Genomic DNA, 71664 nt, shown 5'->3' on the forward strand with positions numbered 1-71664 from the left:
TTTTGGAGTGTACTCAAAAAAAAAAAAAAGTGGGGTATTTGGGGAGTAATTCTCACACGCAATTATACACTGTAGTGCACGGCTAGCGAGATACTTTTTGTACCAGATGCGTTTCAACTAAGAGTCAATCATCTTTCACCACCTGTATTGTGATTTCTTTTTGTTTTTAGGTTGAGTAATGAATGCAGGTGCTTTCTATACATTTTATATCAACAAGCCCGATTATACAGTGGTAGATAAGCTGTACTGGACCTCGTAGTGCCTTTTTTGTTCTCGCTTTTCAGCGTTTAATTTGCAAACCGTTGTGACGGTGCGTCACGGCTCGCACGACCGTCTGCGACGACAAAAACCAAGCACTAGACACGCGTACAAGCGGATCTTGCTGGCCGAACTTCTTGCACATGTTTTACAGTGTGGCACGTGATCTATGAAACGGAGTATATATGCACTAAAAAAAGACTATTTAGGGAGTATTTCTGCTACCTTGCGTGCTTTCCTTAGATTATCAGCGCTGAGACCAACAAGGACAATAAAGAAGTGTGGAACAATAGACACATCACAGTGCCCATGTAACATTGCGTTCCGTGAGCCAAATAAACCTGATGTACGAACGAAAACAGAAACCTGAGCTAACCTACTAGTCTAACTGCTGGCATGAAAGTACCCATGATTATGACGCTTAATTTACTGTTCCGAAAAAAAAAGGGGGGGGGGGGGGGGTCAATGATGGCGGACGCGGACCGGAAACCGACCTGCTGTCTAAAAAACTGACAGTCTAAAACCGTATAGGCAGTGACCCTAAAGACATTCCAAATACTTCCGGTGTGCCTTATAGTGTAATAGTATGCTTCATCTGCTGGAAGTGCATATGTGTTCTGCATAAAATAAGTGTTTATTGGCACTAGTATTTAAAAATAAAAATAAAAATCAGCCCAAATTTGGAGAGATTTTGGGAGCCCCAAAGTGGGAAGGGTCAATGCATGAATGAGCGCAAACAGGAATAAGCACTTACAAGAAAGAAGACAACTTGGAAACTAATTCATTCTGTAATAAAGATACGAGAAAGCTAATTTTTAAAAATCATGCAACATATGCATGTAAATTCCTGAGCGAAAGTATATAAACTGTTGCAATCCATAAACTTCTGCCAACTGTGCTGCCTGCCAACTGCACTGAGCCGTCTGCTGTCGAGAACATTACTCTGACAAATTGCGTCAGAGTAAGGCTCTCGACAGCTATCCCGTCAAAGCAATGCTCTCAACAGGCGTAGAGAGTGATTTCGGTTTGCGCCTTCGTGGTCCATATACTTTTGCTCACGGGTTTATATAATCAACAGTCTATGATTAAAACATATTGGCGGACTAGCTGGTAAGACTTTAGGGCACTTGGAAGAGCACACCAGATTACACAAAAAACACACGCACAAAGGGATGACACAAGCACTGAACTTTAACTGATTAAGTTGAACTTCAGTGCTTGTCTGCATTGCCATATGCTATAATGGTCTGTGAGCCTGAAACATGAACAAATATTACATAATTGTACACTAAATAACCACCCTCAAAGCAACCATATAACTTACAGAGCCAGGATAAGTAAAAGAGACATATGGCCAACCACAAAAATTTTACGTCCTTAATGTGGCACAAAGTCGGACTGCAAATATCATCACAATTCTCAGCCCATATATGCTATGCGCAGTTCCGGCCAAAGGCCCAGTGATCTCCAATTCAGGATGCGAAACTCATCCCATATGTGAGCCATCTTGAAGTACAACAAGAGCAGTTACCGTTCTTATGGAAAAACGAAGCACTGGTAACAATTGTGATTCATCAGAGTCACATAAAATGTAGATTTTAAAGGTTTACTTGTCCATATATTGTGATTTCCACAATAATAATAATGTTACGAGACTGCTTGGTTGAACCATGTAATGATGATGCATGGTTGCTGTGTGCACGAAAATACATGAAAATCAGTCCAAGACTTCTGGCATGATGAACAACACAAACAGAAGTTGACAAATGTACAGCATTCTCTCTCGCTTGCCTCGGATATTGCAGTCATACCTTAAGTGTGTAGAGATCAGACGGTGTAAGCAAAGATAGTTCACTTAATGCATACACCCTTAACGCTGAGCGAGCCAACTGGCTTGCACAGCCTTAAAATAACCCTAGATTACTTACAAAGTAGAATGTACACAGAGTATATTAACATCATGGTTGTTGTGAAAAGAAGCCATCGTGTGAAAATACATGCATGCTTACTGAAAACGCCCTTTACCTTTAATTTCCTTTACCTTCAGAGCCTAGCTTATGGCTTTCCTCTGTTCATACGGCTCACCCCCGTAAATCGAGGAGCACAATGACAGCACGCACTCGCGATAGCTTTGACAGTGCACGCAGTACTTAGTAAGGATATTATCACACTCGCACTATATCCAGTTAAGGCTCCTGAAATTATTAGTCGAAATGTACACATACATACATGGTGGTATAAAGCTGCCATGTCTTCATAGTCACTATAATTAGTGCAAATACATGGGATTTCCCGCCCACTACAAAACACTCCGCCACAATTCTTCACCCTCATCATTGTCATGTCACAGCAGCAACAAAGTATGCACATTTTTTTTTTTTTTTCATACCAAGCTGTTTTGAGCTCACAACACGTACCATCTGATTTCATAGCGTAGTTGTTCATCTCAGCTCTCGCGCACAATACGAAAAGACCAGGTTTCGAGGTAGATTCAAAACTAGGCATTATGCGTGTCAAGCAAATGCTCCAGCACAGAGAAGTGCCCGCGCTTGAAACTATGCTTGTAATATTACCTGACATGATGCGTGGTAGAAAAATCACGTTAACAGATGAAATATTAAATGGAATAAAGATAGACTCACACCTACCATCACATCATGTGAATTACATAATGAGTGGGTATTTTAAAACATTCTACAATGGCACAGCCATAATTCTTCATATTCATGATAATCTACCACAGGAGCAGCAAATTATGCACTGTGTAGGTGTGCATAATGCCTGGAAAATGTGCAGTGGCTGCTCCACTACTTCACAAAATGTTACGATATAGTATTGTATAAGGGGCTTGTCGCAACTGTACATGTAGAAGGTGTCTTAACAGCTTACAAGGTGCTTTGCGACAGCCGCTTCTCCAGCTTATACAGTGAGAGTGCTGTGTTTTCAGCACAGGCCTGGCATTTTCCAAGAGAAACTTGTAATAAGTTACAGATTTTGGTGGCAGTGGCACTGAATGCTGTGGCTCTCAAGTGCACCGGTCACGTGTATTTTCATGGGCTTGTAGGCAATCAGTCGTTACAGATGTGGCAATTTGAACATTCATCGAGGCCACTCGTCATTTCGTGTTGGTGCATTTTATTGTTGACTGGATATGAACTCATGGCCGACAATGTTGCTTGTAGCAACAAGTTAGGAGGGAACACTGTGCAATGTGAAAGAAGGAAAAGTAGTCATTCAGATAGGCAGATACCAAGCTTAGCTTGCAATTTTTTTCTATAGGAGAACAGCTAATTTTAAATAAGCTTTTATACTGTTTAATTGTCTTGGGGCAATAAAGAGAATTCATATAACAGCTCACTGCTGTAAACGCACATGTGCTCTTTCAGTTCGGACTTTTTGGAGAAGCTCTGAGAGCACAGATGACATTTGTGAGGCCGCCCACCGAAGTGAACGCGCAAGTGACTGCTCAATGTGCCCAACTGGGAGAAACGCTATGAGCAGAGCCCGCACGTATACGGCCGCTCACCAGTGTGAGTGCGCAGGTGAACATTCAACACGTACCTACATTTGAAGCTCTGAGGGCACAAATGGCCTTGAAATGGCCTGTCGTCTGTATGAACCCTAATGTGTCGCTTCAGATGCGACAAATACAAACTCTTATAGTTGCAGAAATTACACTGGTGATGGCGTCGCCGAGGATACTTCTTGCCATCCACAGTTGCCGCAAGGACAAAAGACCCCGAGTTGCTAGAGTATATCTTTTTCTTAGAAAAGAAAACAAATTAAAAGTTTTACTGTTCAATGCAGCAACACCATTCTGCAATTAAGAGTCCTGCTGTAGCAGAGAAATCTGGTCCTAAATGCAAGCACACAAGTGCTTTTGTATTTCACCCTTGTAGTGATTCAGTCACCAGAGTCATACTTAAAGAACACCAAAGAAATGAAATGAGCCCAATCTTGACTGACAGAACTTCAATGAAAAAGGCTGCCAACTTCAGCAACAGACTATGGCAGGCCAAATGTTTGCATTTGTTTTACATCAATGTATATGATGTCTTATGACATTAATGAAACACAAGTGCATATTTATTAAGATGTACTTAACTTAATCTCTTGCATTTTGTCTAACTGCAAAGATTTAATATTGCACGACATGTTTTCACAAGTGTAAGCATGGCCTAAAAGATAGTAAACTACCGTTGTACATTACTTTGATAACAAAGCAGGACAACAAAAAAAGTACTCCTTATTTTTTATTTCTCATTTAGATAACCTAAACATAAAAGTAATAATAAAGAGGCTCCAGTAAGTACACATGCTAGAACCTAGAAAGGACAAATACATCAGCATAACAAAAAAAGATAGAATCACATTGTGTGAAAAGAAAGCATTCGTAGTATTACTTACGAAGAAGCAAGATAATTGTAAAGTACAGTCAATATCAAACAGCAACATGACACATTCTACAAAACGTAGACAGCAGCAATTGTGCATAATATTGTTCTCCATCCGAAAGATGTATTCAAGGTCCTTTAATACTTGGTGACATGCACCTAAACAGAGAAAGGATGGAACAAAACATTACTAACAGTTAATAAAATTGCAATCAAAACAGGCCTATAAATATTGTTATTGTAGAGGCACATTTTTTTATTTGCATTCCAATTCTGAGCTGGCAATGCTGTATGAACTCGTTTATGTTTTTATGTTGAACATTTATCTTTAGAGAACTTACTATAAATCTTCCTAACATGGAATTTTTGTATAAAATTTTTGTCATATCCTATGTGCCCTAACAATCCAGATCCCACAGGACTTTGTTCTGACATCACAATTTAGTGTTTTGTTGCACATGCACACTTAAATAGAAACGCATTTAGAAAGTTTATAAAGTCAGGTGTTTTGTAACCTCCAGTCCCCGAGCAGGAATCTAAGAACAGTAAAGTGCCAAGAGGATGTCGCCTAGCTCCTTCGTCAGTAGCTCAGCTGAGAACCCCCTGCGCTACCTCAAGAGCTGGCACATGGTTCTTGCTAAGATTACATGCTCCCTTCATCGTCTTCTGTGATGATCACTGTTTTACCTTCTATAGCAGTCACATATGACAAGGAATCACAATTACGGGTGTAATTTTCAGTGGCACGAAAGCATAATCGCACCAGGTGTCATGCTATGTGAGATGCGTAACGGGCGGCTTAAAGCATCCCGCTCGTTGCGAAGGACTCAGCCGAAATTCTTCCTCACCACCGTCCACCCCAATGACAAAGTACGCAGCCACACAGGTGTGCATGCTACCTTAGAGAGGCTAGTAGGTGCTCCCCTACTTCACAAAATGTTCCATGCTGCTCAAACATGTACAGGCGTTGAAAATCACTGATGCGGCAGGTCGCCTCCGTGGATGCGCATGTGCTCTTTCAGTTCAGCCTTCTTCGTGAATATCAGAGGACACACCTCACATTTATGACCGGTGTGGATTGGCAGGTGTTTGTTCAGTGAGCTCTGCTGGGCATAGCTTCGGGAGCAATGATGGCACTGAAACGGCCGGTCACCCGAGTGGATGCGCATGTGCATAATCATGTTCTGCTTTCTTTTGAACCTTTGGGAGCAGTGTTGGCATTTGAACGGTCGCTCGCTCGTGTGAACACGCAGGTGATCGTTCAATGCGTGCTTTAGTTTGAATCTCTGAGGGCATAAATGGCACTGGAACGGCCGCTCGCCTGTGTGGAGCCTGATGTGTCGTGTCATATCCGAGCGTATATAGTTCTCATAGTTGCAGTAGTTACACTGATAACGGCGTGCCCGATGAGACTTCTTGGCATGCGCAGCTGCTGGATGAACGGAAGACCCCGAGGCTGCAGAAAGAAAATAAGACAGGTTACTCGAGTATCAATTTTTCTTTCAAAAGAAAACGAATGAAATTCTACAATTGGATGCAGCAATGCCACTCTGAAAATACCGGTCATGCTGTCACAGAGAAATGTGGATTAATTTAGAACCACGCTAGGTTCTTTAAGATTTCCTCCTAAATGCAAGCTTTTGCGTCTTTTTACATTTCAACCATACTGCGAGCCACCCGCAATAGCTGTAGCTATGAAACACTAAAGAAATGAAATTAAGCTAGTATTGATTGACACAACCTCCTCAATGAAAAAGGCTCGATGCAAATTGAGAAGCAGGGTGCGTGCAACTGGTCAACCATTTACATTCATTCGACATCCATATGTGACCTCAGAAAGATCGGGCTAGCGAAACATGGGCATATTAATGCTGAGAAGATGCATTCGACATGATCGCTCGTGGTCTACTGTCTTGCAGAAGCATCTTAATACTGCCCGATGTGCTTTCACAAGTGCAAACAAGCCTTGAAGAACAGCATACTAAAATGTACACTACAATAAACCTAAAGTAGGACTACAAAAAAAGTACTCCTTATTCATTCTGCACTGAAACTGAGAGTGCAGGGTTATACGGCTAGAATAAAATGATGAAGAAGCAAATAAATAAAGAACAATGTAAGAACGCCGTATTAAAAAACTATGAAGCAGGATAAAGACTATTTCTAAGCGTTAGTATTTCTTTTAAGCTGCTTTAATAACAACAAATAATGCTTCTACACGCAAGTTTTAAAAAGCAAATAACTCGATCCACTTGGATCTCTTAAACCAGAAAGCCTCCACTAAGTGGACAAGCTAGAACACGTCAGCGTAATAGAAAAAGACGGAATCACATTGTGTGAAAGAAAAGCACCCAAAGTATAAGTTAGAAAGACATAGAATAACTGTTAAATACACACGATAGCAAACAGTAAGCTGTCATTTATCAACGAAAGATAGACAGCCAGAGTTCATGCATGATGTTCTTCATCCGCCGGTGTTGTTAAAGTCCTCCAGTATTTGGTGACACAGATCTGGATAGAGAAAAATGAATCAGAGCATAGCCAACAGTAAATAAGCAACACAGTTCTCTGAATATATGAAGTACAATTTCAAATGGCATAAGAATCCTAAACTGGCAATGTTGCTTCAACTGGCTTGTGTTTTAAAGATGAATATTCATTTTGCAAATGCTCACTGTATAAATCTCTGAAATATAAAATTTTCACCTGTACCATATGTGCTTATTCAACTTTCAACTTTTTCGGGGCTTTGTTCTAAAATTACAAACTAGTGTTGTGCTGCACATTTATAAGTACGTAAACATTAAAACACATTTAGGAAGTTTACAAGGCAAGATGCTGCCGTAGCACTGTTTATCTCTACAGTATCCAGAGATTGACACAAAACATCAAAAAGTCTAACATAAAACTAGTATGCTAAAGCTCGTTGGTTCAAACTCGGTTATTTCAAACTTACTGTTAAATCAAACTGATAACCTGGTCCCAGCACTGCAATGTATGCCGGGACCTCCGCCATAATTTAAACGCGTTAGTATCCACAATGGTTAATTCAAAGTGGGAGCCGCAGGTTTGTATTGCTCCTCGCAGAAGTCGGCCCAAAGAAATCACGTGTTACAAAACCAAAACAAATTGACTAGAGCTCCAAACAACAAAACAGCAGCATTTCTTAGCACACGATAATTTGGACGCTGCGCTGGAGCTCTTGGTCAAGCTGAAAACAATGTCCATGAAGTCGCAACAGAAGAAATGCAAACAAATGCAAATTATTGATTGCATTGAATCTACCATGAAAATAAATGTGTTTTAGAGCATAAATAGGGTCATATATATTTGGTCATTAGGGCTCAGTACTTACACAAATGCATGTCGGTGTTTGTTTCCGGTGTATCACTGACTGATCAATTAATTTTATTTGCCGTTTGAGCTTCATGAACTAAATTAACAAAATCACTTGCCACCAACGTGCAGTAATGCCTCGTTTATGATAATTACTACACAGACACCTTGTTTTAGTTCTGCCCACGCAGTGTGGGATGACGTTCGTTCATTCTAACACCCGCCAACTAATTCGAACTCTGCTTAATTTGAACAACTTCTTAGTCTCCTTTGAGTATGAATTAACGTACTTATATGCAATTGCTCAAAGTAAACACGTGATGTTGCAGCAAATCTAGCCATTGAAGGTGATTATGCCTCTGATAGAAAACCACAAGCAAATAATACACTGATGTGACCTAAACCGAAGCCACTGAAAGCAGGAGAACAAGCATTATTGTAGCCCAAAACTGGTGTGCTTCCTCCTGTAAGCACTGTACATTTGAGGGCCATGTCAATTGCAGACAATCTGCTTTGTTAAGCACAAGGTATCTCATCAGTAACTTCATCAAATGATTTGCTGGTCAAACCTGTCTTGCTGGTACACTGCTCGCTTTACTAACTATGATTTATTCTGTGGTAAAAATAAGAGTCAAATATACCACTGCACCGCACTACCAATCCAACTTGACGAACATGAAGCTTAAACATTTTTTGCTTATATTGCAGTCGTTGAGAAGTCATGTAGCCATGTACATGTTAGAACTTGCATGACCACCACTGATAGTCTTGGAATGAATGACATGTACAAAAATACTTTTGTATTTCCGGAGATCCAGACTTCAACAATTGTTGAATGTACTAGATGATGTAGTTCTGCTTATAGTGCGTCCTTGTATCTTCAGGGCACAGGCTTGTCCACCGGAAAGGTCACGTTATGAGGAAAGACAGCAGACGGTTAGCTAGAACATTTGAATAGACAGCACTACATGGGAAGTACAGGCAGGAAGGTCAAGGATAATGTGGGGCAACTAAATTGAAAAATTCGGGGGCATAAGATGAAATTAGGTCGCGGAGGACAGGGTAGGCTGAAGATCATAGGTTGGATACCTTCGTACTGATGTGGACATAAGCTAGTCTGAAGATGATGTTAACAGCTTTAGGCCTCAGAATTGCCAAGCACAAAAAATTCACACAATCCCTCATGCGTTCACGTAAGATAACTCGTAATGTTAAAAACATATTGTTCATTTTCTTCTCATTCTATTGTATTGATCTCCATTCCTCTTCCATTGCTGAAAGACTATTTGTGCACCTACAGTTGCGTTGCATTGCTTGCGGGGTAGGCCCGCTCTTGATAAAGAGGCGATGCCAAGTAATATGACAAGACAGTGACGTCACGAATTTTTAGCAATATGTGACATGATGATGATGTCACATGACATGGCATTAGACAGCTGCTGATCTCTGTGAAGATAAGTGGCCAAAACCTAACCCGGCTGAGTATCACAGTAGTGAAGACCAACGGTGATGTTAAAAACACATCGCGAGTCCCCATAAGATTGCTACCGTGGTAAGCGTTAAGTGCCAGCGTGTCTGACCTCCATGTGCTTTAGTCTATGGTCTCACAATACACCAAATGACTGGTCTTGTTTTTTAAAAAAGGCATTTTACATATACCATACCTTATATTCCTGTAGACAGTTGGGTGCAGTAAACTCAAATTTGAATTATTCTCTGTATTCATCCAGCCACCCAGCTCTGTATTTTCATGGACTGCAACGAACAAGCTCGCCTTTGTGCTTCAAGGAAGTGGCTCGTAATGACAAAAAAAAAAGCCAATTACCAGAAAAGTATATTTTAAGAAAAGGTTAAATTCATACAAGTTGTGCCCTTGCTACTTCATAAACATGCAAGACAAGTGATGCTATGCTACAGCAACACCAAGGGACCACTAAGGCTTCCCTTCAAGGGTTGAACGCGATATCCTGTCCCTAGTGTGTACTTCAACCACTTAGTGCATACTTTTTATTGTATCTTGTTACTTGAGAAGTTTAAATTGTTGATTACCACAATGTAACCGATGTTAAAAGTGGCTAGTGTCAGTGAAGCTTTTGCATATGACTGCACTCGGTGTAATCGGTAGCATGCTTTAAACTATGGGCAATCATGCGCATGAAATCTTTACGAACTTGATATGCACTTACTTCATGGCCTTAAAGGAATAGCCGCCGTACTGTGTGTGACTTTTGTAGTGGGTGGCCAGCTTCAAACCACGAAGCTGTGATGATCACATGCTCAATGGCAATGTACGCTGCTTGTACCACGCATCGTTACTGCGATATTGCATGTTGTGTTTATTGTGAAGCATGTTATACAGGACACATGTAAAGCATGAAAGCTACTTTCACTGTATTTCCAAACAGACACGCGCATGTTAGGTAGAACGCCTGCTTGCCACACTGGCGAGCCGGCTTCGATCCTCTCTTGGATTCAATTTTCTTTATTATTTATTTGATGTTCATCTTGCTCAATTTTTCAGTTGCGCACAAGATGATTTTTCGCTCACAACCAACGACACAAACAACAATGCTGAAATTTCTACGAAACGAGTTCTTTAACACCTTCGCCTTGAATATTGTCCAACTGCGCTTTTGTGTTTACGGTGGTCAAACGTTCATGCCTTATTCCTTAAAAAACATTGCCTCTCGTGGCCTGGTACAAGTATTTCGACCAAAGCACAATTAATTAATGGGGACGATTAGGCTAACTGCACCACATCATTTCTATAACAAAAATTCTTAGTGCAGAAAATGGGTCAGTGAAATCAAATTATATGCCGCTAACAAATTATCAAGCATATGAAAGCCACCACTGATTCCATTAAAATGCTAACAACTTGATTTACTCATAGTGCATTCAGTCAAATACAAAAAATGCATAGTAAACCAAAAGAATTTATTTGCACTTGTGAAAAAAAGCTACAAAAAAAAAGTATCAAGCTCATATGCAGATTCTCAATTCAGACTCTCGAAATTATGAAATGTACAGCTGCACAGAGGGTGACGTACTTCGTGGTATCGTGGTGCTATCGCTTCAAGTCTGTTCAAGCAAGTGGTTCGGACAAAGGTTTTAGAGTCAATGCAAACATGTGGTCTCTCATATTCTGAATACATTAGTTCTCCAAAGCTTAAAGGGGTTCTGATACAAAAAGATTATTTACAATTGATTATTTACAAGCTCCTCATTACAGGCATGTCCCAGTTTCGGTATGAGAGAGTTCCGAAAACGACAAGCCGCCGAGAGCAACTGTCACACCTAGCGTGTGGAACTTTCAACCACGTCAGCACACAGAACTGCAATGCAATTCCACACGGTCTGCATTAAGATGCCCTTTCGAACCGGAAACGAGACAGCAGTGTCGCCATACACAAAACTTTCAATGCGTGCACCGCGGTCGTGGACTCTCGAGCAGCTGTCGAGTAATATTCTGCTGATGCAAACGTGGCGAAAAAATGGTAGCTGTGACTTTGTCATAACATTTTGCAGTGTGGTCACTTGAAAAAAGTAGGGCTGTCACGAAAGGTCACCTTTCAGGTTGTCAATAGCGTGAAAGAGTTGGCTGCTGTTGCAAACTTCGAAATTAACTTAAAATACCACCCAAGCTATATTCGCTGTTGATATCTTGCAGATGATATATGCATGTGCACGAGAATCGATCCCGCCTGCTATCTCGACCGCGCAAATTTGGGTCAGTACCCCTTGTAATATTGTAATATTGAGTGGTAGAAAAGTAGAATCGGGACAGGCCTTACACCACATGAAGTGCTTAATGAGTTTATGGTTTACGACCTCCAACCCAAAAACAAAAGGGCTCAGCCACAATCCTTTACCCTCACCATAATCGACCACAGCAACCTTGAAGTATGCAGCAACGTAGGTGTACATAGTGCCGTGAAAATACGTAGTGGGTGCTCTGCTACTTTGCAAAATGTTATGATTTATTTTACAGTAGGCTCCTCACAATTTTCTTTACAGAAGGTGCCTAAGAGGAGACACTGGTCTGAAAAAAATTTAATTTTCGGTATTTCCAGCTGAAATTTTAATACAATATGTATTTTTTACAGCTGAAAACAAATATGCAATTAGTTTTTTGCTATCACTTTTAGATTTTTAAATATTGACTGTTACATAAACTTGCATTCTGCCTAACATTTTGACATCTTCCTCATAAAATATTGCTACAAATTTGATATGACAGCATTCCATGAAGGCCAGGGAATGCAACAAAACAATAATTTTATTTTTAGCTTCATATGTACTACAGTTATGGCCTTAACAAGTATACTCATTAGAAATCTGAAACTGTCGCTTAAAATTGTTGCTAATTAATCACTATTGTAAATAAAAATATTACAATTTTTTTTGTTTTCTTGCACTAATCAATGTATAAGCTTTCAAATGCTGCAAGAATTATCAAAATCTGACTGCTACATCAAAAGATACTGTGGGTAATGGCTTAGGGTGTGATGAAAAATGTTGTTTTGAGAAAACGAGAAAAGAAGTTTAGGAACATGCTGAGCACTTATATTGAACAAGAAAAGGCGTGAATCGGTGTATTAACCATGTTAGAAGCCACCAGGAATGTAGTCATCATCATTCTCCTTGGTGCGCTTTCTTTTCATGGCATGCTTGAAGTTTTCAGCATGCTCATGCTTCTTCTCCGATGCCACTAGTCGGCGACTGTCCTATTCTGAGCATCTTTCAGCGGCCACAACACTCTGCTGCAGATGCAGCTCCTTCAATATGGCGGCATCTGTTCTCCCTTTGCCAGCGTTGAACCTTGCGACAGCTTCGGCCACAGCAGCTTCAACGGTGAAAAGCGACGCGTGTTTGTTTTTGGACACGAGTGACCAGATGACGGAGTGCAGGCTCTCGTTTGAGTTCTGTGTTTTGCCTCGCTGACAACGCTCCAGCAATTTCTTGTAAGAGAGGCGCGTGTAAATAGGCCGCAAGGCATCAACCACGTACTCCGGCAGGTTGTAGCGATGATTCCGAGGAGTCTCCTGCTTGGCAACAGCCTTGTTGTACTTGCACCATGACTCTTCACCAGTTGGGCAGTGAGAGTGCTGAGAGCTTGCATCAGTAGATGCTACGTGATAAAAGGGTTGCCCAGACAGCATTATTCATGGCCTCAATGCTTCCTTGGTTGCTTTGTAAAGCCCATCTATAATACAACGTGAGCTTTGTGACCAGCTCGCCTGTCAGTTTGCCCTTGCCTCCTGCAGACTGTTGAAGGTCCGGCTGTCTCCATCACACAACATGGTTGTGTAGCGGAGCCCATGTCTCTCCAATGAGCGGCCAAATAAAATTTGTGCTGCTTCCACCTCCATGTGTCCTGGCTTACTGGAGGTATTCTTTTGGCAAGTGTGACCAGCTAGCCACTCGGCATACCTTGGGTTGTCCTCCTTCGGCCCTAGCTAGCAGCCCAAACAAAAGTTCGATAGGACGACGAAGTCGAGCACATAACCCGTGAATAGCTCAATCACGGTCCCCACACAAATATGGGATGAGTGGCCCCTGGTCAGCCAAGTGCCATCAATGGAAACGGCGATATTGCCAGGATTTCCACAGTTGAGTTCGAAATACACCGTTTTCACGGTGCTCGCGCAGTCGTCAATAACGCGCGCGGCAGGGTTCATTTTCAATTTCACATAATCCTGGTATGTCTTGGTGTGCAGGCCTCTCCGAGAAATAGTTAGGGCGGAAAAAATATCGTTTAGCGCAGTTTGCCCGTTTCCTGTGCTCATTGCCGCGCTGCGCCCCCCCCCCCCCCCCCCCCGCTCTCGGCGAGCTCCATACGGTCCTCGGTTTACCGCACTCGTCACATGTGAGAACAAGTTTCACGGCTATGCCATAATCGCGGTCTTTCTTGGAGATTCTGCCAGGCCCGCCACACACACCGCACTTTATACACTGAAGAAGTTCGTTGACCAACTCTAAGCTAACGACGGTGAACGGCGTACCAGGCGTTGCGGCTCCATCCGAGTCTCGAAAAAAAGACCGCTTGCGTTTTGTGGCAGACTTCGATGAAAGATCTTGCAGAACATCGCTCGCACGACACTCGATGGCCACTTTTTCAGCGTCGGAAACCAGGGGAGTGTCGAAGCGCACAGCTCTCGTGTGATATTGGGACGCGGCTATCGCGTCCGCGATCGCGGGTGCCGCGGCGGTGATAGCGCTGGCACAGCCTGCTTCTTCCGAGTTCTCGGCGGCAGAAGGTCTCGCTGGTGATAAGGTGCGGGCTCTCAGACGCCGTTTTCGCCCTTTTCCAAACGCATGAGCACTCCGAAACTTCCGATGACCGCCTGCCATTGCACCGAATGCACAGCCGTTGTTAGGCCCCTACGCAAAATGGCGGCTTGCACGCCGCTGTCTAGCAGACGAATCCCTTCGCGTCCAATAGGAAACCGGGAATCGCCCCAAGTGACAAAAACGCACCAATGATGTGCGAGTATTAAGGTTTTTTTTTTTTAAGCGCAATAGCTGCGTTGTTGCTAGACGAAAACTTCCTTTCGCTAGGAACAGATAATAAAAAAATGTGTTTTTAAATGAGATTAAAATGGCCGTGCTACTTGGTGCGGTTCTCGCGCTCTGCGGCGTTGAATACGACCGTTTTTGAGGTGGTTTCAGAAGCGAAAATGGTCATCAAACTGTCTATGCGACACAATAACTCGACAAATACGCATTACAGGGCTATATTATTTTAGGAACAGCTTCCTTAGACCTTAATAATTATGACAAAAAAAAAATACTTCAAAAAATCGCTTTTTCGGAAAATTTTCGGCCTCCCATACCCGTGTCTCCCCTTAAAGAAGTTTACAACAGGTTCTATGAAGGTCTCTTATGTCACTTATGCTGTGACAGTGCAGCATGTGTAGCCTGTGGTTCCTTCATTTAGAATGCCGTTCAAATACCTGGGAGTAATACAGAGCTTTCATGTGGCAGCTCTACTACGTGGCCACGCTTGTGCATCTTCAGTTCGAACTTTTTCGAGAAGATCTGAGGGCACAACTAACATTTATGACCAGTGTGAATCGGCAGGTGATTGTTTAATGTGCCCAGTTAGGAGAAGATTTGGGAGCAATGGTCACACTTATACGGCCGGTCACCCGTGTGGATGCGCAAATCAGCGGTCAACGCTTGTCTTTTTTTAAAGCTGTGTGAGCACTGGCAGCATTTGAACGGTCGCTCACCCGTGTGAACACGCAGGTGATCGTTCAACGCGGGCTTTTGTTCGGAGCTCTGAGGGCATAGATGGCACTGAAACGGCCGCTCGCCTGTGTGAACCCTGATGTGTTGTGTCAGATGCAAGCGTATATGGTCTCATAGTTGCAGTAGTTACACTTATAACGGCGTGCCCAATGAGACTTCCCGGTTTCTGTAGTTGCTTGGTGGACGACAGACCCCGAAGCTGCACAAAGAAAATAAGAGATGTTGCTCAAGTATCACTTTTCCTTAAAAAAAAAAAAACGAATTAAATTCTACATTTTGATGCAGCAATGCCACTCTCATCATACCGGTCATGCCGTAGCAGAAAATTGTGTATTAATTTAGAACCATGCTGGATTCTTTTAGATGTCCTCCTAAATGCAAGCACACACGTGTTTTCCCATTTCACTCACACTGCGATCCAACCACGATAGCTGTAGCTATGAAACACTAAAGAAACGAAAGCAAACTAGTGTTGAGTGACACTTCCTCAATAAAAAAGGCTTGATAAGAACCTCAGAAGCAAGGTATAGCTGGTCAACCTCTTACGTTCGTTCGACATCTAAATGCGATTGCTGAAAGATATGTTAGGGAAGCATAGGCATACTGTTACTGAGATAATGCATTAGGCTTAATCACCTGCATTTCACTATCTTGCAGCAGCAACGTAATACCGCTTGAGTTGTTTTCACAGATGTAATTTTGCCTCAAAAGACAGCATATCATTATGTACAATATTATGAATATAAAGAAGGGCCACAAAAAAAGTGCTTCTCATTCTTTCAGCACTGAAGCCGAAAGTGCGGGCATTTATAGCTATAATAAATAGATGAAAAAATTACAAAAAAAAGCAGAATTGAAAAATATTAACCAGATTCAAAGACCGTTTCTAAATGATGGTTTTTTTCTTTTAAGCCATTGTAATAACAACAAATAATGCTTCTACACATAAACTTTAATGAGCACAACTCAGTTCATTTGGATCCCCTCAATTAAAAATGCACCAGTAAATGGACAAGATATAATACGTAAGCATAACAGAAATAGACAAACCCACACTGCTTGGAAGAAAAGCACTCAAGGTATAAGTTATAAATATGTGAAATAGCTGTAAGATACAGCCAATAGCAAACAGTAAGGTGACGAATATCAACGAAAGGCAGATAGCAGGAGTTCATGTGTGACGTTCTTCATCTGTTAGTGTTCTTAAAGTGCTCCAATATTTGGTGACAGAGACCTAAATGAAGAAAAATTAATTAGAACATTGCCAACAGTAAATAATCAACAGAGCTTCTCCGAATATATGAAGTACATTTTCAAATTGCATTCCAACCCTAGCTGGCAATGTTGCGTCAACTGGTTCGTGTCTTAACCATGAATATGTATATTGCAATCTTTAACTGTACAAATCTCTGCAATATAAAATTTTCACCTACATCATACGTGCCCGAACAATCCACTTCCTCGGGATTTTTGTTCATAAATCACAAATTATTGTTGTGCTGCACATCTACATGAAAGCGAAACACAGGTTAGAAGGCGAATGGCGTGTGCAACAAAGTTCGAAGTTATCGCTTTTTAAGGCCCCGAAAGACGAAGAACGACGACTTCTTCGGGAGCGGAACCTCCATCGGCTTGACAAGCCACTTGACGCCGATTGGGCAGTGTGCGAGTTACATTTCGAACCGAATTTCATTGTGAGAGATACGTACATGTTATCAATGGTGTTCAAGTCCGAATTACTAGGGGAACGCCGACACTTGCCCCTGATGCAGTCCCGACGATCTTGCCCAACATGCCTGCATATTTGACGCTCGAAACTCCGGCTCCGCGGACCCAAACAAAGCGGCGGCATCAGTGTGTGCCGGCTGAAAATGACAACAGAAAACGGCGACGCATTAGCACTCCTGCACAGCTCCTTGTGGATACCAACGGTGCAACTTCTTCAGATGGCGACGAAGCTGACGAGACAAGCTCAAGTCCCTCGTTTGACGCGGTTGTCACTCTCGGTGACCTTCGTGGTCTTGTCCTACCATCAAAGTCATGGGCACTGCACGAGTTTCCTGGATTTGACGGCGTGTCGTACGTAGCGTGCTCACTGAATCCTAGCACTCGTGAACTTTGCATTCAACGAGCCGTATACTTCACCTGTTTGAACAAGTCGCGGGATGAGAAACGAAGAAGCGCACAGCAGCACCTAAAATTGAGTAGGCTATAAAATGCTACAGTGGCGTAAAAAGGATGTCATTTTTCGTGCATATTTTCTTACACACTTAATTTTTGGACGGTACACCAAGAAGAAAAACAATTTTTCCTAGAAGAGGCTTGTAAGCGGGAGAACGTGCAAATAATGACTCAAAATCTCAAAATAAATCTTTGATCTTGAATCTTTTTGTATTGCCACGTTCCATTCCCCAAGCTTTTGTTATCGTCCCAAAACACCACACGATTCTCAGCGCAAACCGCGCCTGCAGTTTTCCAGAGGGTTCCGGACTGTAGTAGATCATTTCGATAAGATCACGCCCACTGAGCGAATGGTACAGATTGTTCTGGAACGTACGCCGCCGCCAGCGGTAGCGCTAGAACATTCGACGGCAGGAGTATAAATGCCGACGCGCTTCGCCGCTTGTCAGTTGCTGATCGAAGGCCGACGCTCCGTTCGCCGCTATCAGTCCAAGACTGCTATCTGTGCGAGACTGCTGCTGTAATTGGACTTTCCGTTTACCGGGCACAGGTTCGCCCAAATAAACAGTTAAATCCCAACACGAAGTCTCCTGTCTTCGGCCACGTCACGACCCCGTGACATCTGGTGGAGGTGCTGCTTCGTTCATGTACCGCACGCCCCCGTCAAGCCGTGAACCCAGCCCACGTCGCGGAGAAGACACCGACGCCAACCAGGAGCAGCGAACAAGCCGCCGACAGCAAGGGCTACCACCGGAGTACGGGATTCTAGAAGACAAGGCGCGGAAGACCAAAGCCATGACCGCGACTGCAGCGACAATGACAACCGCCGCATCCCTGCCCACGATGGTCATGCATCAACCCAGGGAACCACCAATTTTCCATGGGTCATCGTTCGAAGACCCGGAGTCCTGGTTAGAAACATACGACCGTGTGGCCGCCCTCAACCACTGGGACAACGAAGAAAAGCTCCGGCGTGTGTACTTCTACCTGGAAGACACCGCAAGGACCTGGCTAGAGAATCGTGAGTCCACGCTCCGAACGTGGGGTGTCTTCTGCGGCGCATTTCTGCAAACGTTCGCGAGCGTCGCTCGCAAAGAAAGGGCCGCTGCTCAACTAGAGACCCGGGTTCAGCTACCGAATGAGAAGGTTGGAATTTTCACAGAGGAGATGACCCGCCTATTTCGTCACGATGACCCAGACATGCCTGAGGAGAAGAAAGTTCGTTTCCTCATGCGAGGGGTGAAACAGGAGCTCTTCGCGGGACTAATGAGGAATCCACCGAACACCGTCCAAGAATTTGTATCCGAGGCGACCACCATTGAAAAAACCCTTGACATGCGCACCAGACAGTATAATCGTCGCCTGACTCCAGAATGCGCTGCTGCTCAAACCAGTGACTCCGGAAACCTGCGTGAAACGATCCGAGTGATCGTGCGGGAAGAGCTGCGACAACTGTTGCCTTCGGCGCAACCTCAAGTGGATTCGATCGCCGACATTGTGCGAGAAGAAGTTCGGCAATCACTTCGAATTCCCCATACACCGCTGCCCGAGCCAGAAACTATGAGCTACGCCGCTGCAGTGCGCCACAACGCTCCTCCCCGTCCACGCCAAAACGCCGCCCCGTCGCACTTCCGTCGCCAGACACCACCGCCGCCACCACCCCCACCGACGACCTACCGTTCACCAGCGGGCCAGCGCAGTGCGCCGAGGAAAACCGACGTTTGGCGCACCCCTGACCACCGCCCACTGTGCTACCACTGCGGCGAGGCCGGGCACACTTACCGCCGTTGCCAGTACCGACAGATGGGACTGCGTGGCTTCGCCGTCGATGCACCACGTCCGCAGCCAGGAGAACGACCACGTGACATCGCCGACTACCTGACAGGGACTCGGTGGACACCACGAAGCCCTTCGCGTTCGCCGTCGCCCAGCCGCCGCACGTCACCGCACCACCGACAGTACTCTGGCCCAACGCGGGGCCGGTCTCCTAGCCCGTATCCGGGAAACTAAGGGCAGCAACCGGTGGAGGTGCGGTTGCTGTGCGACGAACTACCGAAGATCCTCCGACGACGACGACGCCGCGACGGAGCTTTCCGAACGCAACGCCAACCAGGCAAAGCCCTGACGGTGAAAGCTCACTTACTGAAGGTGGCCTGACGACGCAACATGGAAGCAGCGGAACAAGCCGACGCAGCCGTGACCCGACGCCACGCCCTAACTGTAATGCGAGACGGCGAACTAGCGACCTCGACGTTCTTATCGACGGCCACAGTGTGACCGTTCTCGTCGATACTGGAGCCGACTATTCTGTCATCAGTGGGTCGTTCGCCGCGAAGTTAAAGAAAGTTAGGACAGCTTGGAAAGGCCCTGAAATCCGCACAGCCGGAGGTCATCTCGTAACGCCTGCAGGAATCTGCACAGCGAGAGTCACCATTAACGGCCGTATTTATCCTACAGACTTCATAGTCCTACAGCGTTGCTCGAGAGATGTCATCCTTGGCATGGACTTCTTATGCCTCCATGGTGCTGTCATCAACCTAAAAACAAAGTCGATAACGTTATCCACAGAAGAAGCACTACCGCCGCGCACGCCGTCTGGACACCATGCCTTGAATGTGCTGGAAGAACAAGTCATCATTCCGCCTCGCTCAAGCGTCATTATTTCAGTCGGCGCTCCTGAATCACCTGACTTCAAAGGCGTCGTTGGAGGCAGTCAGCATCTGTTGGTCACCCGAAATATTTGCGTCGCAAGAGGAATTGCAGAGCTGCGGGGAGGCAAAGCAACGGTTATGCTCACGAATTTCAGCAATGAGTACAAACATGTGAACAAAGGAACAACAGTCGCATACATCGAAGAAATTGTCGAAGCCACCAGTGCTTTCGCCCTCGCCGATTCTGTGGAACCTGCTCAGAGGAACCAAGCCCCTCCCATAGCTTTCGACGTCAATCCCAGACTTCCGAACGATAAGCAAGAACAGCTCAAGGCCCTGCTCCTGCAATACGAAGATTGCTTTTCGTCGTCATCGAAAATTCGGCAGACCCCAATCACGAAACATCGCATAATAACCGAAGAAAATGCCAGACCACTCCGTCAGAGTCCGTACAGGGTTTCGACGCGAGAACGTGAGGCCATGAAGAGACAAGTTGATGAAATGCTGCGGGATGACATTATCCAGCCGTCCAAGAGCCCATGGGCATCCCCCGTGGTGTTAGTGAAGAAAAAGGATGGGACCCTACGTTTCTGCGTCGATTATCGCCGCCTGAACAAAATCACAAGAAAGGACGTGTATCCTCTCCCACGAATAGACGACGCACTTGATCGGCTCCATAACGCCAAGTACTTTTCGTCAATGGACCTCAAGACTGGCTATTGGCAAATCGAAGTCGACGAAAGAGACCGAGAGAAGACGGCGTTTATAACACCGGACGGCCTCTTCGGGTTTAAGGTGATGCCCTTCGGCCTTTGCTCAGCGCCTGCAACTTTTCAACGCGTTATGGATACAGTACTGGCAGGATTGAAGTGGCAGACTTGCCTTGTGTACTTGGACGACGTCGTCGTGTTTTCCTCGAATTTCGACGAGCATCTTCGGCGCCTTGAAGCTGTACTTCAAGCCATCAAGACTTCCGGACTCACACTCAAGCCAGAAAAGTGCAGATTTGCGTATGAAGAGCTCTTGTTTCTGGGGCACGTTATCAGCAAGTCTGGAGTTCGTCCTGATCCACGGAAAACAGCCACCATCGCCGACTTCCCGCCGCCCACTGACACGAAAGCCGTGCGCCGATTTCTGGGCCTGTGCGCCTATTATAGGCGGTTCGTGAAAAACTTCGCCCGCATCGCCGATCCTCTCACTAACCTTACCAAGGCCGACGTGGAGTTCAAGTGGGAAACACCACAGGAACACGCTTTCCAGGAGCTTAAACATCGCCTCCAGACGCCTCCGTTACTTGCCCATTTCGACGAATTCGCCGAGACAGAAATACATACTGACGCAAACAGCGTAGGTCTTGGCGCCGTTCTTGTGCAGAGGGCTGACGGACTTGAAAGGGTTATTAGTTACGCCAGCCGATCGCTATCCAAAGCAGAAGCAAATTATTCCACGACAGAAAAGGAGTGCCTCGCCATAATCTGGGGTACGTCGAAATTTCGCCCATACCTCTACGGCAGGCCCTTCAAAGTTGTGAGCGACCACCACGCCTTGTGTTGGCTAGCCACTTTGAAGGACCCTTCAGGTCGCCTCGCACGATGGAGCCTGAGACTTCAAGAATATGACATTACTGTCATTTACAAGTCCGGCAAAAAACACTCCGACGCCGACTGTCTCTCTCGTGCGCCTGTCGACCAACCGCTACCCGACGACCCGGATGACGACTACTTCTTGGGAACGATCACTACCGACGACTTCGCTGAACGACAGCGGGCCGACCCGGAACTTAAGGCCCTAATAGAATACCTCGAAGGCAGGACCGCCGAAGTCCCGAAGGTATTCAAGCGCGCACTTGCGTCGTTTTTTCTACGAAACGGTCTTCTACAAAAGAAAAACTTTTCACCGCTTCGGGCTAAGTACCTCCTTGTGGTGCCTTCAGCTCTGCGACCAGAACTCCTGCAGGCCCTGCACGACGATCCGACGGCAGGGCACCTCGGTGTTTCTCGCACGCTCGCGAGGATACAAGAAAGGTACTACTGGCCGCGTCTTACCACCGACGTCACTCGTTATGTGAGGACATGCTGGGACTGTCAGCGACGCAAGACACCGCCGACAAGGCCAGCGGGACTTCTGCAGCCAATAGATCCACCTTGCCGACCTTTCCAGCAGATTGGTATGGACCTACTGGGGCCGTTCCCGACGTCGGCTTTCGGAAACAAGTGGATCGTGGTAGCTACCGACTACCTCACCCGCTACGCCGAGACAAAAGCCCTGCCAAAAGGCAGTGCATCCGAGGTAGCTAAGTTCTTCGTCGAAAATATCGTCCTACGTCACGGCGCCCCGGAGGTCCTTATCACCGACAGAGGAACGGCATTCACTGCCGACTTAACTCAAGCGATCTTGGCATACAGCCAAACAAACCACCGCCGGACGACAGCGTACCACCCACAGACCAACGGCCTCACCGAGCGGCTTAACAAGACGATGGCCGACATGCTGTCAATGTACGTCGATGTCGAACACAAGACGTGGGACGCCATTCTTCCGTATGTGACCTTCGCATACAACACGGCGGTGCAGGAGACGACGCAGATATCTCCATACAAATTGGTCTACGGAAGGAGCCCGACAACGACGCTCGATGCCATGTTACCCAACGTCACCGACGAAGAAAACCTCGATGTGAGCGAGTACCTTCATCGCGCCGAAGAAGCCCGACAACTTGCGCGGCTCCGTATCAAGAATCAACAGACGACCGACAGCCACCGTTACAACCTTCGACGACGCTTCGTGGAATACCAGCCCGGTGAACGTGTTTGGGTGTGGACGCCGATACGCCGACGTGGACTAAGTGAAAAGCTTCTGCGACGGTACTTCGGACCGTACAGGGTGGTTCGACGTCTCGGCCCACTTGATTACGAGGTTGTCCCCGACGGCATCACGAGCTCTCAACGACGTCGATCGCGACCTGAAGTCGTCCATGTCGCACGCCTAAAGCCGTTTCATGCGCGTTAACAAACTGAAACAGCGCTTTTTTTAGTATTATTGTTGTATTGTAATTTATTCATTGTACTTTCTTGCATTATTATTGTACCTTCATCTTTACTTAAAGCATCGAGACGATGCCTTTTTCAGAGGGGGGCAATGCCACGTTCCATTCCCCAAGCTTTTGTTATCGTCCCAAAACACCACACGATTCTCAGCGCAAACCACGCCTGCAGTTTTCGAGAGGGTTCCGGACTGTAGTAGATCATTTCGATAAGATCACGCCCACTGTGCGAATGGTACAGATTGTTCTGGAACGTACGCCGCCGCCAGCGGTAGCGCTAGAACATTCGACGGCGGGAGTATAAATGCCGACGCGCTTCGCCGCTTGTCAGTTGTTGATCGAAGGCCGACGCTCCGTTCGCCGCTATCAGTCCGAGACTGCTATCTGTGCGAGACTGCTGCTGTAATTGGACTTTTCGTTTACCGGGCACAGGTTTGCCCAAATAAACAGTTAAATCCCAACACGAAGTCTCCTGTCTTCGGCCACGTCACGACCCCGTGACAGTATTAAACCTGTGATGGTAAATTTAGCAGCATTAGGGATCTCGGTGCATAATTAATCAATCTAAGCCAATTCATTGTTACACTTCAGTGTCCCTTCAAACGATGTTTCGACCATAACATCTTTTTTATATTTAAATGCATTTTGGAAAGACAACCTAAACTTTGTCGTTTTGTTTTCTTTGTTTTATGTTATCTTTTGTATCCTGGCTCTATATTTTACGTTTTTTACAATTTACCTAAGCCCAAATGTATTGTTTTTTTGAATATGTAAACCTTGCATTTTTATATTATCAATTAAGATTATCATTAGTTAGGACTTTGCTTTGCAGTATTGTTGCGTTTTTTAAACTCTCAAAATCTTCGACTACTATGTTTCACCTAAGACATTCTTCTGCAGTATTACCTATTTGCATTTCTGTGGGTCCTACAATAATGAATCTATTCCCATATTTCAAAACCAAAAAGCGGTTTGGAAAAACTCTGCTGTTCTTCAAATAATATCAATAAAGCCTACTTTTTTGTCGTGTGTGCACGCAGCCACAAGCAACGAGCCTTTTATTTGAGTCCAGCTTTGGTGTTTTACGTGGAATCGACCAAGAGTTCTTCGTTTTGTGTGCAGCATATTCCTTTTCTTTTTTTTTGGGGGGGGGGTGCTTCTGGTGTGTACCGGCCAGCTGGTATCTCGTATAAAATATGTACACTTTAAAAATTAAAAAAAAAAACGCCCTCGTTATTTTGTACAATATACTATGCTGCTTTGGGCTGCAGTGCGGTCAGCAGCAACTTCAATAACAATAATGTCAAACAACATTTATTTGCGCGGAAAAGGGGAGGTATGTGAGTAAGAAAAAAAAGAGGAAGATCATCTTCACACTTGGCGCGACAGAGAGGTACCAACACGTACGCGGAACGCCTGCCAGTCCGCCGCCCGGGTAGATTGGTCGACGCCAGCGCCACCGCATCATTCCACGCCGAAACGGCCGCTCCCAGGCAGCCGCTCGCGCCACTCAAAAGCTTCTAGTACACTCTAATAGTATACACCACGGAGGAAGGGTATACACATTTGTCTAATCTTCGTACTTCTGGCCTGCTTTTGGCTTCGTGTGTGTTCGTGTGGCTTGAAGCTGTTTTCTTACGAAACAATTATTAGCAAATCTTCAACGGTTGCGCTTCACCATTTTATTTTTTTAGACTCACTTTCCAAATTGGCTCACGAAGTTCAAAAGGGTTCCATCTTTCTTTCAAAACAAAGCCGAAACACAGCATTAAACGAAGCCGCAAGTATGATTCGCCGCCCGCAAGTGCGAAGACTAGGCAAATGTGTGTACTACCAGAGTCCTTTAATCGCTCGTACTACGTGGGTACCGTACTACCCATCCACGGTGTAGGAAGTACCCATCATTCCCATGGTCGCTGTACGATCGCAGCGCCAGAGTGCCCTCTAGTTAATTTTGAGAAACTCTATGACCTGGAAGTGCCAGGCTCGCGGCAATAGCGGAAGCAACGTAAAAAAAAAAAAAAGATGATTATCGTCGTGGGACAAAAAAAAAACAACAACAAAAACACGCCCTTTTTACTTGACCTTTTCTTATCACTCTAAAAAAATTGAGTATATAGGAAGAAGGAGAACTCTAAAAAAAGAGCGAGTAAAAAGGGTGTCTTTTTGCTCCACAACAATAATCGTCATCTATATTGCGTTCCATCCTTGCGCTATCGCGCCGCGCCCGGTATCTTCCGGTCACGATCGACATGCCCGTTACCAGGGTTACATTTACAGTGTACTAGAATTCTAGTACACTGTAGTTACATTGCATTCTCGATAGGAAAGTGGCCAGCGCCGAGTTGTCAAGAAAGGAAGCGCACGCAAGCCTAATGACGATTATTGTTGTGGGACAAAAAAGACACCCTTTTTACTCGATATTCTTTAGAGTGAGTGTTTCTGCCACACAACGATAATCGCCATCTACTTCGCGCACTTTTCTTGCGTTATCACCACGGTTCCGGTAGTTCGCGGTCACGAATGGAGCGCGCATTATCAGCGAGACATATTCTCGACAGAAAGGGGCCCAGCACCGGGTTTTCACGAGAAACTAAAGGCGAGCTAGTCAGATGACGATTGTTGTGTAGAACTACAGAACGTACTACTCTCCGGATGCTCTATTTTCTTTCGGAGTGTACTCGAAAAAAAAAGTGGGATATTTGGGGAGTAATTCTCACACGCAATCATACGCTGTAGTGCACGGTTAGCGAGATACTCCTTGTAGCAGAAGCGTTCCAACTAAGAATAAATCATCTTTCACCACCTGTATTGTGATTTCTTTTTGTTTTTAGGTTGAGTAATGAATGCAGGTGCTTTCCATACTTTTTATATCAACAAGCCCAATTATACAGTTGTAGATAATTTGTACTGGACCTCGTAGTGTCTTTTTTCTTCTCGCTTTTCAGCGTTTAATTTGCAAACCGTTGTGACGGCGAGTCACGGCTCGCACGACCGTCTGCGACGACAAAAACCAAGCACTAGACACGCGTACAAGCACATCTTGCTGGCCGAACTTCTTGCACATGTTTTGCAGTGTGGCACGTGATCTATGAAACGGAGTATATATGCACTAAAAAAAGACTATTTAGGGAGTATTTCTGCTACCTTGCGTGCTTTCCTTAGATTATCAGCGCTGAGACCAACAAGGACAATAAAGAAGTGTGGAACAATAGACACATCACAGTGCCCATGTAACATTGCGTTCCGTGAGCCAAATAAACCTGATGTACAAACGAAAACAGAAACCTGAGCTAACCTACTAGTCTAACTGCTGGCATGAAAGTACCCATGATTATGACGCTTAATTTACTGTTCTGAAAAAAAAAGGGGGAGAGGGGTCATTGATGGCGGACGCGGACCGGAAACCGACCTGCTGTCTAAAAAACTGACAGTCTAAAACCGTATAGGCAGTGACCCTAAAGACACTCCAAATACTTCCGGTGTGCCTTATAGTGTAATAGTATGCTTCATCTGCTGGAAGTGCATATGTGTTCTGCATAAAATAAGTGTTTATTGGCACTAGTATTTAAAAATAAAAATAAAAATCAGCCCAAATTTGGAGAGATTTTGGGAGCCCCAAAGTGGGAAGGGTCAATGCATGAATGAGCGCAAACAGGAATAAGCACTTACAAGACAGAAGACAACTTGGAAACTAATTAATTCTGCAATAAAGCTACGAGGAAGCTAATTTTTAAAGATCATGCAACATATGCATGTAGATTCCTGAGCGAAAGTATATAAACTGTTGCAATCCATAAACTTCTGCCAACTGTGCTGCCTGCCAACTGCACTGAGCTGTCTGCTGTCGAGAACATTACTCTGACAAATTGCGTCAGAGTAAGGCTCTCGACAGCTATCCCGTCAAAGCAATGCTCTCAACAGGCGTAGACAGTGATTTCGGTTTGCGCCTTCGTGGTCCATATACTTTTGCTCACGGGTTTATATAATCAACAGTCTATGATTAAAACATATTGGCGGACTAGCTGGTAAGACTTTAGGGCACTTGGAAGAGCACACCAGATTACACAAAAAACACACGCACAAAGGGATGACACAAGCACTGAACTTTAACTGATTAAGTTGAACTTCAGTGCTTGTCTGCGTTGCCATATGCTATAATGGTCTGTGAGCCTGAAACATGAATAAATATTATATAAATGTACACTAAATAACCACCCTAAAAGCAACCATATAACTTACAGAGCCAGGATAAGTAAAAAAGACATATGGCCAACCACAAAAACTTTACGTCCTCAATGTGGCACAAAGTCGGACTGCAAATATCATCACAATTCTCAGCCCATATATGCGGCCCAGTTCCCGCCGAAGGCCCAGTGATCTCCAATTCAGGATGCGAAACTCATCCCATATGTGAGCCATCTTGAAGTACAAGAGCAGTTACCGTTCTTACGGAAAAACGAAGCACTGGTAACAATTGTGATTCATCAGAGTCACATACAACGTAGATTTTAAAGGTTTACTTGTCCATATATTGTGATTTCCACAATAATAATAATGTTACGAGACTGCTTGGTTGAACCATGTAATGATGATGCATGGTTGATGTGTGCACCAAAATACACGAAAATCAGTCCGACTTCTGGCATGATGAACAACACAAACAGAAGTTGACAAATGTATAGCATTCTCTCTCGCTTGCCTCAGATATTGCAGTCACACCTTAAGTGTGTAGAGATCAGACGGTGTAAGCAAAGATAGTTCACTTAATGCATATACCCTTAACGCTGAGCGAGCCAACTGGCTTGCACAGCCTTAAAATAACCCTAGATTACTTACAAAGTAGAATGTACACAGAGTATTTTAACATCATGGTTGTTGTGAAAAGAAGCCATCGTGTGAAAATACATGCATGCTTACTGAAAACGCCACCCCCACATGCTGTGTGCACATCTATAATTTCCTTTACCTTCAGAGCCTAGCTTATGGCTTTCCTCTGTTCATACGGCTCACCCCCGTAAATCGAGGAGCACAATGACAGCACGCACTCGCGATAGCTTTGACAGTGCACACAGTACTTAGTAAGGATATTATCACACTCGCACTATATCCAGTTCAGGCTCCTGAAATTATTAGTCGAAAAGTATACATACATACATGGTGGTATAAAGCTGCCATGTCTTCATAGTCACTATAATTAGTGCAAATACATGGGATTTCCCGCCCACTATAAAACACTCCGCCACAATTCTTCACCCTCATCATTGTCATGTCACAGCAGCAACAAAGTATGCACATGGTTTTTTTTTTTTTTTCATACCAAGCTGTTTTGAGCTCACAACACGTACCATCTGATTTCATAGCGTAGTTGTTCATCGCAGCTCTCGCGCACAATACGAAAAGACCAGGTTTCTAGGTAGATTCAAAACTAGGCATTATGCGTGTCAAGCAAATGCTCCAGCACAGAGAAGTGCCCGCGCTTGAAACTATGCTTGTAATATTATCTGACATGATGCGTGGTAGAAAAATCACATTAACAGATGAAACATTAAATGGAATAAAGATAGACTCACACCTACCATCACACCATGTGAATTACATAATGAGTGGGTATTTTAAAACATTCTACAATGGCACAGCCATAATTCTTCATATTCATGATAATCTACCACAGGACCAGCAAAGTATGCACTGTGTAGGTGTGCATAATGCCTGAAAAATGTGCAGTGGCTGCTCCACTACTTCACAAAATGTTACGATTTAGTATTGTATAATGGGCTTGTCGCAACTGTACATGTAGAAGGTGTCGTAAGAGCTTACAAGGTGCTTTGCGACAGCCGCTCCTCCAGCTTATACAGTGAGAGTGCTGTGTTTTCAGCACAGGCCTGGCGTTTTTCAAGAGAAACTTGTAATAAGTTACAGATTTTGGTGGCAGTGGCACTGAATGCTGTGGCTCTCAAGTGCACCGGTCACGTGTATTTTCATGGGCTTGTCGGCAATCAGTTGTTACAGATGTGGCAATTTGAACATTCATCGAGGCCACTCGTCATTTCGTGTTGGTGCATTTCATTGTTGACTGGATATGAACTCATGGCCGACAATGTTGCTTGTAGCAACAAGTTAGGAGGGAACACTGTGCAATGTGAAAGAAGGAAAATTAGACATTCAGATAGGCAGATACCAAGCTTAGCTTGCAATTTTTTTCTATAGGAGAACAGCTAATTTTAATTAAGCTTTTATACTGTTTAATTGTCTTGGGGCAATAAAGAGGATTCATATAACAGCTCACTGCTGTAAACGCACATGTGCTCTTTCAGTTCGGACTTTTTGGAGAAGCTCTGAGAGCACAGATGACATTTGTGAGGCCGCCCACCGGAGTGAACGCGCAAGCGATTGCTCAATGTGCCCAACTGGGACAAACGCTGTGAGCAGAGCCCACACGTATACGGCCGCTCACCAGTGTGAGTGTGCAGGTGAACATTCAACACGTACCTACATTTGAAGCTCTGAGGACACAAATGGCCCTGAAACGGCCTGTCGTCTGTATGAACCCTAATGTGTCGCTTCAGATGCGACAAATACAAACTCTTATAGTTGCAGAAGTTACACTGGTGATGGCGTCGCCGAGGATACTTCTTGCCATCCACAGTTGCCGCAAGGACAAAAGACCCCGAGTTGCTAGAGTATATCTTTTTTTTATAAAAGAAAACAAATTAAAAGTTTTACTGTTCAATGCAGCAACACCATTTTGCAATTAAGAGTCCTGCTGTAGCAGAGAAATCTGGTCCTAAATGCAAGCACACAAGTGCTTTTGTATTTCACCCTTGTAGTGATTCAGTCACCAGAGTCATACTTAAAGAACACCAAAGAAATGAAATGAGCCCAATCTTGACTGACAGAACTTCAATGAAAAAGGCTGCCAACTTCAGCAACAGACTATGGCACGCCAATTGTTTGCATTTGTTTTACATCAATGTATATGATGTCTTATGACATTAATGAAACACAAGCGCATTGTTATTAAGATGTACTTAACTTAATCTCTTGCATTTTGTCTAACTGCAAAGATTTAATATTGCACGACATGTTTTCACAAGTGTAAGCACGGCCTAAAAGATAGTAAACTAACGTTGTACACTACTCTGATAACAAAGCAGGACAACAAAAAAAGTACTCCTTATTTTTTATTTCTCATTTAGATAACCTAAACATAAAAGTAATAATAAAGAGGCTCCAGTAAGTACACATGCTAGAACCTAGAAAGGACAAATACATCAGCATAACAAAAAAAGATAGAATCACATTGTGTGAAAAGAAAGCATTCGTAGTATTACTTACGAAGAAGCAAGATAATTGTAAAGTACAGTCAATATGAAACAGCAACATGACACATTCTACAAAACGTAGACAGCAGCAATTGTGCATAATATTGTTCTCCATCCGAACGGTGTACTCAAGGTCCTTTAATACTTGGTGACATGCACCTAAACAGAGAAAGGATGGAACAAAACATTACTAACAGTTAATAAAATTGCAATCAAAACAGGCCTATAAATATTGTTATTGTAGAGGCACATTTTTTTATTTGCATTCCAATTCTGAGCTGGCAATGCTGTATGAACTCGTTTATGTTTTTATGTTGAACATTTATCTTTAGAGAACTTACTATAAATCTTCCTAACATGGAATTTTTGTATAAAATTTTTGTCATATCCTATGTGCCCTAACAATCCAGATCCCACAGGACTTTGTTCTGACATCACAATTTAGTGTTTTGTTGCACATGCACACTTAAATAGCAGAACGCATTTAAAAAGTTTACAAAGTCAGGTGTTTTGTAACCTCCAGTCCCCGAGCAGGAATCTAAGAACAGTAAAGTGCCAAGAGGATGTCGCCTAGCTCCTTCGTCCGTAGCTCAGCTGAGAACCCCCTGCGCTACCTCAAGAGCTGGCACATGGTTCTTGCTAAGATTACATGCTCCCTTCATCGTCTTCTGTGATGATCACTGTTTTACCTTCTATAGCAGTCACATATGACGAGGAATCACAATTACGGGTGTAATTTTCAGTGGCACGAAAGCATAATCGCACCAGGTGTCATGCTATGTGAGATGCGTAACGGGCGGCTTAAAGCATCCCGCTCATTGCTAAGGGCTCAGCCAAAATTCTCCCTCACCACCGTCCACCACAGTGACAAAGTATGTGCATGCTATCTTAGAGAGGCTAGTAGGTGCTCCCCTACTTCACAAAATGTTCCATGCTGCTCAAACATGTACAGGCGTTGAAAATCACTGATGCGGCAGGTCGCCTCTGTGGATGCGCATGTGCTCTTTCAGTTCAGCCTTCTTTGTGAATATCAGAGGACACACCTCACATTTATGACCAGTGTGGATTGGCAGGTGTTTGTTCAGGTAGCTCTGCTGGGCAAAGCTTCGGAAGCAATGATGGCACTGAAACGGCCGGTCACCCGTGTGGGTGTGCATGTGAATAATCATGGTCTGCTTTCTTTTAAACCTTTGGGAGCAGTATTGGCATTTGAACGGTCGCTCGCCCGTGTGAAAACGCAGGTGATCTTTCAATGCGTGCTTTCGTTTGAATCTCTGAGGGCATAAATGGCACTGAAACGGCCGCTCGCCTGTGTGGACCCTGATGTGTCGTGTCAGATCCGCGCGTATATCGTTCTCATAGTTGCAGTAGTTACACTGATAACGGCGTGCCCGATGAGACTTCTTGACATGCGCAGCTGCTGGATGAACGGAAGACCCCGAGGCTGCAGAAAGAAAATAAGACAGGTTACTCGAGTATCAATTTTTCTTTCAAAAGAAAACGAATAAAATTCTACAATTGAATGCAGCAATGCCACTCTGAAAATACCTGTCATGCTGTCGCAGAGAAATGTGGATTAATTTAGAACCACGCTAGGTTTTTTAAAATTTCCTCCTAAATGCACGCTCTCGCGTCTTTTTACATTTCAACCATACTGCAAGCCACCCGCAATAGCTGTAGCTATGAAACACTAAAGAAATGAAATTAAACTAGTATTGATTGAAACAACCTCCTCAATGGAAAAGGCTCGATGCAACTTCAGGAGCAGGGTGCAACTGATCAACCATTTACGTTCATTCGACATCCATATGTGACCTCAGAAAGATCGTGTTAGTGAAACATGGGCATATTAATGCTGAGAAGATGCATTCGACATGATCGCTCGTGGTCTACTGTCTTGCAGAAGCATCTTAATACTGCCCGATGTGCTTTCATAAGTGCAAACAAGCCTTGAAGAACAGCATACTAAAATGTACACTACAATAAACCTAAAGTAGGACTACAAAAAAAGTACTCCTTATTCATTCTGCACTGAAACTGAGAGTGCAGAGTTATACGGCTAGAATAAAATGATGAAGAAGCAAATACATAAAGAACAATGTAAGAACGTGGTATTAAAAAATTATGAAGCAGGATAAAGACTATTTCTAAGCGTTAGTATTTCTTTTAAGCTGCTGCAATAACAACAAATAATGCTTCAATACGCAAGTTTTAAAAAGCAAATAACTCGATCCACTTGGATCTCTTAAACCAGAAAGTCTCCACTAAGTGGACAAGCTAGAACACAGCGTAATAGAAAAAGACGGAATCACATTGTGTGAAAGAAAAGCACCCAAAATATAAGTTAGAAAGACATAGAATAACTGTTAAATACACACGATAGCAAACAGTAAGGTGTCATTTATCAACGAAAGATAGACAGCCAGAGTTCATGCATGATGTTCTTCGTCCGCTGGTGTTGTTAAAGTCCTCCAGTATTTGGTGACACAGACCTGGATAGAGAAAAATGAATCAGAGCATAGCCAACAGTAAATAAGCAACACAGTTCTCTGAATATATGAAGTACAATTTCAAATGGCATAAGAATCCTAAGCTGGCAATGTTGCTTCAACTGGCGTGTGTTTTAAAGATGAATAATCATTTTACAAACGTTCACTGTATAAATCTCTGAAATATAAAATTTTCACCTGTACCATATGTGCTCATTCAACTTTTTCGGGGCTTTGTTCTAAAATTACAAACTAGTGTTATGCTGCACATTTATAAGTACGTAAAAAACGCGTTGGTATCCACAATGGTTAATTCAAAGTGGGAACCGCAGGTTTGTATTGCTCCTCGCAGAAGTCGGCCCAAAGAAATCACACGTTACAAAACCAAAACAAATTGACTAGAGCTCCAAACAACAAAACAGCAGCATTTCTTAGCAGACGATAATTTGGACGCTGCGCTGGAGCTCTTGGTCAAGCTGAAAACAATGTCCATGAAGTCGCAACAGAAGAAATGCAAACAAATGCAAATTATTGATTACATTTAGTTTTGATTGCATTGAATCTACCATGAAAATAAACATGTTTTAGATCATGAATAGCGTCATATATTTGGTCATTGGGGCTCAGTACTTACACAAATGCATGTCGGTGTTTGTTTCCGGTGTATCACTGACTGATCAATTAATTTTATTTGCCGTTTGAGCTTCATGAACTAAATTAACAAAATCACTTGCCACCAATGTCCAGTAATGCCTCGTTTATGATAATTACTACATAGACACCTTGTTTTAGTTCTGCCCACGCAGTGTGGGATGACGTTCGTTCATTCTAAAACCTGCCAACTAATTCAAACTCTGCTTAATTTGAACAACTTCTTAGTCTCCTTCGAGTATGAATTAACGTACTTATATGCAATTGCTCTAAATAAACACGTGATGTTGCAGCAAATCTAGCCATTGAAGGTGATGATGCCTCTGATAGAAAACCACAAGCAAATAATACACTGATGTGACCTAAACCGAAGCCACTGAAAGCAGGAGAACAAGCATTATTGTAGTCCAAAACTGGTGTGCTTCCACCTGTAAGCACTGTACATTTGAGGGCCATGTCACTTGCACACAATCTGCTTTGCTAAGCACAAGATATCTCATCAGTAACTTCAACAAATGACTTGCTGTTCAAACCTGTCTTGCTGGTACACTGCTCGCTCTACTAACTATGACTTATTCTGTGGTAAAAATACGAGTCACATATACCACTGCACCACACTAGCAATCCAACTTGACGAACATGAAGCCTACACATTTTTTGCTTAGATTGCAGTCGTTGAGAAGTCATGTAACCATGTACATGTCAGAACTTGCATGACCACCACTGATAGTCTTGGAATGAATGACATGTACAAAAATACTTTTGCATTTCCGGAGATCCAGACTTCAACAATTGTTGAATGTACTAGATGATGTAGTTCTGCTTATAGTGCGTCCTTGTATCTTTAGGGCACAGGCTTGTCCACCGGAAAGGTCACGTTATGAGGAAAGACAGCAGACGGTTAGCTAGAACATTTGAATAGACAGCACTACATGGGAAGTACAGGCAGGAAGGTCAAGGATAATGTGGGGCAACGAAATTGAAAAATTCGGGGGCATAAGATGAAATTAGGTCGCGGAGGACAGGGTAGGCTGGAGATCATAGGTTGGATGCCTTCGTACTGCAGTGAACATAAGCTAGTCTGAAGATGATGTTAACAGCTTTAGGCCTCAGAATTGCCAAGCAAAAAAAATTCACACAATCCCTCATGCGTTCACGTAAGATAACTCGTAATGTTAAAGACATATTCTTCATTTTCTTCTCATTCTATTGTAATGATCTCCATTCCTCTTCCATTGCTGAAAGACTATTTGTGCACCTACAGTTGCGTTGCATTGCTTGCGCGGTAGGCCCGCTCTTGATAAAGAGGCGATGCCATGTAATATGACAAGACAGTGACGTCACGAATGTTTAGCAATATGTGACATGATGATGATGTCACATGACATGGCATTAGACAGCTGCTGATCTCTGTGAAGATAAGCAACCAAAACCTAACCCGGCAGAGCATCACAGTGAACACCACAGTGATGTTAAAAACACATCGCGAGTCCCCATAAGATTGCTACCGCGGTAAACGTTAAGTGCCAGCGTGTCTGACCTCCATGTGCTTCAGTCCATGGTCTCACAATACACCAAATGACTGGTCTTGTTTTTTACAAAAAGGCATTTTACATATACCATACCTTATATTCCTGTAGACAGCTGGGTGCAGTAAACTCAAATTTGAATTATTCTCCGTATTCATCCAGCCACCCAGCTCTGTATTTTCATGGACTGCAACGAACAAGCTCGCCTTTGTGCTTCAAGGAAGTGGTTCGTAATGACAAAAAAAAAGACAATTAACAAGAAGGGTATATTTTAAGAAAAGGTTAAATTCATACAAGTTGTGCCCTTGCTATTTCATAAACATGCAAGACAAGTGATGCTATGCCACAGCAACACTAAGGGACCACTAAGGTTTCCCTTCAAGGGTTGAATGCGATATCCTGTCCCTAGTGTGTACTTCAACCACTTAGTACATACTTGTTATTGTATCATGTTACTTGAGAAGTTTAAATTGTTGATTACTACAATGTAACCGATATTAAAAGTGGCTAGTGTCAGTGAAGCTTTTGCATATGACTGCACTCGGTGTAATCGGTAGCATGCTTTAAACTATGGGCAATCATGCGCATGAAATCTTTACGAACTTGATATGCACTTACTTCATGGCCTTAAAGGAATAGCCGCCGTACTGTGCATGACTTTTGTAGTGGGTGGCCAGCTTCAAACCACGAAGCTGTGATGATCACATGCTCTGAAGCCCAATGGCAATGTACGCTGCTTGTACCACGCATCATTACTGCGATATTGCATGTTGTGTTTATTGTGAAGCATGTTATACAGGACGCATGTAAAGCATGAAAGCTACTTTCACTGTATTTCCAAACAGACACGCGCATGTTAGGTAGAACGCCTGCTTGCCACACTAGCGAGCCGGCTTCGATCCTCTCTTGGATTCAATTTTTTGTATTATTTATTTGATGTTCATCTTGCTCAATTTTTCAGTTACGCACAAGATGATTTTTCGCTCACAACCGACGACACCAACAACAATGCCGAAATTTCTACGAAACGAGTTCTTTAACACCTTCGCCTTGAATATTGTCCAACTGCGCCTTTGTGTTTACGGTGGTCAAACAGTCATGCCTTATTCCTTAAAAAACATTGCCTCTCGTGGCCTGGTACAAGTATTTCGACCAAAGCACAATTAATTAATGGGGACGATTAGGCTAACTGCACCACATCATTTCTATAACAAAAATTCTTCGTGCAGAAAATAGGTCAGTGAAATCAAATTATATGCCGCTAATATTATCAAGCATATGAAAGCCACCACTGATTTCATTAAAATGCTATCAACTTGATTTACTCATAGTGCATTCAGTCCAATACAAAAAATGCATAGTAAACCAAAAGAATTTATTTGCACTTGTGAAAAAAAGCAACAAAAAAAAGTATCAAGCTCTTATGCAGATTCTCAATTCAGACTCTCGAAATTATGAAATGTACAGCTACACAGATGGTGACGTACTTCGTGGTATCGTGGTGCTATCGCTCCAAGTCTGTTGAAGCGAGTGGTTCGGACAAAGGTTTTAGAGTCAATGCAAAGATGTGGTCCCTCACATTCTGAATACATTAGTTCTCCAAAGCTTAAAGGGGTTCTGATACAAAAAGTTTGGACTTGAAATTTTTTTAATGCAATGTATTGTTGGAGGCCTGTCTTTCATAACACAGCACATCATCTGCTGCATTGGGTGATAGATGATTATTTACAAGCTCCTCATTACAGGCATGTCGCAGTTTCGGTATGAGAGAGTTCCAAAAACGACAAGCCGCCGAGAGCAACTGTCACCACCTAGCGTGTGGAACTTTCAACCACGTCAGCACACAGAACTGCAATGCACTTCCACACGGTCTGCATCAAGATGTCCTTTCGAACCGGAAACGAGACAGCAGTGTCGCCATACACAAAACTTTCAATGCGTGCACTGCGGTCGTGGACTCTCGAGCAGCTGTCGAGTAATATTCTGCTGATGCAAACGTGGCGAAAAAATGGCAGCTGTGACTTCGTCATAACATTTTGCAGTGTGGTCACTTGAAAAAAGTAGGGCTGTCCCGAAAGGTCGCCCTTCAGGCTGTCAATAGCGCGAAAGAGTTGGCTGCTCTTGCAAACTTCAAAATTAACTTAAAATACCAACCAAGCTATGTTCACTGTTGATATCTTGCAGATGATATACGCATGTGCACGAGAATCTATCCCGCCTGCTATCTCGACCACGCAAATTTGGGTCAGTACCCCTTGTAATATTGTAATATTGAGTGGTAGAAAAGTAGAATCGCAACAGGCCTTACACGACATGAAGTGCTTAATGAGTTTATGGTTTACGACCTCCAATCCAAAAAAAAAGGGCTCAGCCACAATCCTTCACCCTCACCATAATCAACCACAGCAACCTTGAAGTATGCAGCAACGTAGGTGTACATAGTGCCTTAAAAATGCGTAGTGGGTGCTCTGCTACTTTGCAAAATGTTATGGTTTAATTTACAGTAGGCTCCTCACAATTTTCTTTACAGAAGGTGCTTAAGGGGAGACACTGGTATGAAATTTTTTTTTAATTTTCAGTATTTCCAGCTGAAATTTTATTACAATGTGTATTTTTCACAGCTGAAAACAAATATGCAATTAGTTTTTTGCTATCACTTTTAGATTTTTAAATATTGACTGTTACATAAACTTGCATTCTGCCCAACGTTTTGACATCTTTCTCATAAAATATTGCTACAAATTTGATATGACAGCATTCCATGAAGGCCAGGGAATGCAACAAAACCATAATTTTATTTTTAGCTTCATTGGTACCAGAGTTATGGCCTTAACAAGTATACTCATTAGAAATCTGAAACTGTTGCTTAAGTTTGTTGCTAATTAAATCACTATTGTAAATAAAAATATTACATTTTTTGGTTTTCTTGCACTAATCAATGTATAAGCTTTCAAATGCTGCAAGAATTATCAAAATCCGACTGCTACATCAAAAGATACTGTGGGCAATGGCTTAGGGTGTGATGAAAAATGTTGTTTTGAGAAAACGAGAAAAGAAGTTTAGGAACATGCTGAGCACTTATATTTAACAAGAAAAGGTGTGAATCGGTGTATTAACCATGTTAGAAGCCACCAGGAATGTAGTCATCATCATTCTCCTTGGTGCGCTTTCTTTTCATGGCATGCTTGAAGTTTTCAGCATGTACATGCTTCTTCTCCGATGCCACTAGTCGGCGACTGTCCTATTCTGAGCATCCTTCAGCGGCCACAACACTCTGCTGCAGGTGCAGCTCCTTCAATATGGCGGCATCTGCTCTCCCTTTGCCAGCTTTGAACCTTGCGACAGCTTCGGCCACAGCAGCTTCAACGGTGAAAAGCGACGCGTGTTTGTTTTTGGACACGAGCGACCAGATGACGGAGTGCAGGCTCTCGTTTGGGTTCTGTGTTTTGCCTACCTGACAATGCTCCAGCAATTTCTTGTCAGAGAGGCACGTGTAAATAGGCCGCAAGGCATCAACCACGTACTCCGGCAGGTTGTAGCGATGATTCGGAGGAGTCTCCTGCTTGGCAACAGCCTTGTTGTACTTGCACCACGACTCTTCACCAGTTGGGCAGTGAGAGTGCTGAGGGCTTGCATCAGTAGATGCTACGTGATAAAAGGTTGCCCAGACAGCATTATTCATGGCCTCAATGCTTCCTTGGTTGCTTTGTAAAGCCCATCTATAATACGACGTGAGCTTTGTGACCAGCTCGCCTGTGAGTTTGCCCTTGCCGCCAAGGCTTGGCTTTCCTTCCGCTCTTTGTTTTCGCAGGAGCTTTCGAAGTGCTGTGCCCTTGCGCTTATGATGATGATGATGATGATCCTTGACACTCTGGCGCACACCCACAAAGGGGGATCGGCCAAGAACCGGGCGGCAGGATCTTAACTAAAAGGCTAATGGTTTTTCAAAGAAAACGTAATTTTGGGCCGAAAAAAAGTATAGAAAGAAAAGCCAGAAATCGAAAAAGGAGTATATCTGAGCAGGGAGCGATGCAGGCTATCAGATGCGATTTGAGACAGAGGTAATGATGGGTCTAAAATGATATATATATATATATAAATAAATAAATAAATATATATATGTGACGCTATGATGACTGGGAGACGTGGCCTGGCTCATACGCCATGTTTATTCCGTTCTGACTTTTTCCTCCTCTGCTTCTACCAACCGTCGCTACCTTCTTACGTCACATGATTCCCCCTCCCCCGAAAGAATGCGCGAGCTACAATCTAGAAAGCATGAACAAATGGAGTCTTATAATAAAAAAATAATGCCAGAAAATGCAGTAGTTCTATGCCACACGGCGGTTCCATGCACTTGCACAAAATGTTCACAGGAAAGGCAGTCCGGTGATATCTAGGAGACCTCGGGTGGGCGAGGTTGGCTGTTGCGTTCTGGAGAGAATAACCATGCCTTCAGCGTTAAAAATGATGATGGCACAACCTGGTTAGTATTGAGGAACGAACAAGGTTGGGAGTCCTTGTAGCGTTGGAAGGTCGGATGTCTCATGCGTTGGATTCTGAGGCGTGGCTGTGACAGACGCTTTTTTGCTTATAAAATGCGTGCTTCTCAACAGACTGTGATGGAGTGCCTGAGTGCTTGCGGTTTGCAAGCAGTCAGGCGTCTTTCTCGGCGCTTTCTGTGGTGTTGCAGTCGGCGGAATAGCAGGCGCTGGGAGTGTTTCTGGCGAGTTTTCGTTGTCCGAAAGTGTCTGACGTCTTGCTGGTTTGGAGATCCTATTTTTCGATGTTCTTCAACTGGTGAACGTGCTTCCATTGAATTTGGCGTTCGCCGATGCCCTCGTTGCTGTCTTTCTCGTTGTTTTCTGAGTTTGTGAACTTTGCTTTGCTTGCTTTGCTGGTGCTGCTCAGGAGATGGTTGTAGTGGCAAGCCTTCCGGAATGGGACATTCATTTACTTTGAGGTTTGACGCGTCCTGTAGACAGCTGATGCATGCTGAACAGGTTTCTTGCTTATCGGGCATGGTTGGTGGTGCGCCATCATTGCTAGCCTGCTCTTCAGAGTCTTCTGTGACGTGGTTGATTAGGGACGCTTCTGAAAGACAACTGTGTACGAGGTTTGATGTATGATTTGCTTCCGAGTTGGTTCGATTCTTGGATTGGTGACCACTGCATGATGGTACCACATGTGACGTCGCATCAATAGGTTGAGAATGCAAATTTTGGCAAGTCTGCGGTGCCGTGGAAATGAACTCTTGCGAAAAAAAAACGTTCAGAGTTGACAGATAGTTCATCAGGGGCTTCTTCGCGGCTCACTGTGAGTGGTTCTTGCGCCTGGTAGCATGCGACGTTCGATGCGTCTGAGCCTTCTGTGTTTGGAGTTTCTGGTGGCTGCGCACTGGACGTCAAAACCGCAACAGGGGTAGTTCGGTAAGGTTTGAGTTGTGAATGGCCCTCTTTCTGTGCAACTAACGATGCGAGCTGATCTGGAGCATGAATCTGGGTGGTAAGTCCAGGGCTTGGCGTAGCATCGTCCGAGCTCCGCAGCTCTATCCCGACCATTGTGAGCGTGCTAGATGTGAGATGGACATTGTAAGTCACGAAAGAGCCAAGCGATGGAAAACCAGGGGGTGGGCCAAGTGGAGTAAGCTGTTCCAATGGGGAGTAAGCTGTTGGGGAGTAAGCTGTTCCAATGCGTGAAGACTGATTTTCACTCTTTGAGTCATCTTGGCGTTGTTTGGTATTTTCCCCATGTGTCAGCTGGTCCACCATGAACAAGGCGTCCTTATGACACGAATAGTGACCGTTAGGAGCCTTTGAAGAGCTGCGTCGTAGAAAACCAGGTGGTGGACCATGTATGCGAGACGAAGCATGAAAGGCATCAGTAGGGTGAGCGACGTCTCGTGTCGTATGTTGGTGCCACGACTTTGGAAATGCCGACTTTCGTGCACAAGGAAGCTGCGCTCGATGGTTGAGTTGTTCCCGAAATACGCACGGCCGCCTGTCAGTGAACTGATGTTCCATTTTGTGTTGTGGCAGTGGTCTATTCATTCTCGGCGTTCGAATGCTTGAGGACTGCTTTTGACTGTGACGACTGAGCGCGGTTGTCTGTGGAGGGTGGGTTATAAGCGAATCTTCGTCGTAGTCGTCATTGTATTGTTTAAACCAAACGATCATTTCTTTTTTGATCTTTTCCCACGACTCATCGTTTTGAAATATGTGGGTGAGGTAGAATTTGAAAGCCTCACCGGAGATGTAGTCGGTAAAGTTGATGATCATCTCCCGTTCCGACCATGATGCAGCAGTTGCGTGGAGCTCGAACAGGTCGAACCAGTCCTGTACAGGTCCATCGTCCGCTGCTCCGGCGTACTTGGGGATGGGAAGGGCAGTCGATGATTCTGGCATGGTGCTGGACGCTGTGTGCGGCCAGGAGACGATTCTGTAGTCGATGTATGGTCAAGGCGTCTTGTGGAGAACTGCGTCGATGATGAGACACTGATGAAGTGGCTGGGAGGTCTTCATCCTGTCGACTCGTGTGACGCTATGATGACTGGGAGACGTGGTCTGGCTCATACGCCATGTTTATTCCGTTCTGACTTCTTCCTCCTCTGCTTTTACCAACCAACGCTACCTTCTTACGTCACACACACACACACACACACACACACACACACACACACACACACACACACACACACACACACACACACACACACACACACACACACACACACACACACACACACACACACACACACACACACACACACACACACACACACACACACACACACACACACACACACACACACACACACACACACACACACACACACACACACACACACACACACACACACACACACACACACACACACACACACACACACACACACACACACACATATATATATATTCAAATACCGCAAAGCAGGCGTCCCTGTGGATATAACCGAATTTAATGCTGCCAAACAACAAAATTACTGCCACATCACATTTAATTCTAATCCCAATTTTTCAAGTGCAGCTACCAGGTATCTTTTCCGCTGATGAGAATATCGGCGACAGAACAAAAAGAAGTGATCTATCATTTCCATTTCTTCGCAAGTCTGACATAAAGGTGACGCCTTTAGACCAACTTTATGCAAATAATAATTTAGTGGCGGAATTCTGCAACGCAATCTTGTAAAAGTAACTTCCAAATGCCGTGTTGCACACCACTGTCTATTCCAGCGGCATCTTAGATGTGCGAAATGTCGATATTTATCCAATGAGTAGCAGTCGTATTCATGCAAACAGAGGTTTCTAAACCTTATTGCTGTCGCGTAAGCCGTATCAGGCAAAATCGGGATAAGGGGACCGCTAAGAGATACTGTGGCTAGTACATCCGCCATCTCATTGAGATATATGCCACGATGGCCTGGTACCCATAAGAGCTGCAGTTTTTTCAAGTTTGTCGGTATGAGTTCTCGAAACATGTGCATAAGTGTTAAGTTGGCTCCTGATGACAGAGCAGCACATACTGAAAAAGAATCTGTAATTACGACTGCTTCCGATTCGCCCAAAGGAAGTTTCCGTAGTGCCAGTACAATAGCAAATAATTCTGCTATGAATATTGGTGTGTAATCTGGGAGTCTAACCAAAAAGGACCAGTCAAGGGAACGTGAGAAGATACCTGCCCCAGCCTTTTCATTTGATACGGATGCATCAGTCGCAATTATGTTGTTCATGTTCACATGTGCCAAGTAATCCTGCAGCCAATCATTTAAATATTGAAATGGCATTTGCTTTGCGTTAGAGGGATAAATATTCTCAAATTCTATCTTAAGATCTAATTAACGTTTCTTGTTGAGAAAATATGTTTGATTTTGACGTTCAGTGGTTCTAGCAGCGCTTGAACGAACAAGATCTGTGGGCAGTGGAATCGTGACCACCAAGTTTCAAAAAATAAACTTGGTTCTTTAATAAAAGCATAAAACGATGCTGTCTGGGGCACAGTGTATAGTTTTAAAAATGTTTGGATAGTAAGTATTTTGAATCTATTCAACAATGACGGTAGACGCGCTTCCATGTATAGCACATTGTTAGCAACAAACTTGGGCAGTCCAAGGCAAGGTCGTAAAGCCTCCCTTTCTAATAGTATTAGCGGTCTCATTTTATATGTTGCACTGCCCGAAAATAAGACACAGCCGAATTCCATGATAGGACGAATGTACATTTTATAGACCATTACCAATGTATTTCTTCGCAACCCCCTTTTTATGTTGCCGAGCTTGCGTAACCACCCCATGGCTCGTATTGCTTTCGACGCAATGTGATCGATGTGGCTTTTCCAATTTAACGAGCTGTTATATATGATGCCTAAGTATTTGAGTGAATCCACCTGGGGAATCTGCTCTGTGCCATACATCAAGGAGATGTTGACAGGATCCCTGAACGAGAACGCTAGAAGCGCGCTTTTGTTTACGTTTAGAGACATTCCAATTTTTTCAAGCTATTCCTCTATCATGTTTAGGTAATTCTGTAATGTCTGATAAAGTAATTGCAGATCACTGTTTGTCGCAAAGAAAGCAATGTCATCTGTATAAACATATAAATGATATCGTTATGTGTTGGAATCGAACTGAGGAAGATGTTAAACAACACCGGTGAGAGCACTGCCCCCTGTGGTACGCCATGGTATTGTCGATATCTGTTAGAAAAACAACCCCTTTGAAAGCAATAAAACTTTCTCTCTTTTAAAAACTCTGCTACCCATGCTGTCATGTAGTTTGGTAAGTGTGACATTTTCATCTGCTCTATTAGTATTTTATGCTCCACTTTTTCATACGCCTTGGCAAAATCCAGAGTAACTAATGCACAATACTCTCTTCTACGCCTAGCCAACTGTATACGACTCTCCAAATCCGCGTGCGCACACCATATGGAGCACCCCGATTTAAAGCCAATTTGACTGGGGTTCAGTTTTGATTTCTCCTCACTGTATTTTATTACACGTGCATTCAAAACTCTTTCAGTTAGTTTACCCAAATTAGATGTAAGAGAAATTGGCCTCACATTGTCAGGTGTATACCCAAGTCCCTGCTTTTTAAGTATCGGAATTATTTTGGAAAGTTTCCAATCCGCCGGTATCCAAGAATTTTTCAAAGAGTAATTAACCATATTACAGAGTTCATGTGGGGAAATGTCATATAGTACTTTTATCATTGCTGAAGTTACTCCATCTTGTCCATGAGCTGTAGGAGGTAAGCGCCTCACTACACCCGCTAGTTCCGCTAATGTCACCTCATTGAACTCCTCCCCTGCAATTGGCTTTACTATGTGTCTTGGCATTGATGATCTGAATCTTTCTTCTAATCCTTTAGCAACATTTTCTAATATTTCTGTGAGTTCGCTAGGTGATAGAATTGAAGAATCAATATTGTCTGATAGTGGTATCATTTTTCTGGAACGCAAAAATCTAAAAAGCGCTTTTCTGTTGTGTGGTTTTGAAAGATAGCTAAATTTGTTAGTGTCATAGTCATCTTTTGCTTTGCGTACTGTACGTTTAAAATCTGCTGCCACGTATTTATAGTCACACCAGTTTTTTGGGCATTGGTTGTGGATAAGTTGCTTCCACGCCGCTTTTCGTTTTCTATACCACCTCACACAATCAGCGTTCCACCATGGGCTAAACGACCCGCCTGTGCCTGAAGTTATTGAAAAAAGTTGACTTTTTTATTGCTCTTCTCAATACCGCACACAAACTCATAGCCCGAATGTCTTCCTGCATGTCCTTGTGAAAAACCAAAGTAGACTTTAAGTATTTTTGTAAACGCTCATAATTTACAAACAAGCCAATTTTACCAGTTAAAAATATCCCGGGAAAGTTAATATCGAAGCTAATAGGAAGGTGGTCACTGTTTGTTGCGCAATCTAATGTTTTCCACGACGAAATGTTTAGTGAGGAGCTGGAAAAGGTCAGATCTATCGCCGACTTTGATTGTCTCCTAATAAACGTAACAGTGGGGAAATTTACACAAGATAAGTTATTATCAACAGTCCATTCCCACAAGCGCCTTCCATTTACATCAGTATTGAAACCCCAAGACACGTGGTGTGAATTAAAGTCACCAATTAATATTACATCCTTCCTGCAGGAAGCTAACATTGCATCTAAGCATCTTGTGTCCTGTACTCCTACCGGAAAGTATGCGTTAACAAAAGAAAAAGGGGAACAGCCTGGCAGAGTGATGTCCAATACCATAATTTCATAGTTAGAATCCATGCACAGGTAGTTAATCTTCGCTCTATGACTAAATTTAGTTGATATAAAAATGGCAAGTCCATCACCTCTGCTAGGTCTGTCTAAACGAAATAAGCGATAATTTTTTAGGTAAAATTTTTGTCCATTTGTAAGCCAAGTTTCTTGTAAAGTAATAATATCTGGGGAAATTTGCGAAGAAATACACGATAAATCTGTGGTAGCCGACCCTATTGATCGACAATTCCACTGTAATACTTTTAAGGAGCCTATTTTGACTCTATAAACCCGCCGCAGACTGCTTGATCCAAAAGATCTTTCTTCAAAAAATCTTTTTTGGAGAGGTTCTCCAAAACGCCTTTCTTTGACAGGAACTTTTTAGATTTTGATTTCTGTGAAGACTTTTTCGATAGGGGAGATCTGGCACGCTTCAAGAAATTATGAGATTCCGCATCCATATCTATGAATTCATCAGTGTCATCTGATACGGGTTCTGGATCTGCCCGCAGTATCTTACTGGAGGGTCCTGCTTTAGGAGATGCGCATCGTGTAGGAGCTATCGGACTTTCTGTCCCGGCACACTTTGAAACCTCCAAATCCTGTGAAGTCTGATTTTTCATAGACACTGTAGCAATGATTTGGGTCAACTGAGATGTTAACAATTCAGCCACGACTCCAATAATACTGCTGGCAAGACGCTCCATTGCCTTTTCCGTTGCCTTCTCTATAGCCTCTGCTATATATTTTGCTAACGATGCATCCGTAGCAGTGGTATGTCGTGCTGTTACGCTTGCGTATCCTTTCGAGCGTTCTTGTAATTCAGTCACAGCTTCCCTCCGGGAGCAACGCCTGCGTTCCACAATTTCCAGCAGCTTAGCTTCTCGTTCTTTCGCCTCACAATCTAAAGAGTCTGCAGGATGCGCTTCATGACATAAACAGCACTTCTCTTCCGTCGAGTTGCACTTACGGCTGTCGTGATTTTCTCCGCATAGTCGACATCTGGCAGTTGATCTGCACCCTTTCACGCTGTGGCCATATCTCCAACAATTCAAGCACTGCAGTGGCTTAGGGGATAGAGGCTCTACCTTATAGATAAGAGGCCAAGCTTTAATTTCAGATAATCTTATCGTTCCCACAAAGGTTACTATCACCGATTCGGTAGGTGATTTTTTATTGTCAACCAGACGCGTGCACCTGTATACTGACACTGCACCTGCTACCGAAAATAACTCAAGAATTTCTGCAGGGGTCAGGCTCGTATCTACACCGTGGACTATGCCTTTCGAACATGCAAGATGCGCTGGAATAAACGGGCTCACCGGCTGCGTTGCAAATTCGGAACAATTGAGAAGCTCTCGGACGCACTCCTGATCGGCAGAGCAGCACAAAATACCACCACGACCGAAATGCTGGACCTCAGTGATCTTTTGAAAGTGTGTTGTGGCTTTCCGAAGCTCCATTTGAATCATCTTCGGGTTCTTCACAGGTATCGTACCTCCACTGGTCGGTACCAAAGCCACGGGGACGTTGATAACCCCACTGCAAAGAAAATAATCAATCGGCCAATCCTTGGCCGGTATAGATGCTAGCCAAGGAGAAGGCCCTTGGCCAGGTGAAGAAACCGACATCTAAATAGCCTGAGTCGCTTGAACTCAGAAAATCATATGGCACAAACCACAAACAACTGCCAAAAAAGCACTAAAACCACAAAGAAGCAAACGTTAAACTCAAGTGCAATCCCGCCGCCCGTCGTTCAAGCCGTTCCAACCCGTGAGCAGCAGCGCAGAACCATGCGCTTATGCACATGGTTGACACAGTCCTCTTTTAGGGGCGAAGCTCCTTAGGGCGTGGGCTGTGCGTCCCCTGTAGCCTGTATGTAGCCACCTCTAGTTTAGTTCTTGCAGTGTTCACTAGATGGCGGTACCGTCCCCTGTATGTAGCCACCTCTAGTTTAGTTCTTGCAGTGTTCACTAGATGGCGGTACCGTCTCCTGTATGTAGCCACCTCTCGTTTAGTTCTTGTAGTGTTTACTAGTTGGTGGTACTTGTAGCTGATGATGAAAAGATGCAAGATGTTATAAACTAGAAAGCGGTACTTGTAGTTGATGAAAGACGCGAGATCTTATAAAATAGGAATGATGTAACATATGGAGCTTGTCATTGGTTGAAGGCAATCGTTCGATTTAGTGCGGCGACGTACGCTAGGGGGAGCGATGTAATAAAATCGAGTGGGCAAAATGTAACGAGGATTCATGGTTTACCAGGTTTACCTCCGGAGCTTCGCCCACTCATCATCATTCACTTCGTGGATATGGCGGAATTTTTTCTATTGGCACGAAGCCATATACCTGTGCCTCCTGCAGACTGTTGAAGGCTGTCTCCATCACACAACATGGTTGTGTAGCCGAGCCCATGTCTCTCTAATGAGCGGCCAAATAAAATTTGTGCTGCTTCCACCTCCATTTGTCCTGGCTTACTGGGGGTATTCTTTTGGCAAGTGTGACCAGCTAGCCACTCGGCATACCTTGGGTTGTCCTCCTTCGGCCCTAGCTGGCAGCCCAAACAAAAGTTCGATAGGACGACGAAGTCGAGCACATAACCCGTGAATAGTTCAATCACGGTCCCTACACAAATATGGGATGAGTGGCCCCTAGTCAGCCAAGACCCATCAAAGGAAACGGCGATATTTCCAGCATTTCCATAGTTGAGTTCGGAATACACCGTTTTCACGGTGCTCGCGCAGTCGTCAATAACGCGCGCGGCAGGGTTCATTTTCAATTTCACATAATCCTGGTATGTCTTGGTGTGCAGGCCTCTCCGAGAAATAGTTAGGGCGGAAAAAATATCGTTTAGCGCAGTTTGCCCGTTTCCTGTGCTCATTGCCGCGCTGCGCCCCCCCCCCCCCCCCCCTGCTCTCGGCGAGCTCCATACGGTCCTCAGTTCACCGCACTCGTCACATGTGAGAACAAGTTTCGCGGCTATGCCATATTCGCGGTCTTCCTTGGAGATTCCGCCAGGCCCGCCAAACACACCGCACTTTATACACTGAAGAAGTTCGTTGATCAACTCTAAGCTAACGACGGCGAGCGGCGTACCAGGCGTTGCGGCTCCATCCGAGTCTCGAAAAAAAGACCGCTTGCGTTTTGTGGCAGACTTCGATGAAATATCTTGCAGAACATCGCGCACACGACACTCGATGGCCACTTTTTCAGCGTCAGAAACCAGGGGAGTGTCGAAGCGCACAGCTCTCGTGTGATATTGGGACGCGGCTATCGTGTCCGCGATCGCGGGTGCCGCGGCGGTGATAGCGCTGGCACAGCCTGCTTCTTCCGAGTTCTCGGCGGCAGAAGGTCTCGCTGGTGATAAGGTGCGGGCTCTCAGACGCCGTTTTCGCCCTTTTCCAAACGCATGAGCACTCCGAAACTTCCGATGACCGCCTGCCATTGCACCGAATGCACAGCCGTTGTTAGGCCCCTACGCAAAATGGCGGCTTGCACGCCGCTGTCTAGCAGACGAATCCCTTCGCGTCCAATTGGAAACCGGGAATCGCCCCAGGTGACAAAAACGCACCAATGATGTGCGAGTATTAGGTTTTTTATTTTTTAAGCGCGATAGCTGCGTTGTTGCTAGACGAAAAACGTTCTTCTGCTAGGAACAGATCATAGAAAAATGCGTTTTTAAAATGAGATTAAAATGGCCGTGCTACTTGGTGCGGTTCTCGCGCGCTGCGGCGTTGAATACGACCGTTTTTGAGGTGGTTTCGGAAGCGAAAATGGTCATCAAACTGTCTATGCGACACAATAACTCGACAAATACGCATTACAGGGCTATAATATTTTAGGAACAGCTTCCTTAGACCTTAATTATTATGACAAAAAAAAAATACTTCAAGAAATCGCTTTTTCGGAAAATTATCGGCCTCCCATACCCGTGTCTCCCCTTAAAGAAGTTTACAACAGGTTCTATGAAGGTCTCTTATGTCACTTATGCTGTGACAGTGCAGCATGTGTAGCCTGTGGTTCCTTCATTTAGAATGCCGTTCAAATACCTGGAAGTAATACAGAGCTTTGATGTGGCAGCTCTACTACGTGGCCACGCGTGTGCATCTTCAGTTCGAAATTTTTCGAGAAGATCTGAGGGCACAACTGACATTTATGACCAGTGTGAATCGGCAGGTGATTGTTTAATGTGCCCAGTTGGGAGAAGATTTGGGAGCAATGGTCACACTTATACGGCCGGTCACCCGTGTGGATGCGCAAATGAGCGGTCAACGCTTGTCTTTTTTTAAAGCTATGTGAGCACTGGCAGCATTTGAACGGTCGCTCACCCGTGTGAACACGCAGGTGATCGTTCAACGCGGGCTTTTGTTTGGAGCTCTGAGGGCATAGATGGCGCTGAAACGGCCGCTCGCCTGTGTGAACCCTGATGTGTTGTGCCAGATGCAAGCGTATATTGGTCTCATAGTTGCAGTAGTTACACTGATAACGGCGTGCCCAATGAGACTTCCCGGTTTCTGTAGTTGCTCAAGTATCACTTTTCCTAAAAAAAAAAAAAAAAAACGAATTGAATTCTACATTTTGATGCAGCAATGCCACTCTGAGGATAGCGGTCATGCCGTAGCAGAAAAAATGTGGATTAATTTAGAACCATGCTGGGTTCTTTTAGATGTCCTCCTAAATGCAAGCACACACGTGATTTCACATTTCACTCACACTGCGATCCAACCACGATAGCTGTAGCTATGAAATTTAACACTAAAGAAACGAAAGCTAACTAGTGTTGAGTGGCACTTCCTCAATAAAAAAAAGGCTTGATAAGAACCTCAGAAGCAAGGTATAGCTGGTCAACCTTTTACATATTCGTTCGACATCTAAATGCGATTGCTGAAAGATATGTTAGGGAAGCATAGGCATACTGTTACTGAGATAATGCATTAGGCTTAATCACCTGCATTTCACTATCTTGCAGCAGCAACGTAATACCGCCTGAGTTGTTTTCGCAGATGTAATTTTGCCTCAAAAGACAGCATATCATTATGTACAATACTATGAATATAATGGACCACAAAAAAGTGCTTCTCATTCTTTCAGCACTAAAGCCGAAAGTGCGGGCATTTATAGCTATAATAAATTGATGAAAAAATTACAAAAAAGCAGAATTGAAAAATATTAACCAGATTCAAAGACCATTTCTAAATGATGGTTTTTTCTTTTAAGCCATTGTAATAACAACTAATAATGCTTCTACACATAAACTTTAATGAGCACAACTCAGTTCATTTGGATCCCCTCAATTAAAAATGCACCAGTAAATGGACAAGATATAATACGTAAGCATAACAGAAATAGACAAACCCACACTGCTTGGAAGAAAAGCACTCAAGGTATAAGTTATAAATATGTGAAATAGCTGTAAGATACAGCCAATAGCAAACAGTAAGGTGACGAATATCAACGAAAGGCAGATAGCAGGAGTTCATGTGTGACGTTCATCTGTTAGTGTTCTTAAAATGCTCCAGTATTTGGCGACACCGACCTAAATGAAGAAAAGTGGATGAGAACATTGCCAACAGTAAATAATCAACAGAGCTTTTCCGAATATATAAAGTAAATCTTCATTGCATTTCAAGCCCGAGCTGGTTATGTTGCTTGAACTGGCTTGTGAAAATTTATATTGCCAGCTTTTACTGTACAAATTTCTGAAACATAAAATTTTCACCTGTATCATATGTGCCTGAACAATACACTTCCTCAGGACTTTGTTCATAAATCACAAATTACTGTTGTGCTGCACATCTATATGCAAAACATTTAAGAAGCTTACAAGGCGAGGTGCTGCCTGAGCTCTGTTCACCTACAGTAGTAACAGATTGAAACGAAACATCAAAACATAGCAAGCTGTATTTGAAACTGCTCGAAATAACCCCATAATGTTGCTACAAATCCAGCCAACAAAGGTGGTCAAGGCTCCGATACAAGACATCAAGAGAATAATACACTGATTTGACCTAAATTTAAGCCTTTGAAGACATAGAACAAGCATTAGATTAAGCTTCAACTGGTGTGCTTCCTCCAGCAAGCACTGTACATCTGTGAAAAAGGAACCATGTCACTTTCACACAATCTGCTCTGTTAAGCACAATATATCTGGTCAGTATCCTTAAAAAATGGTTTGATTTTAGAGCCTGCCTTTACCATACACTGTCTGCACTACTCACTTTGCCTTATCACGAGGTAAGAATATGAGTCGAACGTTGCACCACGCCCCACTAGCAATCCAACGTGACGGATGTGACGCACACACGCTTTTTGTTTGGTGTTTTTGACATTGCCATCTGTTAGAAAGCATGTAGCCACGTAAATATTGAACACCACCCATTGTCTTGGAAGAAACGCCACATGAAAAACTGCCGTGTTTCCAGAGATCCAGACTTTAATAACCAATGTTGAATGTGCTAGACAGATTCAGCTCTGCTTCGAGTGCTTACTTGCATCTTAGGAACACAGGCTTGTCCAGTGGGAAGGTCACAGTCACACTATGAGAAATAAAATCAGATGGTTACCTGGATTATCCGGATGAATATCACAAGATGGGAAGCACGAACGGAAAGAACCAACAGAAAGATTGAGCAGCAAAATTAAAAAACTACGACAGGGTAGGCAGGAGATCATAGGTCGGAGGTCTTCGTTCTGCAGTGGAAGTAAGCTCGGCTAAATATTGGGATGTTAACAACTTTACGTTTCAGGATTGCCTGGTACGAAAAAATTCACATGATCACTCATGCATTCACCTAAGATAACCCACAACGTTAAGGCCTGATTCTTCATTTTCTTCTCATTATATGGTATTGATCTCCATTCCTCTTCTAATATTGAAAGCCTACTTGTGCACCTACAGTAGTGTTGCATTGCTTGCAGGGTAGGCCCGCTTTAGAACAAGAGGCGATGTCACGTAATATGACAAGATAGCGACGTCACAACTTTTTCGCAATATGTGACATGATGACGATGTCACATGATATGTCATTAGGCAGCTGTTGATGCCCGTGAAATGGGAAAAACGTCACCAACCAGAGCATCACAATAGTCAATGCCAACATTGAAGTTAAAAACAAACCGAGAGTGTCCATAAAATTGCTACCACAGTTAAAGATACGCATCAACCTGTCTGATCACCACGTGTTTCTGTTTGTGGTCTCACAACACATAAAATGACTGGTCTTGTTTTTCATATGAGATTTTACATATACCATACCTTCTATTCCTGCAGACAGTTGGGTGCAGTAAACTAAAATTTGAATTATGCTCCATTCTCATCCAGCCACCCAGCTGTGTATTTTCATAGACTGCAACGAACAAGCTCGCCCTTGTGCTTCAAGGAAATCGCTTGTAATAACATAAAAACGGCAATTTACGACGAGGATATATTATAAAAAAAAAGAAGTCAATTTCATACACGCAGTGCCCTTGCCACTTCATAAACATGTAAGGCGAGTGATGCTGTGCCACAGCAACACTTTTACCCCGACAAAGCCCATGGTAGGTCAAATGGTGCAGCAGAGATTAAAATATTGACAAAATGAGTCTCTGTGTGGTCAAATGTTCTGATTTTATTGCTTAAGAACAATTTCTCTTATGGCCCAGCAAAAGCATCACGACCAAAGTGGGGTTAATCAATGGGGAGAAAGAAAGCTAGCGGCATTACAGTATACCTACAACAAAAATTTTTAGTACAGGAAATAGGTACGTGAAATCGCAATCTAAGCCAATGACAAACAATCAAGTATATTAAAGCCACCACTAGTTTCATTAAAATGCTAATGACTTGATTTACTTGGAGTGCAAGCAGTGAAATACAGAAGATGCATAGTAGAAAAAAGGAATTTATTTGGGCTAGGGAAAAATATTACAAAACAAAGTATCAAACCAATATGTAGGTTCTCGATTCAAACTCTCAAAATTAATACAAAATGTACACCTACACAGCTGGTGACGTACTTTGTGGTATTGTGGTGCTTTCTCTTCTCTTATGTTCAAGCGAGTTGTTTAGACAATGCTTTTACAGCCGACAGTGCAAAGTTGTGGTCACTCATAACATTCAATATTGGTTTTTGCTGAGCTTAAAACGTGGAACATTTCACTGGTCAGCAAAGAACACTATACAGAAGCACTAAAAAATACTGATTCTCAATGCATTTTACTTCATGTACAATGATGTTATGGCAACAATACACTAAAATTCCAAAAAGCGCCCCCCTCTTTTCAGGGAGAATCACAATATGCGCCAATGAGCAAGCAAGCACTGCCCCTCCGCCATTTTCACTGCTTCCTTCAGTCTTTTCATACAGACAATGAGGGTGAAATAAAAACAGTGAATGCGTGAATATACAGTACATAATTTTGAAAGAGTTGACCATTGAGAGAGTTCGTGTTTTGACATGTGCGCCTGTCCTCGTCTGTTATTTCTTGTGCGTCCTTTTTAGTTGCACTCTTACGATGGTTTCTACACAGTAAACTGTTTTATTAGAAACATGAGTGTGCATTTTTTTATTCGGAGCAGCTCTTGCACCACCATCTTGAATTTCGATCCACAACAGAGCAGCCCCCCCCTCACCATCTACCAAATCTCGATCATCTCGCGGCTTAGCAAGGGCTGGGGCACTAGTTTGGCATTTCGCAGTAACGATGCCCTTGCTTTCACCGAGAATGTCCATACGATTGTTATCGCAATCAAAGTTTCAAGCATCGTTTTCTCTAAAAAAAAGATACAATGCAATCGCCATGTATCGTAAGCAATCACATATACAAATATAATGCTGAAGATGCCAACGAGTAGCATAACCACAGGCTTCACATCACATCAACTGCTTAAAGAGTGAATGGTTTGAGGCCTTCAACCCAATATGAAGGGCTCAGCTGTAATTCTTTATCCTCAACATCATCCGCCACAGGAACAGCGAAGTATGCAGCTATGTAAGTATATGTAGCGCATTAGAGTTGCCTAGTGGGAGCTCTGCTTCTTTACAAAATGTTATGATTTATTCTGTGGCAGGAACCTTGCAGTAGGTGACTTGACGGATTTGTTTACAACAGGTTCTATGAAGAACCCTCGTCTAGCTCATGCTGCGACAGACCTGCATGTGCTACACAGGCCTGGGATTTTTTTTTTCTAGACTTCAATGCTGTTAAATCATCTGAGCATAATGAAGAGCTTTGATGTCGCAACTCGTCTGTGTGGACGTGCATGTGCACCTTCAGTTCAGACTTTTTGGGGAAGATCTGAGGGCATAGCTGACACTTATAACCAGTGTGAATAGGCAGGTGATTGTTCAATGTGCCCAGTTGGGAGAAGCTTTTGGAGCAATGGTGACACTTATATGGCCGGTCACCCGTGTGGATGCGCAAATGAGCGGTGAACGCGTTTCTTTGTTTAAAGCTTTGTGAGCAATGGCAGCATTTGAACGGTCGCTCGCCCGTGTGAACACGCAGGTGCTCCTTAAACGCGGGCTTTCGTTTGAAGCTCATAGGGCATAAATGGCACTGAAACGGCCGCTCGTCTGTGTGAACCCTGATGTGTCGTGTAAGATCCAAGCATCTATTGGTCTCATAGTTGCAGTAGTTACACTTATAACGGCGTGCCCGATGAGGCTTCCCGGCATCTGTAGATGCTTGGTGGACGATAGACCCCAAAGCTGCACAAAGAAAATAAGTGATGTTGCTCAAGTATCACTTTTCCTTTAAAAAACAAGGAATTGAATTCTACAATTTCATGCAGCAATGCCACTCTGAGCATACAGATCATGCCATATAGAGAAAAGTGGATTAATTTAGAACCATGCTAGGTTAATATCTCCTCCTAAATGCAAGCACACACATGTTTTCACATTTCACTTACACTGCGATCCAACCACGATAGCTGTAGCTATGAAACACTAAAAAAACGAAAGCAAACTAGTGTTGAGTGAAACTTCCTCAATAAAGAAAGGCTTGATAAGAACCTCAGAAGCAAGGTACTACTGGTCAACCTTTTACATATTCGTTCGACATCTAAATGTGATTGCTGAAGGATTTGTTAGGGAAGCATAGGCATACTGTTATTGAGATAATGCATTAGACTTAATCACCTGCATTTCACTATCTTGCAGCAGCAACGTAATACCGCTTGAGTTGTTTTCACAGATGTAATTTTGCCTCAAAAGACAGCATATCATTATGTACAATATTATGAATATAAAGAAGGGCCACAAAAAAAGTGCTTCTCATTCATTCAGCACTGAAGCCGAAAGTGCGGACATTTATGGCTACATTAAAAAGATGAAAAAATTACAAAAAGGCAGAATTGAAAAATAATGAACCAGATTCAAAGACCATTTCTAAATGATAGTTTTTTCTTTAAGCCATTGTAATAACAACAAATAATGCTTCTACACATAAACTTGAATGAGCACAACTCAGTTCATTTGGATCCCCTCAATTAAAAATGCACCAGTAAATAGACAAGATATAATATGTAAGCATAACAGAAATAGACAAACCCACACTGCTTGGAAGAAAAAGCACCCAAGGTATAAGTTATAAAGATGCAAAATAGCTGCAAGATACAGCCAATAGCAAACAGTAAGGTGACGTATATCAACGAAAGGCAAACAGCAGGAGTTCATGTGTGACGTTCTTCATCCCCCAGTGTTCTTAAAGTGCTCCAGTATTTGGGGACACCGACCTAAATGAAAAAAAATGGATGAGAACATTGCCAACAGTAGATAAGCGACACAGGTTCATCGAATATATGAAACACATTTTCAAATTGCCTTCCAAGCCCGAGCTGGCAATGTTGCTTCAACTGGTTTGTGTCTTAACCACGAAAATTTATATTGCAAGCTTTTACTGTACAAGCCTCTGAAACATCAAATTTTCACCTATATCATACGTGCCCGAACAATGCACTTCCTCAGGACTTTTTTCAGATATCACAAATTAGTGTTGTGCTGCACATGTACACGTCAAAAGCGAAACACATTTAAGAAGCTTACAAAGCGAGGTGCTGCCCGAGCACTGTTCATCTAGGGTAGTCACAGATTAAAACGAAACATCAAAACATAGCAAGTTGTATTATAAACGGCTTGAAATAACTACGTGATGTTGCTATAAATCCATCCACCAAAGGTGATCATGGCTCTGATACAAAACTTCAAGAGAGTAATACACTGATGTGACCTAAATATAAGCAAGTGAAAACAACAGAACAAGCATTAGATGCAGCTTTAACTGGTGTGCTTTCTCTGGCAAGCACTTTACATCTGTAAAGAAGGAACCATGTCACTTTCATATCATCTGCTTTGATAAGCACAATATATCTGGTCAGTATCTTTAAAAAAATGGTTCGATTTTCGAGCCTGCCTTTACCATACACTGTCTGCACTACTCACTATGATCACGACGTAAAAATACGAGCCGAACATTGCACCATGCCGCACTAGCAATCCAACTTGATGGATGTTACACACACATGCTTTTTCTTTAGTGTTTTTGACATTCCCGTCTGTTGGAAGCCATTTAGCCACGTAAATATTGAACGCCACCGATATTGAACGCTTTAACCAATGTTGAATGTGGTTGATGGATTTAGCTCTGCTTGGAGTGCTTACTTGCGTCTTCAGAGCACAGGCTTGTCCAGTGAGAAGGTTCTGTTATGAGGAAAGGCAGCAGATGGTTACCTAGATCATACGGATGAATGGCATAAGATGGGAAGCATGAAGGGGAAAAGGCAACAGAAAGATTGAGCAGCAAAATTAAAAAACTACGACAGGGTAGGCAGGAGATCATAGGTCGGAGGCCTTCGTTCTGCAGTGGAAGTAAGCTCGGCTAAAAATTGGGATGTTAACAACTTTATGTTTCAGGATTGGCTAGTACGAAAACTTCACATGATAACTCAAGCATTCCCCTAAGATAACTCAAATGTTAAAGCCTAATTCTTCAATTTCTTCTCAATATATTGCATTGATCTCCATTCCTCTTCTATTAATGCAAGCCTACTTGTGCACCTACAGTAGTGTTGCATTGCTTGCGGGGTAGGCCCGCTTTAGAACAAGAGGCGATGTCACGTAATATGACAAGATAGCGACGTCACAACTTTTTCGCAATATGTGACATGATGACGATGTCACATGACATATCATTAGACAACTGTTGATGTCTGTGAAGTGGGAAAAACGTCACCAACCAGAGCATCACAATAGTCAATGCCAACATTGAAGTTGAAAACACACCGAGAGTGTCTATAAAATTGCTACCACAGTAAAAGATTCGCATCAACCTGTTTGATCACCATGTGTTTCTGTTCGTGGTCTCTCAAGACATAAAATGACTGGTCTTGTTTTTCATAAGAGATTTTACATATACCATACCTTCTATTCCTGTAGACAGTTGGGTGCAGTAAAATAAAACTTGAATTATGCTCCATTCTCATCCAGCCACCCAGCTGTGTATGTTCATAGACTGCAACGAACAAGCTCTCCCTTGAGCTTCAAGAAAATCGCTTTTAATAACGTAAAAAAGGCAATTTACGACGAGGATATATTATATAAAAAAAAAGAAGTCAATTTCATACACGCAGTGTCCTTGCTACTTCATAAACATGTAAGGCGAGTGATGCTGTGCCGCAGCAACACTATTACCTCGACAAAGCCCATGGTAGGTCAAATGGTGCAGCAGAGATTAAAATATTGACAAAATGAGTCTCTGTGTGGTCAAATGTTCTGATTTTATTGCTTAAGAACAATTTCTCTTATGGCCCAGCAAAAGCATCACGACCAAAGTGGGGTTAATCAATGGGGAGAAAGAAAGCTAGCGGCATTACAGTATACCTACAGCAAAAATTTTTCTTACAGGAAATAGGTACGTGAAATCGCAATCTAAGCCAATGACAAACAATCAAGTATATTAAAGCCACTAATAATTTCATTAAAATGCTAATGACTTGATTTACTTGGAGTGCTAGCAGTGAAATACAGAAGATCCATAGTAGAAAAAAGGAATTTATTTGGGCTAGGGAAAAATATTACAAAACAAAGTATCAAGCCAATATGCAGGTTCTCGATTCAAACTCTCAAAATTCATACATTATGTACACTTACACAGCTGGTGATGTACTTTGTGATATTGTAGTGATTTCTCTTCTGTTCAAGCGAGTGGTTTAGACAATGCTTTTAGAGCCGACAGTGCACAGTTGTGGTCACTCATAACATTCAATAATAGTTTTTGCTGAGCTTAAAACGTGGAACATTTCACTGGTCAGCAAAGAACACTATACAGAAGCACTAAAATATACTGATTCTCAATGCATTTTACTTCATGTATAATGATATTATGGCAACAATACACTAAAATCCCAAAAAGCGCCCCCTCCTTTCAGGGAGATTCACAATATGCGCCAATGAGCAAGCAAGCACTGCCCCTCTGCCATTTTCACTGCTTCCTTCAGTCTTTTCATACAGACATTGAGGGTGAAATAAAATAAGTGAATGCGTGAATATACAGTACATAATTTTGAAAGAGTTGACCATTGAGAGAGTTCGTGTTTTGACATGTGCGTCTGTCCTCGTCTGTTATTTCTTGTGCGTCCTTTCTAGTTGCACTCTTACAATTGCTTCTACACAGTAAACTGTTTTATTAGAAACATGAGTGCGCATTTTTTTATTCGGAGCAGCTCTTGCTCCACCATCTTGAATTTTGATCCACAACAAAGCAGCCGCCCCTCACAATTTACCAAATCTCGATCATCTCGCGGCTTAGCGAGGGCTGGGGCACTTGTTTGGCATTTCGCAGTAACGATGCCCTTGCTTTCACCGAGAATGTCCATACGATTGTTATCGCAATCAAAGTTTCAAGCATCGTTTTCTCAAAAAAAAAAAAGATACAATGCAATCGCCATGTATCGTAAGCAATCACATATACAAATATAATGCTGAAGACGCCAACGAGTAGCATCACCACAGGCTTCACATCACATCAACTGCTTAAAGAGTGAATGGTTTGAGGCCTTCAACCCAATATGAAGGGCTCAGCTGTAATTCTTTATCCTCAACATCATCCGCCACAGCAACAGCGAAGTATGCAGCTATGTAAGTATATGTAGCGCATTAGAGTTTCCTAGTGGGAGCTCTGCTTCTTTACAAAATGTTAAGATTTATTCTGTAACAGGAACCTTGCAGTTGGTGACCTGAGGGAGTTGTTTACAACAGGTTCTATGAAGAACCCTCGTCTAGCTCATGCTGCGACAGACCTGCATGTGCTACACAGGCCTGGGGTTTTTTTCTTCTAGATTTCAATGCTGTTAAAGCATCTGAGCGTAATGACGAGCTTTGATGTGGCAACTCGTCTCAGTGGACGTGCATGTGCACCTTCAGTTCAGACTTTTTGGGGAAGATTTGAGGGCATAGCTGACACTTATAACCAGTGTGAATAGGCAGGTGATTGTTCAATGTGCCCAGTTGGGAGAAGCTTTTGGAGCAATAACAACACTTATATGGCCGGTCACCCGTGTGGATGCGTAAATGAGCGGTCAACGCGTTTCTTTGTTTAAAGCTTTGTGAGCAATGGCGGCATTTGAACGGTCGCTCGCCCGTGTGAACACGCAGGTGGTGCTTCAACGCGGGCTTTTGTTTGAAGCTCTGAGGGCATAAATGGCACTGAAACGGCCGCTCGTCTGTGTGAACCCTGATGTGTCGTGTAAGATCCAAGCATCTATCGGTCTCATAGTTGCAGTAGTTACACTTATAACGGCGTGCCCGATGAGGCTTCCCGGCATCTGTAGATGCTTGGTGGACGATAGACCCCAAAGCTGCACAAAGAAAATAAGTGATGTTGCTCAAGTATCACTTTTCCTTTAAAAAACAAGGAATTGAATTCTACAATTTCATGCAGCAATGCCACTCTGAGCATACAGATCATGCCATATAGAGAAATGTGGATTAATTTAGAACCATGCTAGGTTCTTTTATATGTCCTCCTAAATGCAAGCGCACACGTGTTTTCACATTTCACTTACACTGCGATTTAACCACGATAGCTATGAAACACTAAAGAAACGAAAGCAAACTAGAGTTGAGTGACATTTCCTCAATAAAGAAAGGCTTGATAAGAACCTCAGAAGCAAGGTATAGCTGGTCAACCTTTTACATTCGTTCGACATCTAAATGCGATTGCTGAAAGATATGTTAGGAAAGAATAGGCATACTGTTGCTGAGATGATGCATTAGACATGATCCCTTGCATTTCACTGTCTTCAGGCAGCAACTTAATATCGCTTGACATGTTTTCACAGATGTAATTTTGCCTCAAAAGACAGCATATTATTATATACAATACTATGAACATAATGTAGGACAACAAAAAAAGTGTGCCTCGTCCTTCAGCACTAAAGCTGAAAGTGTGGGCATTTATGGCTACAATAAAAAGATGAAAAAATTACAAAAAGGCAGAATTGAAAAATTATGAACCAGATTTAAAGACCATTTATAAGCGATTGTTTTTTCTTTTGCCATTGCAATAACAAATAATGCTTCTACAAATAAGCTTTAAAGAGCACACAACTCAGTTCATTTGGATCTCTTCAATTAAATATGCACCAGCAAATGGACAAAATATAACACGTAAGCATAATAGAAACAAACAAAATCACACAGTTTGGAAGAAAAGCACCCAAGGTATAACTTATAAGGATGCAAAATAGCTGCAAGATACAGCCAATAGCAAACAGTAAGGTGACATATATTCAATGAAAGGAAGACAGCAGGAGTTCATGTGTGATGTTCATCATCCTCCGGTGTTCTTAAAGTGCTCCAATATTTGGTGACACAGACCTAAATGAAGAAAAATAAAGGAGAACATTGCCAACAGTAAATAATCAACAGAGCTTCTCCGAATATATGAAGTACATTTTCAAATTGCATTCCAACCCGAGCTGGCAATGTTGCTTCAACTGATTCGTGTCTTAACCATGAATATATATATTGCAAGCTTTAACTGTACAAATCTCTGCAATATAAAATTTTCACCTACATCATACGTGCCCGAACAATCCACTTCCTCAGGACTTTTTGTTCATAAATCACAAATTATTGTTGTGCTGCACATCTACAAGAAAGCGAAACACAGGTTAGAAGGCAAGGTGCTGCCTGAGCTTTGTTTATCTACAGTAGTCACAGATTGAAATGAAACAGCAAAACATAGCAAGTTGTATTGGAAACTGCTCGAAATAACCACATGATATTGCTACAAATCCAGCCACCAAAGGTAGTCATGGCTCTGATACAAGACTTCAAGAGAAGAATACATAGATGTGACCTAAATTTAAGCCACTAAAGACAATAGAACAAGCATTAGATGCAGCTTTAACTGGTGTGCTTCCTCTAGCGAGAACTGTACATCTGTTAAAAAAGGAACCATGTCACTTTCACACAATCTGCTTTGTTAAGCACAATACATCTGGTCAGTATCCTTAAAAATTGGTTCGATTATCGAACCTGCCTTTACCATACACTGTCTGCACTACTCACTATGCGTTATCACGAGGTAAAAATGCGAGTCCAACGTTGCACCACGCCCCACTAGCAATCTAATTTGACGGATGTGATGCACACACACTTTTTTTTACTGTTTTATGACATTCCCGTCTGTTAGAAGCCATGTAGTCAAGAAAATATGGAGCCCCACCGATGTTGAACACTTTAACCAATGTTGAATGTGCTAGATGGATTTAGCTCTGCTTCGATTGCTTACTTGCATCTTCAGAGCACAGGCTTGTCCAGTGGGAAGGTCACGTTATGAGGAAAGACAGAATGGTTACCTAGATCATCCGGATGAATGGCACAAGATGGGAAGCTTGAAGGGGAAAAGGCAACAGAAAGATTGAGCAGCAAAATTAAAAAACTATGACAGGGTAGGCAGGGGATCATAGGTCGGAGGCCTTCGTTCTGCAGTAGAAGTAAGCTCGGCTAAAAATTGGGATGTTAACAACTTTATGTTTCAGGATTGGCTAGTACGAAAACTTCACATGATAACTCAAGCGTTCCCCTAAGATAACTCAAATGTTAAAGCCTAATTCTTCGATTTCTTCTCAATATATTGCATTGATCTCCATTCCTCTTCTATTAATGAAAGCCTACTTGTGCACCTACAGTTGTGTTGCATTGCTTGCAAGGTAGGCCCGCTTTAGAACAAGAGGCGATGTCACGTAATATAACAAGATAGCGACGTCACAACTTTTTCGCAATGTGTGACATGATGACGATGTCACATGACATATCATTAGACAACTGTTGATGTCTGTGAAGTGGGAAAAACGTCACCAACCAGAGCATCACAATAGTCAATGCCAACATTGAAGTTGAAAACACACCGACAGTGTCCATAAAATTGCTACCACAGTAAAAGATTCGCATCAACCTGTCTGATCACCACGTGTTTCTGTTCGTGGTCTCTCAACACATAAAATGACTGGTCTTGTTTTTCATAAGAGATTTTACATATACCATACCTTCTATTCCTGTAGACAGTTGGGTGCAGTAAACTAAAATTTGAATTATGCTCCATTCTCATCCAGCCACCCAGCTGTGTATGTTCATAGACTGCAACGAACAAGCTCGCCCTTGAGCTTCAAGGAAATCGCTTGTAATAACATAAAAAAGGCAATTTACGACGAGGATATATTATAAAAAAAAGAAGTCAATTTCATACACGCAGTGCCCTTGCTACTTCATAAACATGTAAGGCGAGTGATGCTGTGCCGCAGCAACACTATTACCCCGACAAAGCCCATGGTAGGTCAAATGGTGCAGCAGAGATTAAAATATTGACAAAATGAGTCTCTGTGTGGTCAAATGTTCTGATTTTATTGCTAAAGAACAATTTATCTTATGGCCCAGCAAAAGCATCACGACCAAAGTGGGGTTAATCAATGAGGAGAAAGAAAGCTAGTGGCATTACAGTATACCTACAACAAAAATTTTTAGTACAGGAAATAGGTACGTGGCATCGCAATCTAAGCCAATGACAAACGATCAAGTATATTGAAGCCACCACTAATTTCATTAAAATGCTAATGACTTGATTTACTTGGAGTGCAAGCAGTAAAATACAGAAGATGCATAGCAGAAAAAAGGAATTTATTTGGGCTAGGGAAAAATATTATAAAACAAAGTATCAAGCCCATATGCAGGTTCTCGATTCAAACTCTCAAAATTCATACATGATGTACACTTACACAGCTGGTGATGTACATTGTGATATTGTAGTGATTACTCTTCTGTTCAAGCGAGTGGTTTAAACAATGCTTTTAGAGCCGACAGTGCACAGTTGTGGTCACTCATAACATTCAATAATAGTTTTTGCTGAGCTTAAAACGTGGAACATTTCACTGGTCAGCAAAGAACACTATACAGAAGCACTAAAATATACTGATTCTCAATGCATTTTACTTCATGTATAATGGTGTTATGGCAACAATACACTAAAATCCCAAAAAGCGCCCCCTCCTTTCAGGGAGATTCACAATATGCGCCAATGAGCAAGCAAGCACTGCCCCTCCGCCATTTTCACTGCTTCCTTCAGTCTTTTCATACAGACAATGAGGGTGAAATAACAACAATGAATGCGTGAATATACAGTACATAATTTTGAAAGAGTTGACCATTGAGAGAGTTCGTGTTTTGACATGTGCGTCTGTCCTCGTCTGTTATTTCTTGTGCGTCCTTTCTAGTTGCACTCTTTCGATTGCTTCTACACAGTAAACTGTTTTATTAGAAACATGAGTGCGCATTTTTTTATTCGGAGCAGCTCTTGCTCCACCATCTTGAATTTTGATCCACAACAAAGCAGCCCCCCTCACCATTTACCAAATCTCGATCATCTCGCGGCTTAGCGAGGGCTGGGGCACTTGTTTGGCATTTCGCAGTAACGATGCCCTTGCTTTCACCGAGAATGTCCATACGATTGTTATCGCAATCAAAGTTTCAAGCATCGTTTTCTCCAAAAAAAGATACAATGCAATCACCATGTATCGTAAGCAATCACATATACAAATATAATGCTGAAGATGCCAACGAGTAGCATCACTACAGGCTTCACACTACATCAACTGCTTAAAGAGTGAATGGTTTGAGGCCTTCAACACAATATGAAGGGCTCAGCTGTAATTCTTTATCCTCAACATCATCTGCCACAGGAACAGCAAAGTATGCAGCTATGTAAGTATATGTAGAGCATTAGAGTTGCCTAGTGGGAGCTCTGCTTCTTTACAAAATGTTATGATTTATTCTGTAGCAAGAACCTTGCAGTAGGTGACTTGACGGAGTTGTTTACAACAGGTTCTATGAAGAACCCTCGTCTAGCTCATGCTGCGACAGACCTGCATGTGCTACACAGGCCTGGGATTTTTTTTTCTAGACTTCAATGCTGTTAAATCATCTGAGCATAATGAAGAGCTTTGATGTCGCAACTCGTCTGTGTGGACGTGCATGTGCACCTTCAGTTCAGACTTTTTGGGGAAGATCTGAGGGCATAGCTGACACTTATAACCAGTGTGAATAGGCAGGTGATTGTTCAATGTGCCCAGTTGGGAGAAGCTTTTGGAGCAATGGTGACACTTATATGGCCGGTCACCCGTGTGGATGCGCAAATGAGCGGTGAACGCGTTTCTTTGTTTAAAGCTTTGTGAGCAATGGCGGCATTTGAACGGTCGCTCGCCCGTGTGAACACGCAGGTGGTGCTTCAACGCGGGCTTTCGTTTGAAGCTCATAGGGCATAAATGGCACTGAAACGGCCGCTCGTCTGTGTGAACCCTGATGTGTCGTGTAAGATCCAAGCATCTATCGGTCTCATAGTTGCAGTAGTTACACTTATAACGGCGTGCCCGATGAGGCTTCCCGGCATCTGTAGATGCTTGGTGGACGATAGACCCCAAAGCTGCACAAAGAAAATAAGTGATGTTGCTCAAGTACCACTTTTCCTTTAAAAAACAAGGAATTGAATTCTACGATTTCATGCAGCAATGCCACTCTGAGCATACAGATCATGCCATATAGAAAAATGTGGATTAATTTAGAACCAGGCTAGGTTCTTTTATATGTCCTCCTAAATGCAAGCGCACACGTGTTTTCACATTTCACCCACACTGCGATCCAATCACGATAGCTGTAGCTATGAAACACTAAAGAAACGAAATCAATTTAGTGTTGAGTAACACTTCCTCAATAAAAAAAGGCTTGATAAGAACCTCAGAAGCAAGGTACTGCTGGTAAACCTTTTACATATTCGTTCGACATCTAAATGTGATTGCTGAAGGATTTGTTAGGGAAGCATAGGCATACTGTTATTGAGATAATGCATTAGACTTAATCACCTGCATTTCACTATCTTGCAGCAGCAACGTAATACCGCTTGAGTTGTTTTCACAGATGTAATTTTGCCTCAAAAGACAGCATATCATTATGTACAATATTATGAATATAAAGAAGGACCACAAAAAAAGTGCTTCTCATTCTTTCAGCACTAAAGCCGATAGTGCGGGCATTTATGGCTACAATAAAAAGATGAAAAAATTACAAAAAGGCAGAAATGAAAAATTATGAACCAGATTCAAAGACCGTTTCTAAATGATGGTTTTTTTCTTTTAAGCCATTGTAATAGCAACAAATAATGCTTCTACACATAAACGTTAATGAGCACAACTCGGTTCATTTGGATCCCCTCAATTAAAAATGCACCAGTAAATGGACAAGATATAATATGTAAGCATAACAGAAATAGACAAACCCACACTGCTTGGAAGAAGAGCACTCAAGGTATAAGTTATAAATATGCGAAATAGCTGCAAGATACAGCCAATAGCAAACAGTAAGGTGGCGTATATAAACGAACGGCAAACAGCAGGAGTTCATGTGTGACGTTCTTCATCTGTTAGTGTTCTTAAAGTGCTCCAGTATTTGGCGACACCGACCTAAATGAAGAAAAGTGGATGAGAACATTGCCAACAGTAAATAGTCAACAGAGTTTTTCCGAATGAATAAAGGAAATCTTCATTGCATTTCACGCCCGAGCTGGTAATGTTGCTTCAACTGGTTTGTGAAAACTTATATTCCAAGCTTTTACTGTACAAACCTCTGAAACATCAAATTTTCACCTATATCATACGTGCCCGAACAATCCGCTTCCTCAGGACTTTTTTCAGATATCACAAATTAGTGTTGTGCTGCACATGTACACGTCAAAAGCGAAACACATTTAAGAAGCTTGCAAGGCCAGGTGCTGCCCGAGCACTGTTCATCTAGTGTAGTCACAGATTGAAACGAAACATCAAAACATAGCAAGTTGTATTATAAACGGCTTGAAATAACTACGTGATGTTGCTATAAATCCATCCACCAAAGGTGATCATGGCTCTGATACAAAACTTCAAGAGAATAATACACTGATGTGACCTAAAGTGAAGCAAGTGAAAAGAATAGAACAAGCATTAGATGCAGCTTTAACTGGTGTGCTTTCTCTGGCAAGCACTTTACATCTGTGAAAAAGGAACCATGTCACTTTCACACAATCTGCTCTGTTAAGCACAATATATCTGGTCAGAATCCTTAAAAAAATGGTTAGATTTTCGAGCCTGCCTTTACCATACACTGTCTGCACTACTTACTATGATCACAACGTAAAAATACAAGCCGAACATTGCACCATGCCGCACTAGCAATCCAACTTAATGGATGTTACACACACAAGCTTTTTGTTTAGTGTTTTTGACATTCCCGTCTGTTGGAAGCCATTTAGCCATGTAAAAATTGAACACCACCGATATTGAACGCTTTAAGCAATGTTGAATGTGGTTGATGGATTTAGCTCTGCTTGGAGTGCTTACTTGCATCTTCAGAGCACAGGCTTGTCCAGTGAGAAGGTCCTGTTATGAAGAAAGGCAGCAGATGGTTACCAAGAACATCCGGATGAATAGCACAAGATGGGAAGCATGAAGGGGAAAAGCCAACAGAAAGATTGAGCAGCAAAATTTGAAAGCTACGACAGGGTAGGCAGGAGATCATAGGTCGGAGGCCTTCGTTTTGCAGTGGAAGTAAGCTCGGCTAAAAATTGGGATGTTAACAACTTTATGTTTCATGATTGGCTAGTACGAAAAAATTCACGTGATCACTCATGCATTCACCTAAGATAACCCACAACATTAAGCCCTGCTTCTTCATTTTCTTCTCATTATATTGTATTGATCTCCATTACTCTTCTATGATTGAAAGCCTACTTGTGCACCTACAGTAGTGTTGCATTGCTTGCGGGGTAGGCCCGCTTTAGAACAAGAGGCGATGTCACGTAATATGACAAGATAGCGACGTCAACTTTTTTGCAATATATGACATGATGACGATGTCACATGACATATCATTAGACAACTGTTGATGCCTGTGAAGTGGGAAAAACGTCACCAACCAGAGCATCACAATAGTCAATGCCAACATTGAAGTTAAAAACAAACCGAGAGTGTCCATAAAATTGCTACCACAGTAAAAGATTCGCATCAACCTGTCTGATCACCATGTGGTTCCGTTCGTGGTCCCTCAACACATAAAATGACTGGTCTTGTTTTTCATAAAAGAGGTTTTACACACACTATACCTTCTATTCCTGTAGACAGTTGGGTGCAGTAAACTAAAATTTGAATTATGCTCCATTCTCATCCAGCCACCCAGCTCTGTATTTTCATAGACTGCAACGAACAAACTCGCCCTTGGGCTTCAAGGAAATCGCTCGTAATAACATAAAAAAGGCAATTACGACGAGGATATATTATATAAAAATAAAAAGAAGTCAATTTCATACACACAGTGCCCATGCAAGACGAGTGATGCTGTTCCGCAGCAACACTTTTATCTCGACAAAGCCCATGGTAGGTCAAATGGTGCAGCAGAGATTAAAATATTGTCAAAATGAGTCTCTGTGTGGTCAAATGTTCAGACTTTATTGCTTAAGAACAATTTCTCTCATGGCCCAGCAAAAGCATCATGACCAAAGTGGGGTTAGTCAATGGGGAGAAAGAAAGCTAGCGGCATTACAGTATACCTACAAAAAATTTTAGTACAGGAAATAGGTACAAGAAATCGCAATCTAAGCCAATGAGAAACCATCAAGTATATTAGAGCCACCAGTAATTTCATCAAAATGCTAATGACTTGATTTACTTGGAGTGCAAGCAGTGAAATACAGAAGATGCATAGTAGAAAAAAAGAATTTATTTGGGCTAGGGAAAAATATTACAAAACAAAGTATCAAGCCGATATGCAGGTTCTCAATTCAAACTCTCAAATTCAAAATTCATACATTATGTACACTTACACAGCTGGTGACGTACTTTGTGGTATTGTGGTGCTTTCTCTTCTCTTCTGTTCAAGCGAGTGGTTTAGACAATGCTTTTAGAGCCGACAGTGCACAGTTGTGGTCACTCATAACATTCAATAATAGTTTTTGCTGAGCTTAAAATGTGGAACATTTGACTGGTCAGCAAAGAACACTATACAGACGCACTAAAATATACCGATTCTCAATGCATTTTACTTCACGTATAATGGTGTTCTGGCAACAATATCCTGAAATCTCAAAAAGCACCCCCCTTTTTTCAGGGAGATTCAAAATAAGCTCCAATGAGCAAGAAATCGCTGCCCCTATGCCATTTCACAGCTTTGTTCAGTCTCTTTATTCAAACAATGAGAGTGAAATAAAAACAGTGAATGCATGAATATACAGTAAAGAATTTCGAAAGAGTTGACCGTAGCGAGAGTTGGTGTTATGACATGTGCACCTGTCCTCGTCTCTTTTTTCTTGCGTGTCCTTTCTAGTTGCACTCTCACGATGGTTTCTATAGTAAACTGTTTTATTAGAAACATGAGTGCACATTTTTTTTATTCGGAGCAGGTCTTGCACCACCATCTTGAATTTCGATCCACAACAGAGCAGCCGCCTCTCACCCTCTACTAAATCTCGGTCATCTCGCGTTTTAGCGAGGGGGAGGGGCACTTGTTTGGCATTTCGCAGTAACGATGCCCTTGCTTTCGCCGAGAATGTCCATACGATTGTTATCGCCATCAAAGTTTCAAGCATCGTTTTCTCCAAAAAAAGATCCAATGCAATCGCCATGTATCGTAAGCAATCACATATACAAATATAATGCTGAAGATGCCAACGAGTAGCATCACTACAGGCTTCACACAACATCAACTGCTTAAAGAGTGAATGGTTTGAGGCCTTCCACCCAATATGAAGTGCTCAACCATAACTCTTCATCTTGAACATCATTCGCCACAGTAACAAGAAAGTATGCAGCTAGGTAAGTGTACGTAGCACTTTAGAGTTGTCTAGTGGGAGCTCTGCTTTTTACAAAATGTTATGATTTATTCTGTAGCAAGAACCTTGCAGTAGGTGACTTGACGAAGTTGTTTACAACAGGTTCTATGAAGAACCCTCGTCTAGCTCATGCTGCGACAGACCTGCATGTGCTACACAGGCCTGGGATTTTTTTTTCTAGACTTCAATGCTGTTAAATCATCTGAGCATAATGAAGAGCTTTGATGTCGCAACTCGTCTGTGTGGACGTGCATGTGCACCTTCAGTTCAGACTTTTTGGGGAAGATCTGAGGGCATAGCTGACACTTATAACCAGTGTGAATAGGCAGGTGATTGTTCAATGTGCCCAGTTGGGAGAAGCTTTTGGAGCAATGGTGACACTTATATGGCCGGTCACCCGTGTGGATGCGCAAATGAGCGGTGAACGCGTTTCTTTGTTTAAAGCTTTGTGAGCAATGGCGGCATTTGAACGGTCGCTCGCCCGTGTGAACACGCAGGTGCTCCTTAAACGCGGGCTTTCGTTTGAAGCTCATAGGGCATAAATGGCACTGAAACGGCCGCTCGTCTGTGTGAACCCTGATGTGTCGTGTAAGATCCAAGCATCTATCGGTCTCATAGTTGCAGTAGTTACACTTATAACGGCGTGCCCGATGAGGCTTCCCGGCATCTGTAGATGCTTGGTGGACGATAGACCCCAAAGCTGCACAAAGAAAATAAGTGATGTTGCTCAAGTACCACTTTTCCTTTAAAAAACAAGGAATTGAATTCTACGATTTCATGCAGCAATGCCACTCTGAGCATACAGATCATGCCATATAGAAAAATGTGGATTAATTTAGAACCAGGCTAGGTTCTTTTATATGTCCTCCTAAATGCAAGCGCACACGTGTTTTCACATTTCACCCACACTGCGATCCAATCACGATAGCTGTAGCTATGAAACACTAAAGAAACGAAATCAATTTAGTGTTGAGTAACACTTCCTCAATAAAAAAAGGCTTGATAAGAACCTCAGAAGCAAGGTACTGCTGGTAAACCTTTTACATATTCGTTCGACATCTAAATGTGATTGCTGAAGGATTTGTTAGGGAAGCATAGGCATACTGTTATTGAGATAATGCATTAGACTTAATCACCTGCATTTCACTATCTTGCAGCAGCAACGTAATACCGCTTGAGTTGTTTTCACAGATGTAATTTTGCCTCAAAAGACAGCATATCATTATGTACAATATTATGAATATAAAGAAGGACCACAAAAAAAGTGCTTCTCATTCTTTCAGCACTAAAGCCGATAGTGCGGGCATTTATGGCTACAATAAAAAGATGAAAAAATTACAAAAAGGCAGAAATGAAAAATTATGAACCAGATTCAAAGACCGTTTCTAAATGATGGTTTTTTTCTTTTAAGCCATTGTAATAGCAACAAATAATGCTTCTACACATAAACGTTAATGAGCACAACTCGGTTCATTTGGATCCCCTCAATTAAAAATGCACCAGTAAATGGACAAGATATAATATGTAAGCATAACAGAAATAGACAAACCCACACTGCTTGGAAGAAGAGCACTCAAGGTATAAGTTATAAATATGCGAAATAGCTGCAAGATACAGCCAATAGCAAACAGTAAGGTGGCGTATATAAACGAACGGCAAACAGCAGGAGTTCATGTGTGACGTTCTTCATCTGTTAGTGTTCTTAAAGTGCTCCAGTATTTGGCGACACCGACCTAAATGAAGAAAAGTGGATGAGAACATTGCCAACAGTAAATAGTCAACAGAGTTTTTCCGAATGAATAAAGGAAATCTTCATTGCATTTCACGCCCGAGCTGGTAATGTTGCTTCAACTGGTTTGTGAAAACTTATATTCCAAGCTTTTACTGTACAAACCTCTGAAACATCAAATTTTCACCTATATC

The 71664-nt window shown here is 42.8% G+C and overlaps 1 protein-coding gene across 1 annotated transcript; it reads right to left on the bottom strand.

Moving 5' to 3' along the window:
• Positions 1 to 30284: 30284 nt before the first annotated feature.
• LOC142766081 (uncharacterized) lies at positions 30285 to 60224 on the bottom strand (the record flags this gene model as incomplete). The annotated part of the gene is made up of 4 exons (XM_075867917.1): positions 30285 to 31920; positions 38566 to 38756; positions 48298 to 48826; positions 59751 to 60224. Coding segments are annotated over 4 exons (1710 nt in total), but the record flags the coding sequence as incomplete, so codon positions are not given.
• Between the last annotated feature and the right edge of the window lie 11440 nt (positions 60225 to 71664).

The sequence above is a fragment of the Rhipicephalus microplus genome, chromosome 6 (genome assembly GCF_043290135.1).
Source record: "Rhipicephalus microplus isolate Deutch F79 chromosome 6, USDA_Rmic, whole genome shotgun sequence".
NCBI classification, from domain to species: domain Eukaryota; kingdom Metazoa; phylum Arthropoda; class Arachnida; order Ixodida; family Ixodidae; genus Rhipicephalus; species Rhipicephalus microplus.